We start from the raw sequence: 72,089 nt of genomic DNA, 5'->3' as shown, positions 1-72,089 counted from the left end.
TGATCAAGCTTACACAAAATGAACCATCACAGATAAGCAGTTTCCCCTTTATCCCTGTGTTCAAAAACATCAACTCACTACTTTATGCTGTTTATAACTGAGAATCAAATAATGTTGCAAATGGATAGGATCCACCAAGATTTTTATCACTACTTTTTTTAAGTCACTCTTTACTATAAAATTAACATACAGAGCTATTTATATTTAATGTACATAGTATTATGAGTTTTTAGATAAGTATAGATCCATGAAACCATCATCACAATATTCTGTAAACATATCTATCACTTCCAATAGTTTCCTTCCACCCTCATCATTTAGTATTATTATTATTAATTATCTGTTCTAGCATGGGCACTACAAAACATGAGAGTGGCAAGGGAGTGTACTGGGTGGCAGGCTTCCAGGACTGGAAGAATTTTGTTATCATGCCAAAGTAATGCTTGAGTCCTAATAAAATTCTCACCCTCAATGACACATGCACTAAGATACCTTTCCTTGTGTGCATCAAGAGTCTTCATGGTATAGCATTGACAATTGTGTATCTATACAAGTAGAAGCGATGTGCCTATCCATATGATTTCTATCATAATCTTATATGGACTCTAACCCCTTGGTTAGTAGTCAAGTAGAGCAACACTATAAAAAAATCCTTCAGGGACAAGGATGGATGTAACTACATTCTGTGTTTAACTTACTCATTTCTAAATACTTTTTGAAGGAGTAATTTCTGCAGGAATATGACATGAGTATGTGCAAAATCAATTTGAACACAACTCTGATCCATCTTTGAGCCTAGAGTGTAGTGTGAGAAACAGATCACAAATGAATATTAAATTCTTTCAGGCTATTAAAGTTGCTATGGGGGAACCAGCTCTGTGGTATAGCCAGTTAAGTCACCATCTGCAGTGCCAGCATCCCATATGGGCACTGGTTCAAGTCTCAGCATCCCACTTCCAGTCCAGCTCCCTGCTAACGTGCCAAAAAAGAAGGAGAGGATGGCCCAAGCGCTTGGGCCGCTGCACCTATGTGGGAGACTTGGAAGAAGCTCCTGGTCCCTGAATTCAGCCTGGCCCAGCCCCAGCCATTGCAACCATCTAGGGAGTGAACCAGCAGATGGAAGACCTCTCTCCCTCTCTCTGTGTCCCTTCTTCTCTCTCTGTAACTCTGCCTTTCAAAATAAATAAAATAGATCTTTTAAAAATTGCTACAAATGAAAGAAATAGTGGATTGATAGAATTTCTGAGAAGTTGACTTTAGATGAGATGATATTATGGTTTCTCTAAAGGAAAAATACTTAAATCCCTTATATATGAATGGTGAAGTCAGAAGGACAAGCAAGAAGAGATATAATCTCCCTCCAAATAGTAATGCAACACATCCTACAGTATAAAAAAGTATTACCTGTCATTGGAACTAGAAGATGGCCTGGTATATATGTGGTTAATGACCTTGTCAGTGGATAGATGTATTAGCTGCGGGAGCTAGTGAAGAAACCATTTGTTTGGAGGAGTTCGGGTGAATTTTAAAGATATTGGAAAGTTTCTAATTATCTTTAAGGATATAGTATATATAACGTAACTTACGTTAAACAGTAATACAGTATTGCCACAGCATGCACCATGGACTGACAGCAAGGTGGCAAGAAAAATTAGGATACTGTTGTACATGAGCACCTTAACCGACATCTAAACTGCAGCGTCAATCACCTATCCCAAGGGCACAGATTTAGAAGATTTCACTTGAACTTCCCCAATATATCTCCCACAGATCTACCAAGAAAACAGCATAGTAACTAGAGAAAAAACAAACTCTCTTGGCTGTAATTATACCTTCAGGAACCAGCATAGAGTCCATGGAGGAGACCCACTGGACACACTGTTTACAGATCTTAGCCATCAGTTGTCAGATCCTCACAATACCCAATCAAAAAGGGTGAGCATGATGCTGCTGCAGAAATACAGAGGGCAATTCGATTGGAATCTTCCTCAAGATTTACAAATATTCATTCCCCTTTTCCTAGTTTATAATTACAGAGGAAAATCGCAGCTGGTCCCTTTGAGCAGGGATACTGGAATTGTATCTAAGTACTTTGCTGCAGGATGCTTACTTTCATACCTGGCCTCTAAACATTTTTTAATATATTTGGAAGGCAGAGAAAAAGAAAGAAACTTTTAAAGAAGAGAGATCTCTCTCCAACTGGTTGGTTCACTCCTCCAAAAAGTGCAATAGCCAGGACTGGGCCAGGCTAAAACCAGAAGGCAGGAATCCAAATCCTCAAGCCAACACTGCTATCTTTGAGGGTGTGTGCCAGCAGGAAACTGGAATCATGAGTGGAGACAGGACCTGAACGCAGGCACACTGGAATGGAATGTGGGAATCCAGAGCAACGTCCCAGTTTCCATTCAATGTCAGGACCATGGTACCCCTTCCCCCTTTTTAAATGAGTTCTACATCCAAAGGCTAATTCATCTATCAAAACCAGGCTAAAAAAGCAGGACTTTTATTGGCAATTGACTTTATTTTTCTGATTCTCTATTCTTCATTTTTTAATGTTTTTGTTAATAATTTTGTTGATTTAATAGCCATGGTAACAGTCACCTGAGTTGCCCCTAAGCAAATCATGATCCATTAACTCAATCTATACTTCTGTTAGTCTTCCATCCCCTCTGGATACCACTTTGCTACTTATTTTTTTTTAATATTTATTTGACAGGTAGATTTATAGACAGTGAGACACTCCCCAAATGGCTGCCAAGGCCAGTGCTCTGCCAATCCGAAGCCAGGAGCTAGGTGTTTCTTCATGGTCTCCCATGTGGGTGCAGGGGCCCAAGCACTTGGGCCATCTTCCACTGCCTTCCCAGGCCACAGCAGAGAGCTGGACTGGAAGAGGAGCAACTGGGAATAGAAACCAGTGCCCATATGGGTTGGCGGCACCGCAGGTGGAGTATTAGCCAAGTGAGCCACGATGCCAGTCCCGCTACTTATTTTAATAATGGAATCTTCTTTACTGGCTAGAGAGTCTATCCTATGTTACCTCTTATTATCACTGAACTGAGATTTTCAGTGGAGTCTCTCACTATCTGTTTTGTCCAAGACAGAACAAATATTTAGTGATGCTGCTGTCACTTTTACTTTGGTAAATGACACATACTTCATGATTGCAGTAGAGTCTTTTTTTTTTGAAACAAAATGCAATTCTTGCTAATTAGTATCAAATTTTACCTCTAGAACATATGAACGCATGCATATACACTGCACACACATATACAATCATCACTTCATCCTTTCTTCCTGTCATGATGAAAACTTCTGTGTCATTATTTTAAGTCCAGTAGAAATTAACCACTATATATTTTTAAAACTTGTGTTCTTAAAAATCCATAAAATATAGAGACATGATAGCTGGAAATTAAGAGTTATATAGAAATTTAGTCAGATTGATAGATGCTTAGTGGATAGGTAGACAGATAGGCAGTTATGTAGGAAGGTAGATAGACAGATAGATAAGGACAGTTTGTTAATTCTAGCTATGATTCTAGAATTAATTTTAGATATTATGTGAAAAATGCAGAAGGAGTGGAGACATACTGAAAAGTCAAAAAACAACAAAAAGTTTTCAACAGAGAGGACAGATTTGATTATACTTTAGAATAAAGTAGGGTGGAGTAAGGGAATGTGGGCTATTATAAAAGAGAAGATAAGTGTGTGGCCGCTGCTCCCATATTCTTCATTGCTAAGTGAGGCATGGCTGACAAAGTGTTCAAAGCTTTGAAAGGGTTTCAGCCACATTTGGACTCCCTTACAGAACTCATAAAGCCAGAGGTGGGCTGGCTGCTGGTGTGTATAGGGTGGAGAGAACAGTACTGCTACATTTAACAAGGACTTAGTGATCATTAAAGGATAGGTGTGGACACAGTCTATCGGCAAAGCTAATTGCACACTTTGAGAACTTCAGGGGGATGGTTTTAGCTGCACTTATCCCCACTTCAAAGTTGCTGTCTGCTAAACGGACACAGTTTAAGCCATCACTTTCCATAGGGGCATGGGGACTGGCTCATGAAAATTGAGCAGACTAATCTAGGAAATAGCTGCAAATTAATAAATAAATTCTGATATTATGTAGATTGATATGCTTATTTCAAACTCTTGAGAAAATGCAAAAACTTAAGGGGGGTAATTTTAAAGAACTTTTTCAGCTGCTTGATTTAATGATCTATTTTTTGAGTTTAAAAGAAGAACTTCAGAGGCCCATTTTCCTTTCAAGAGAAGGATTAAATAATCTTAAAGTAGTTTGATGTGCAGTTTATGTTTGCATTTTTTATCTAATCAGCCGAACAAATATAATTAATTCAGACAGTTGTCTCTATGGTCTTGGAGCCTGGTAGGAACTGTACCATTACAAATGCAAATATGCTCCTAAAATAATGAGAATGTCATTATCACCTCTTATTCATTTACGTGGCCAGAGAGAAAACTGAAATAGCATTTATTATGTGAGTGAATCCTGTAAAGAGTGCAGAAACTACTTTGAGCAATATATAAGGCTAGCTATGACTTTCTTTAGTGTCACTGGGGCAGGAAGATAGAGGGCATACTACAATGAAATAGGCACTGGATTAGGCTTTTACTCTGGAATGGAGGTTTTATTGTGTTTCTGAGTCTGTACATATGTAAGACTTTAAAACATCCAAGGCTTCATTCTTCACCTGTTAAGTGGGCACTGATCCCTTCCGCCCTGCTTGCTACTAAGTATTGTTGTATGAAACACGTAAAGTAATATTCCTATGTAAAGTATGGTTGTAGTTGATTACATATCAGACTGTGCATATGGGTGTGCTTTGTGATTTCTCACCTTGATAATCCTTCAGTGATCACAAGCTAATACTGCTGTCACCACAAAGATTAGGGATTTCTTTTTTACAGTTCTTTTGTTATGTTTCTAAGCGACACCCAATTTCTCTTTTTAGGATTTCCCTTCAGGTGCTTTGTTAAAGCTCTTTCCCTCCATGTATTTGTATTTTGATTGCTCTAGGAAGCATTCCATTCACTTTCTGACATAACCAAACCTTCCTTGAAGCTGACATAATTTGCCTATGACTACATCTATGACATATCACCCTTCTTCTTCATCTGGGGTCAAAAGACAATCTATGCTGTTGTCACCATTTCCATGTGCTAGTCATGCCTCAAGCTGGAGTCAGCCTCACAACTTCACTGACATTTTACCATGACTGAATAGTCAGAGGCTATGTTTTGCCTCACGATGACTGATCTTTATGCAGCATTTAATACAGGTGACCAGAAAATTGCCTCTAGAAAATTACAGATGTAAACTCTTTGTGAGGATTACTGGCAATACACACTGCTTGTTTTAAATATACAACATATGATTTGGGATTCTAGATACAATTAAATATTTATAGTCATTGCTTTTTTTCTGTTATGTTTCAGAACATAAAATTACTAAGAAATGTTGTGGTTATATTTTCATTTTGTTTTGTTTTGTAATCATTTTTCAATTAGAATATAATTTAATGTTGAAAACTAGTCTGAATCATAAAATTGTTTTTAGTTTAAAATAAGATATTGAAGGCCAGTGCTGCGGCTCAATAGGCTAATCCTCCACCTAGTGGCACCGGCACACCGGGTTCTAGTCCCAGTCGGGGTGGTGGATTCTGTCCCGGTTGCCCCTCTTCCAGGCCAGCTCTCTGCTGTGGCCCAGGTGTGCAGTGGAGGATGGCCCAAGTGCTTGGGCCCTGCACCCACATGGGAGACCAGGAGAAGCACCTGGCTCCTGGCTTCGGATCAGGCCGCGGTGGCCATTGGAGGGTGAACCAACGGCAAAAAGGAAGACCTTTCTCTCTGTCTCTCTCTCTCACTGTCCACTCTGCCTGTCCAAAAAAAAAAAAAAAAAAAAAAAAAAGATATTGAGGGGGAATACCTAACTTACGACTGTAGAAACACCTATGATTCAAGTTGTAAGGGACACGGAAAATTACAGATATTGCCATGTAGGTCTTAATAAATTGCACCTTCTAAGGTGAGACAACTGCATGTTATTTCCCATTTTTATTGTGTAACTGAATTCTTTGATGAGTTACATAATTCTTTAAATTTTATTTTTGTTATCTATTAACTGCAAATAACCATTATTATTATCATCATGCATTAATATGAAAATTAAATGGGAGAATGCTTTTATAGTCTTGGGCCAGCATTTTGGTACAGCTGGTTAAGCCACTGCCTGCAATACCAGCACCTTATATGAGCACCAGTTGGAATCCAAGTTGCTCCACTTCCTGTCCAGCCCTCTGCTAATATGCCTTGGAAAGCAGCAGAAGATAACAGGTGGTTGGGCTCCTGCCACCCACCAGGGACACCCCAATGAAGCTCTTGGCTTGGTCTGGCCTAGCCTAGACTGAGACAGCCATTTGGGGGGCAACTAGTAGTTGAAAGATCTGTCTGTCTCTGCCTCTCTCTCTGTAACTCTGCCTTTCAAATAAAATAGATAAACCTTAAAAAAAAAAAAAAACAACTGATCAGAATGGTGCTACTCACTTAGGCAAGCAGTTTTAAATATTTCACTGGTTATTGCTTGAAGAAATATTTATTTGGTATCATATTCTTAATGGATAAAGTAAAATCTCAACATTTAATATTAATTCCTAATTTTATATTCTCATGATTAAGAATCAGGATAGATTCAATATTTCTTTGATGATTACTTTGCTGTATATAACACTGGAAAGTGTTATCTTTTAAAAGTCAAATAATTATGTTGTGGTATTGTTTACAGGTAACACTGTCCAAGATTGCTCTGGATGGCAGGATTAGCAAAGGATTAGTTGGGAGGAAACAAGCAAAGAGACTAATTGGAGGACTGTCTTAGAAGATTCTTAACAGAAAGAGTCCATGATAAAGTGATAACTATTGTTGGAGTCAGATTTTCAAAAATGAATGAAATAGGCCTGCAATAGCATGTTCACCTACTTAGAGCTTTGTCAGGGTGTTGGAACAAGATGAGGATTTCGGTTTTGGTGATTGGGTAAATGGTGATTCCAATAACAAAAGAAACAGGAGAGAGGGAACACATGTGGGGAAAAATGACAAGCACATGCTTAACAGTTAATTTTAAATTTCATCTAATTTACTGCATTTGTACATGAGGGAGTAATTATCTCAGCAGATCTAGAAGTGAGGGAAAGTTCTGAGTTAGAAAAATAGATTGAGAAATATTAGGACACATTGTTTTTAGTATCTGATATTCATAAATAAAACTGTGCTACAGAAATCATCATGTTATTATATGGCTAAATGTAACTGAGCTATTTGCAACACTAATAGTTTTTGAAAGACACTGAGCTCCTTCCAGCAAAGCCCTAAACAGTTGGCTTCTGAATCATAGTTTAAAACAAAAATACAGGACATTGTGGTATTTTTGAAATATTCATTAAAATGAAAGCCATTAAGAATTTGGTTTGTTCGCAGACAGATGTCAAATAGGAAGATTATGTGGGTGGGTGACAGAAATCATTACCACACATGCCACAAAAAGACTATTATGATGAAATTAACTGTTCCTCATAAGTATGGCCCCCTGTACTTAAAAAGGCTTGGTTAATGTGTACCTTTTCTTGTGTATATGAAATGATATATATTAGTTCAACTATGTCTGGAAATGTCTTTCTACCAACATTGTTTATATTTTACTGAGACATGTTATGCTCAAAGTCAGGAGACTGTAGGAGGAATTGAAAAAAAATAAGCTTCGGTGTACTAAATGTCAACTCTATGCCAGTGAGTCTTATATATATGAACTCATTATGAAGAAAATTATCATTATTTTGCAATTAGAACAATGATGCCTTACCCAAGGTCACACAGTGAGTATTAGGAGAGTGAGAATTGGAAATCAGGTCCAAGAACAAAACCCATGGCCTGCCAAATGCAGCCATAAACACCAGAGTCTTGATGAAATCTAATTAATAGAACACACTACTTATATGAACATTTGACCTATTTTATTGAAATTTTTAAAATTTACTGGGATATATGAAGAACTAATTAGTGCAAAGTGGAGGTGTTAAGAAAGTAAAGAAAGTAAGATTGATCCTATTATCATGTCAAGTGTGTTAAACCTGAAGAACTCTTCTAAGAGAATAATGCACAACCTCTACTTTGGTGTATGCCTGTGTTTGCTTGTGGGGAAGGGAACTTAAGGGCAGATCTGGAAGAGGTGGTGTATAAGTATGCTCATATTACACAAATTATTGTTTCTGGGACACCTATCCTGATGATTTTTTTTTTTCTACTAAGCTTCAGTGTTTGCATTTGTTTCATCTGATCAGTCAGGCAACATGAGCCTACTTGGATATTTTCCTCAAACCATGAACTACATGTTTTCTTTTTTAGTGCATCAATATTGACCTTGCTAGATGGTCAACAGATAAGGATTTTTGCTTCTATTCCTCATCACTCTAGATATTCTCCTAAAGCAAAAATTGTGTATAGGTCACCATGTTACACAACATTGAAGCAACAAAAGTTGAAGAAAGTAGATTACTATCAGTGTGCACATATGTATGTATAGTGGAAAGTACCTAGGTGATGGGGGGCAAGTTTTGTTCCAGTATGACTGAAAAAGAAAATGGCAGCTCCAGATATGACATCAGAGTTTGAGGTATTAATATCAGGGCAGTTTTGGAGCCCAACTGAGAAAGGGATTTGTCAGCTACAAGTGAAGGCAAGCATCGCATATTGCACATGCCAATGATCAGAACACAGAACATGAGTAGAAAATTAACTGAGAATACAACTGACAGTACAATTGACACATATAATGCCAGCGATTTTTCTGATTATAGGAATCCTTGTTGAGAAGGGAAAACAAATGTTCGCCCAGATAGACAGTAAGTCTGAGGAAATGAGGCAACTGGTAAAAGTAGAAAGATATATGAAGACCACACCAAATACAAAACATTACCAAAGATTATAAGGAATACAAAAGATTGATATAATCCAACATTAAAAGTCAATGAAAGCACATAAAAGACTTAAATATATGAAAAGGTATACCATGTTCATAGATGCTTTCACTTAATATGAAATTTTAAATCACTTGAAGACAACTTTAATTGCCATTCCAATAAAATCTATACCACAAGTGTTAAAAAATTTGGCTATATCAATTTAGATGAAAAATATATTCACAGATAAATAAAAAATGATTTTAAAGTATTTTGAAATTATTTAATAGATCATGCATTTTAAATCTAACACGCCACATTGATGTTCCTCTTTTTTCCATATTTTCATGCTTTGGGATGCTGAACTCTGTGGGCCATATCAACTAGTATCCTTGATTGTCTGGCTTCTTTGTCCATAGAAAGCATGAATAGGCATTCCCTCCCTATTATATCTCTACATAAGATCAAAATATCTATATTTACAGCTCTTAAAAACAAGTAGAATTATGGAGACCCTGATAGACGGCCCTATATTTTGTTATACCTGAAGTATAGTTCTCATCTTGTTATGCTTCTTTTGTCTTCTCTGCTACAGTGTTCTTAAGAATAGTTACCTTTTATTAATTAGTACCCAAGAACATATTTATGATATATTATCCCTGCAAGAACATAAACTATTGACCTAACTATAAAATTTAGTTTATATTCAGAATCAACAATTTCCATAAGAAGTTTTGCAGGTTTCAATTTAAATAAATTTTATTAGTTAAATATAAATTATGTAGCTGAGGGTGTAAGTTATTTTTTGTAAATAACGACACTATTATTTTCTTAGAAAATGACATAGGAGAACATTTAGATGACTTGGGTATTGTTATATTTCAAATATAACACCAAAAATATAATCCATGAAATCAATAACTAATAAGCTGTACTTCCTTAAAACTTAAACCTTTTATTCTATGAAAGACCGTATCAAGAGACTGAGAAGGGAAGTCAGAGTTTTGGAGAAGATATTCCCAAAAAACATGCCTAAAGAAAGATTATTGTTCAAAATTTATTTTTTAAAAAATAGTGAAACACACCAATAAGAAAACATAATTTAAAAAACCAATAGAAGAACTGAAGAAACATCTCAGCAAAATGATACAGAAAGGACACATCAGCATCTGATAAGATTTCTCATCTAATTTCATTAAGGAAATGCAAATAAGAATACAGCTACACACCTATTAGAAAGGCCAAACTCAAAATAACGATATCAAATGTTGGAAATGATGGGGAGTAAGAACTCTCATTCATTACAACTAGGAATGCAAAATGCAACCAAATATCTCTTAGTTTGAAAGATAGTTAGGTAGCTTCTTATAAGACAGACAAAACACATTCTTACTTTGCAATCCAGCACTCACACTTCTTGGTATTATCCAGTTGAGTTGGAAACATGTCCACATAAAAACCTGCACAGGGAAATTTATAGCAGCGTTATTCATAATTGCCAAGATTTGGAAGCAAGTAAGATATCTCCCAGTAACTGAATGAGTAAACTATGGTACATACAAGCAATGGAACATTATTTAATGTGTATTTGGGTTGGAACACTGCCTGCAATGCCAGTCCCAGTTGCTCCACTTCCAATCTAGTTCCCTGCTAATGTACCTGGGAAAGCAACAGAAGATGACCAAAGTACTTGGACCCTTGTACTCATGTGGGAGACCCAGATGAAGATCCTAGCTCCTCACATCTGCCTGGCCCAACCCTGGCCATCTAAGCCCTTTGGTGGGTGACTCAGTGGGTGGAAGATCTCCCTCTGAATTCTCCCTTTCTCTCTGTAAATTTGCCTTTCAAAAAATATATATATCTTTTAAAAATGATGATGTATGAAGCCATTAAATGATACACTAAATGCATACCATTAAATGAAAGAAGCCATATGATTCCCTTGGAAAAGGCAAAACTACAGAGAAAGTAAAAAAAAAAAAAAAGATCCATGGCAATCAGGAATTAGATGGGGCTGGGGCAGGGGAAGGAGAAATGTGGAATGCAAAGACTTTTTAGAGCAAAGAGACAAGTTTGAATGGTTATACAATGGTGAATGTGATGGTTAATCATATTCATATGGTAAATATTATTACATATTTTTCCAAACTATAGAATACACAACACCAAGAGTGAATCCTATTGTAAGTGATGCACTTTGGGTTATAATAATGTGCTAATGTAAGGTCAACAATTGCAACAAATATATCATGCTGGTTCAGAATATTAACAGTAGGGGAGGTTGTGTGGTTCTGGACAGAAGTATATAGGAGCCGGCACCGCGGCTCAATAGGCTAATCCTCCGCCTGCAGGGCCGGCACACTAGGTTCTAGTCCCAGTCGGGGCGCCGGATTCTGTCCCGGTTGCCCCTCTTCCAGGCCAGCTCTCTGCTATGGCCGGGAGTGCAGTGGAGGATGGCCCAAGTCCTTGGGCCCTGCACCCACATGGGAGACCAGGAGAAGCACCTGGCTCCTGGCTTCGGATCAGCGTGATACACCGGCCACAGCACACTGGCCTCGGGGGCCATTGGAGGGTGAACCAACAGCAAAGGAAGACCCTTCCTTCAGTCTCTCTCTCTCTCTCACTGTCCACTCTGCCTGTCAAAAAAAAAAAAAAAAGATAAAAAAAAGAAGTATATAGGGACCTTGTACTTTTTGCTCGATTTTACTATGAAACTAAAGCAGCTGTGAGAATGCAATCTACTGAATTATTAATATGAAAAATGGATGTTTTTTCATCCTCTTTTGTTCTTATTGTAACTGTTTTTTGATTAGATACAGATTTTATATATATATATATATCACTTATTCATATATGAATTCCAATGGGAATGGACTGATATTACTTATTAAATCATCTGGGAGGTGAATGGAAGCCCTAGGGACATAAGGCTGCAATAACCAAGTTTTCCAAAGTGACAGTTATATTGTTCTACATTATAGATGTCTAAGACACTAGGTGAAGTGATGGGGAAGACAAATCAAGAAAGAGGGAGAAAGAAGGAAGATAAATCTGCACAATAAAAGAAGAAGCTAGAGCCCGATTTTCAGAAGGAGACAAGTAATTTTTCAAATGGAAATATCTTACATAAATTTCTGAATTGTTTACCTGTATATCTGCAAACTTTGTAAAGAGTAGGTTAAGTTCAAAGGTCACACCATGTATATGAGCTGGATAGTGGGGGAATTACTAAACAACTGCTTCAGAGAAATTTGATAACTTTGTCACAAGCAATCGTGGGTAATGCACCGAAATCTCAACTTGAAGGAAGCCCAGTATTTCTGAGATTATGTAAAGGGAAGTCAAGCTTTCTTGTCCAGCAGGATATCCCCATTAATATTAGAGTTGCGTATTATAGTCATTGTTTGAGGTATACGAATCAGTGTGTTAATATTAAGATCTCTGGGAATATCCCAGGCCAAGGTCCAGCTTGACACCTTTTTGGGTATCTTAAACTATGTCCTCAATCAGGAACAGGTAACACCAGACACATGGGGAGAACTGGAAACATAACAAATCACTGAAAAATGATACACTCCAAACAGATCATGGAGACTGGAACCATAAATTGGATATTTTGAAGTGTTCATCTCAAAATTGTAAAGGCAGTATTTTAAATGCTCATCATACAATAATTCCAAGCCATTTGGATACTGGCAAAAAATGAAAGAAATATTAATTTGGAGATACTACATTGGAATACTGCTATATTAAAACAAATTTTTACAAAAAGAAAAACAAAACAGACATAACTAACAGAGCATTATATAAATGGTGGCTTACAAGCACTTGTTGGGAAGAGGGAGTTATTTATTCCATTTTGTCCCAAATGAGGCTTAGAAGGTGGAAACACTTTTTGTGGGTGTTTGTGCAAACATGTATGTGTGTGTGTATAAGCATGTGTTTGTGTACATCTGGGTGTAATTCCTCTTGAATCCAACTTATGCATTGTTAACATTGTGTAGTCTTAGTAATTTCTGCAGTTCCCTAATGCTGTATTTATATTGGCTGAAACAGTGCGTGAAATTTTGCAGTATAGTGCATGATCTATTTATTCAGTGTTTGTTGAAACTTGCTGTTTGCTCTATAGTACCCAGGGTTAGAAATTTATAGCCAGTCCAGGTCTCCCACGTGTGTGGCAAATCCCATATCCTTGAGCCATCACCGCTACCCATGGGTTGTGCATTAGCAAGATGCTGGAACTAGAAGTAGAGAGAGGTCTTCAACTCAGGCACTCAGATATGGGATACATACTCCCAAGCGGCATCTTAACTGCTATGCTATATACTCATCCCTTCCATTTTTCTTGAATTTTCCACATCTCTGCTTGATCCCTCACTATTCCACTAAGAATCTTTTCGTAACTTGTAATACTCAGTCTTATTTTCTAAATTGTCTTCAAATTCCTACTTTACTTGATATTCTTTCCTGCTGCTTTTTAAATCAATTGCAATTTTGAGAAAACTTTTATTTCTTCCTATCTCAAATTACTTTTAAATCTGGAATTGTTTTTTTCATCTCTTTGTAAGTGCACTGCCACTTTGCCTCTCTACATAATTCCAACATCTGTGTCATGAAAATATGAAGCATGTTAATCTTTCATATTCTACTACAACTGAAAACTGTGGTGGATCTTCTAATTTTGGCAAGCAGAGGACTTTCTGGGATATGTGTTTGAAAACTGATTTCAACCTGATGTAGCAATATTTATAACACTATATCTACATTCTTTAAAGGATATAAAATTCCAGAGACCAAAGTTTTAGCAAAAGAATCCTCTATTACCTATTGGACATCATAACTATTTTCTACTTACATATTTTCACATGGAGAAAATTCATTTATATATATTTATATAATTATACATTTCCAAGTGAAAGATCACAAACATCATTATTCTTCTTTTAATTCAATCAATTTTTGGCACTGAGTTACAATTTCCAGAATAAAAATAAATCTACCTAATTTATTTAAAGCAAAAATTTTACTCTATTTTCTTCCATCTTCTTCAACAACTCATTGATAAATTCAGTCTAACAGTCAGTTACAGATAAAACTGCATTCAAAATGGAGTTTCCCTAGTCCCACTACTATGTTGCTTTTATATAAATTTTATTGCATATATTCAAGGTATACAGCATGATATACACTTACATGAAAAGTGTATACACAGAACAGAATAACATATCCATCATCTCACAGAGTTACCTAGTTTCCCATTGTGGCAAAAGCAGTTATAATACCTATGTAACAAAAATCCTGATTACGATACACTATTAGTAAAATATAATCCCTATGTTGTATATTACATCTTTGGACATTTGCCATTTTGTATTTTTTGAACTACATCTCCCTGCTTCCTCCCGAACGTTTCCATTCTAAAGCCCATGGAATTTGGATGTATGGAAACTCAATCATGCTCTCAAGTTTGCACACTTTCATTGCTCTTAGCCATATTTATTATGGCCTCTCAATCTAAACAACATACAGAGTTCTAACAGACAGGCCTGGATAATCTCCTTTTACTTCTTAAATTTAAAAAAAAAATTTATTTATTTGAGACACACACAAAGAATTCCCATCTAATGGGTCGTCACTCCCCAAATGCCTACGATGGCTGAGACTGGGGCAGAGCTGAAAGCAGGAGGCAGGAGCTCAGTCACAGTCTCCCACCTGGGCGGCAGGGATCCACATACTTGAACATTACCTGCTGCCTCCCAGGGTACACATTGAAGAAAGAAGGAATCAGAAGCAGAGCTGGTAGTCAAACACAGGCATTTGAACACAAGTTTCAGGAATTCCAACCAGTATTTTAAATATTAGGCCAATTGTTCATCCCAGTCTTCTCTTCTCTAAACTTCACTTTCAAATTTCAGTATTGTGACTTTTCTGAGAAACCATTATAATTCCTTTTATTCTACCAAAGAGTCTCCCACAAAGTACTTCACTGTATCTTGACCTTTCTTTCTCTTCTCTTGAAGATACAATGGTTTAGTAAGTGGAAATTTAGCTATGTACATGTAAGAATCATTTTGTCAAGAACTGGTGATGTGGCATAGCAGGTAGAGCTACAAACTGCAGTGCCAGCATCCCAAATGGGCACCAGTTTGAGTCCTGACTGCTCAGTTTCTGATCCAGCTAAATGCTAATGCACCTGGAAAGCAGGGTTAGATGGTACAAGCCCCTGGACCCCTACACTTATGTGGGAGACCCCAAGGAAGCTCCTGGCTCCTGGCTTCAGAATGGCCTTGCTCCAGCCATTGTAGCATTTGGACAGTGAACTAGTGGATGGAAGATCTCTTTCTCTCTCTTTCTGCCTCTCCCTCTCTCTGTAGATCTGTCTTTCAGATAAATAAATAAATATTTTAAAAAATTATTTTGTCAAAACTCATAGGTAGGGGCCAGTGCTGTAGCACAGCAGTTTAGTCACTGCCTGTAGTACCAGCATCCCATATGGGTGCCAGTTTGAGACCCAGGTACTCCACTTCTAATCCAGCTCTCTGCTATGGCCTGGGAAAGCAGTAGAAGATGGCCCAAGTCTTTAGGACCTGCACCCACATGGGAGACCCAGAAGAAACTCCTGGCTCCTAGCTTCAGATCAGCCCAGCTCCAGTTGTTGTGGCCATTTGAGAAGTGAACCAGAGAATGGAAGACTTCTTGCTCTCTCTCCGTCTCTCTCTCTTGCACTCTCTCTCTCTCTCTGCCTCTGTAACGCCATCTCTCTCTCTCTCTTTTTTTTTTTAATATATAGGCAGAGTGGACAGTGAGAGAGAGAGAGAGAAAGAGAGAGAGAAAGGTCTTCCTTTTGCCATTGGTTCACCCTCCAATGGCCGCCGCAGCTGGCGTGCTGCGGCAGGTGCACTGCGCTGATCCGAAGGCAGGAGCCAGGAACCAGGTGCTTCTCCTGGTCTCCCATGTGGGTGCAGGGCCCAAGCACTTGGGCCATCCTCCACTGCACTCCTGGGCCACAGCAGAGAGCTGGCCTGGAAGAGGGGCAACCGGGACAGAATCCGGCGCCCCGACCGGGACTAGAACCCGGTGTGCCGGCGCCTCAAGGCAGAGGATTAGCCTAGTGAGCCGCAGCACCGGCCTATAACTCCATCTTTCAAGTAAACAGATAAATCTTAAAAAAAAAAAACAAACTCATAGATATAACAAAAAGGGCAACTCACTATACACCCACTAAATGGCTGAATTCCAGAACACTGAAGACACCAAATGCTGACCATGACCTGGAGCAATAGGAACTCTTGTTCATTATTGGCGGAAATAATAAATGGTATAAGCATTTTGAAACAAAGCATACTTTTGCCATAAAATCCAGCAATAAAACTCTGATATTTACCCAAAGGGGTAAAAAACTTATATTGACAAAAAACTTGTACAAAATGTTCCTCATAGATGAACAGAACAGAAAAAACTATTGTACATCCAGACAGTAGAATGTTATTCAATGCCAAAAAAGACCTGTTGGGCCATATAACAATATAGAGAAAAATTGCATGCATATTTACTAAGTAAAAAAAGCAAGAATTAAAAGGCTATATACCATATAATTCCAAATATAAGACTATAGGGACAGTAAAAAATCCAGTGTTTGCCAGGGGTTAAGGAATACAAAAGAATAGAGTACAGTAGACCTTCAGGAAATGAAACTATCGGGCATGATTAACTTAAGAGAGGACATACATCCTTGTACTTCTGTCTAAACCTACAGAATAAACAATCCCAACAGTGAATCCTAATGTAATCTGTGGTCTTTTGATGTCTATGATGTCTTAATTTAGGTCCATCAATTGTAATAAATGTGTACTCTGGTGGGGTACTTGATACTGGGAGAGACAGGAGAGGCTATGTATGCATTGGGTTGGAGATATATAGGAAGTCTCTGCACTTTCTACCTAATTTTACTGTGAACCAAAATCTGTTCTAAAAATAAGATCTATTTTAAGACAAATAAAAAAATAAGTTCCACTAAATAAGGAGTGGAACTAATAAATACACTATGGTTCTTAAGATAATCAGTTAATAAAAAACTTCATCAGTACAAGTTATCAAAACAGGCTAATGTATTATTTGTTTTCTAAATAAAATAATTATTTCATGTCATTTTTATTGTAATTCATGTTTGTTGTGCTAAATATTTAGACCAAAGTCAAAGATTATACAGGGAAAATTAACAATAATACTCAATATTAAATACAAGCACTGTTAATATTTTGATATTTTCTTTCTGAGTCTGTTTAAAATCACATTTTGTTATTATTTATTCATGCCCTTTAAAATCATATCATTGTTTTGTAGACTATTTTATTTCTTGTTTTTTCCTTAAAATTACAAGATAAATACAGGGCACACATAATTTATCCTTGATAGTAAGAGGAAGAAACAAAAGAATGTAGCAGGTTGTAACAGCTGCAAAAGTTTATACTGAGACTCCCCTTAAGTGAATCAAAATGTATGGTCAGGGGGAGGCAAGATGGTGGAATAGTGACAGAGAGGTCTGCTCTTTTATAAAAAGTGAAGAAGGTACACTCTCAGGGAAAAGTTACAGGGAAGACTACAGTGGGAGGTCCTGTGAAAGCAGTGGAAATGACCTGGACCTGAGTGGAAGATGCAGGTGTGCAGCAATGAGCACAGAGCATGGAGCAGGAAGCCCAAGAACAATAGAAAAATCAGCAGCCTGCTCCAGATAGCAAGGTGAGGTCAGACTGCACCAGCCTGCACCACTGTTGATATAGCCGGAGGGAAAGCCTAGTAGACTGAACCATGTTTGAGTCTGGCTGAGACCCCTCAAAGGAGCTGACCAACTGCTTACCCCGAGGGGATGGAGGAAAGTGCTGTATCTCTCTCTCCACTTCTTCCTCCTCCACAGCAGTGCCCTGCAGCGTGCCTTTTGGAAATTAATAGTAGCAGATGTTTCAGCTCTTTCGTGCACACACAGCAGCTAGAGGGGACTATTAGCAGGGGCAGCCACAGCAGTTCGAGACCACTAGTGGGGTCTGCCATCACCTAGTCATCAGGGCAACAACAGCTCCGCTGCACACATGTGGTATTGGGTGGGGAGGATAAGCCAGCCCCACAGAAAGGAAGTGCTGCCCATGGGGACTCTTGTACCTGCCAGCACAATTTCAAAAAGAGTAGGGCAGGTTTCGTGCATGCTTGTGATACATTCCCCACTGACTCTGAGTCTCGCTGGGGGAACTGAACTTGATCAGATGGGGCAAAACACACACAGGCACCGGCTCTGTGAACCCCGTAGTCTTTCTGTGGATAGGATAGGTTAGTAAAGCAGAGTGGACTCTCTTGCACCTCTATCCATGGGAGCTCTGGGTTCTGAGACTGTGAAAACACTGTGACTGTGTGAGAGGAGGCAGGGTGTAGCTGGGGTTCTGGGCAAGCTCTGGATGCAGAGCCACACTCTCATAACTCCTTGGTTGCCAGGGCAGCTCACTGCAACTGGAACCATGCTCACAGAGGACCATACAGATCATTCACAAGGATGAGTGTTGAACACACTGGGGACTAACACCTGGGCATTGCACAACTTGAAGAAGAGGAGGTGACAGAATGATAACTCCAAGAGATGTGACCAACTCACCCCTACTTATGTTAATAAGAGTAGAAATATCACCCCCCAACTTGGGAGCTGCCCTGGATACGCTATCCAACATGGAGCACTGACCAGAGCTCTCTGGACATACCCACTACACACCTCTCGGTATACACTGAAAGCAATAGACAAGCCACAGAAGAACAGCTCAAAGATAAAAGTCATCAGAGGGGGAAAAATGATAACCAACCCCACAAATGCCAAAAATAAAAGCAGAAATTAAAGAAACAAGAATAAGGAAGACACCATAACCCCCCCAAAGGAACACAGCAACATATCAATATTAGAATATGAAACTGAAGAGATTGATGAAATGCTGGAAATATTAATCAAAGGATTAGTCAAAAGCAATCAGAACCAAATCCATAAACTAAAGAAAACCATATATGACATAAATGAAAATTTTTCCAACGAAATTGGGATTTTGAAGAGAAATCAAAATGGAATATTAGAAATGAAGAACTCATTGGAGGAAACAAAAAATGTAGTGGAAATCCTTAACAGCATACTTGGCTAGGGAAAAGAAAGAATAGCTGAATTAGAAGATAAATCTTTGGGAATTCTACAGTCAAACAAAAAACCGAAAACAGAAAACTAAAAAAAAAAAAAAAAAGAGAAAAGAAAACAGTGTGGGAGATTTATGGGATACTATCAAATGACCCAACATATGGGTCTTGGGAGTTCTTGGAGGTGTGGAAAGAGAGAATGGACTAGAAGGCCTATTTAGTGAAATAAATACAGAAAACACCCTCAATTTGGAAAAGAAAGGGATGTCCAAGTACAAGAAGCACACAGAACTCCTAATATAAATGACCAGAAAAGATTTTCACCACAACACATTGTAATCAAATTTTCCACAGTAAAAAAAGAAAGAAAAAAAATGGGAAACCTAGAAGAAATAGATTCCCAGACACAAACAATCTACCAAAATTGAGTCATGAAGACTTAGAAAACCTAAACAGACCAATAGCCAAGATGAAAATTGAATCAGTAATAATGGCCCTTCCAACAAAGAAAAGTCCAAGACCAGATGGTTTCTCTGTTGAATTCTGCTAGACATTTAAAGAAGAACTAACTCCAATTCTTCTCAATCTATTCAAAACTATTGAAAGGTATGGAAACCTCCCAAATTTCCTTTATAAAGCCTGCATCACCTTAATTCCTAAGCCAGAAAAAGATGCAAGCGAGAAAAAGAACTATAGACAAATATCCCTGAAGAACATAGTCATAAAAATCCTCAAAATATTTGCCATTTGAATCAAATAACACATCAGAAAGATCTTTCACCTGGATCAAGTGAGATTTACCCCTGGTATGCAGGGATGGTTCAACAATAATAAATCAATAAATGTGATAGATCACATTAACAAACTGAAGAACAAAAACCATATGGTTATCAATAGATGCAGAGAAAGCATTTGATAAAATACAACATCCTTTCCTGATTAATATCTTCAGCAAACTGGGTATAGAAAGAACAGTCCTCAGCAAAATCAAAGCAATCTATGACAAACCCATGGCAAACGTCCTATTGAATGGAGAAAAGCTGGAAGCATTCCACCTAAGATCTGTAACCAAACAAGAATGTTCACTCAAATAATTGCTATTTAATATATTACTGGAAGTTTTATCCAGAGCCATCAGGCCAGAAAAAGAAATCAAAGGGATACAAATTGGAAAGAAGGAAGTCAAATTATCTCTATTTGCTGATGACATAATATTTTATATAGGGGATCCAAAAAACCCCACTGAGAGACTATTGGAACTCATTAAAGTTTGTTAAAGAGGCAGGATATAAAATCTACAAGGTAAAATCAAGAGCCTTTGTCTATAGAGACAAGGTTGTATAGAGATTGCTAAGAAAGAACTTTTAAAATCAGCCCCATTCACAATAGTTTCAACAATAATCAAATACCTTGTAATAAATTAAACCAAGTATTTCAAAGACCTCTATGATTAAAATTACAAAACACTAAAGAACAAAACAGAAGACATTAAAAAATGGAAAATATCTTCCATGCTTAAGGATTGGAAGATTCAACATCCTCAAAACACCCAAACTACCAAAAGAAATTTACATACTCAATGCCATCCCAATCAAAATACCAAAGACATTCCTTGTAGATCTAGAAAAATTGATGCTAGAATTCATAAGTAAACATAAGAGAATCCGAATAGCTAGAGCAATTTTTTAAAAAAAAGATTTATTTATTTATTTATTTGAAAGGTAGAGTTACAGAGAGGCAGAGGCAGAGGCAGAGGCACGGGGGGGGGGGGGGGTGAGGGGAATGTCTCCCGTCTGCTGTCACTCCCTAGATGGCTGCAATAGCTGGAGCTGGGCCAATCTGAAGCCAGGAGCCAAGAGCTTCTTCTGGGCCTCCCACATGGGTGCAGGGGCCCAAGGACTTCATCCATCTTTTACTAGTTTCTCAGAGAGGAAATTTACTAGTTTTCAAGAGAGGAAATTTAAATGGCCAACAGACACTTGAGAAAACACTCAGGATCACTAGACATTAGGAAAATGCAAATCAAAACTACAATGTGGTTTCACTTTATTCCAGTTAGTTGGCCCACATACAGAAATCAAAAAATGACAAATGCTGGGTAGGATGTGGGGAAAAAGGTACCCTGCTACCTTGTTGTTAGAAATATAAACTGGTGCAACCACTGTGGAAAACAGTATTTAGATACCTCAGATATCTGAATATAGAACTACCATATGATCCAGCCATCCCACTCCTGGGAATTTACCCAAACCAAAAGGAAATAGTATATGAAAGTGTTATCTGTACTCTCGTGTTCACTGCAGCACAATTCACAATAGCTAAACAAACTATGGATTCAACCCAGATGTCCATCAACTGATGACTAGAAAAAGAAATAATGGTATATATACACTATAAAGTACTACTCATCTTTAAAAAAAATGAATCTTTATCTTTTGCAACAAGATGGTCACAAACGGAAACCATTACACTTAATGAAATAAACCATTCCCAAAAAGACAGATATCATATGTTCTCTCTGATATGAGGTAACTAATATAGTACTTGAAACATAATGTATTGGGATAAAATACACATCTTGAGAAGCAATGATTGTTTATAGCCCTTGAATCTATTGTTAAGGAACAGGGTTTGGTTATGTTTAATTTTATTTTCTCTTTATACAATCTGTTGAATTCTTTTACTTCGGGCAAGATTAACTGTATATTCATTAAGTTTCCTAAAAAAAGATCATTGAAAAATTAAGAGTGGGAATCTGAGAGGGAGGGGAAGGAAGACTTGGAGAGTGGGTGGCAGGGAGGGTAGGGGGGAAGTGTCACTGTGTTCCTAAAATGGTATAAAGGAAATACATGAAACTTGTATAGCTTAAATAAAATGTTTAAAAAAGGTATGGTCAACATAATGTGCATTTTTCTTAATGGAACACAATTAAACTCCTACCACTGTCAATTCTCAAAGAATACTGAACTGATAGGTGACTGAATCTTTGAATACTTATGATACTTTATTTATTTTTTGCCTGAAATTTCTTAATATATTATCCATTTTTAAATTTCCATTCCCTAAAATAAAATCAAGAAGTGTAGCTACTACGTCAAAAGTATGGAATATTTAGTTCATTTTGGCAAATACACTACAAAGCATGTGGAGTTGCCCTTTTTATGTTTTGAAATATTTTAAATATTTAGAAAATTAAGTAACAGATATGTTCCAAGACACTTGATTGCTCCACAGTATTTCTGGTAGATAATTAGGCCTGTATTTTATCAATTGTTCTTTTTTTTATTTAAAAATGTGTTCTCATAAGAGCTCAAAGATATATGTGTTAATGGTCAGCCTGGATATAAAATATCCAATTACAGATATATATAAAATATGAACCATTTTTTGTCAAGGCAAATTAAATCTAATTCAGAAGTTTTTTAACAAGCTCCTGAAAAACCTTACACTATGCTAACTAATACGCTAATAGGTAATTAAGAATTCATGGCTATTTTGTTTCCTTATGCCTTCCTTAAGTTTTATCTTAATTTTAGAGAACTAAACCTCCAATGGAGAGTGCACTTTCCCTTTAAAAGAGGATTGAAGACCATATTAAAATGGGCATTGGCTCATTTTGTCTCCAAGTACTTGAAGCATAACATATTGCCCTATGAACCCAAAGCAGTTATAAAGATCATGAAATGCAGGTTACAATCCTTTACTCTGAATAGCTTAGAAACTTCATTTCCACTGCATCGATTGCTATTATATTATGAAATTCAGAATACATATGCATAAGGGTTCAAAATTTAAAGCTAATACACCAGCCTAACTGAGCTGACAACTTACTTTGTGGTGCTAGAAGGTTGGTTTAAACAATTTTTACGAGATAGTATTTATCCAATATTTATCACCACCTTTGGGGATTAAAATTACAAGTTAGGGGCTGGCTCCATGGCTCACTTGGTTAATCCTCTGCCTGCAGCGCCAGCATCCCATATGGGCACCGGGTGCTAGTCCCAGTTGCTCCTCTTCCAGTCCAGCTCTCTGCTGTGGCCCAGGAAGGCAGTGGAGGATGGCCCAAATGCTTGGGCACCTGCACCCGCATCAGAGACCAGGAGGAGGCCCCAGCTCCTGGCTTCGGATCGGCATAGTTCTGGACGTGGTGGCCATTTGGGGAGTGAACCAACGGAAAAGGAAGACCTTTCTCTCTGTCTCTCTCTCTCACTGTCTGTAATTCTACTTGTCAAATAAATAAATAAAATCTTTAAAAAAATAAAAAAATAAAATTACAAGTTATGTATGATTGAGGTATATCTTCCAATGGCAAAGGAAACAAGCATTAATTAAGATACACTGAATTATTTTCACCAAACTAGGAACATTCTTTTGATAGCTGATCAATGGTTTTAGGAATTGGAATCAACTTAAAAACAACATTTCAAAATGCAAAATCAGGGCCAGTGTTGTGCAGATTATTCAGTCACTACCTGTGGTATCCGTATCCCATATCTGAGTGCTGGTTTGCAAGCATCTTAGCTACTCTAAATCTAATCAGGCTTTCTACTAATTAACCTGGGAAGCAGCAGAAGACGGCCCAAAAAAATGGTTTCTTGCCACCCACATGGGAGACCATCATGGAATGCCGAGTTCCTGGGTTCTGTCTGGCTCAGACTCAGCTGTTGCTATCATTCAAGAAATGAACCAGTGAACGGAAGATATCTGGTGTGTGTGTGTGTGTGTGTGTGTGTGTCTATGTCTCTCTCTCTGTTAATCTTCCTTTCAAATACATAAGTAAATATTTTTTAAAAAACAAAAATTTACGTTCGCATTTATACTTTGCTTTTAACTGTCCTGTTGTTTATGTATTATGCAATGATGTGGTATAACTAAAGTAAGGTTTACAAAATGAGTACAGAGCATTGAATCTCTCTCTTTGTTGAAAAATTAAGTAATAAATGATAAAATCAAGAAATGCTCTGAAGATTTAGTAAAATGCTTGAGTTTTTTTTAGGAAATAAAAAGTTATAGCCATTACTTTATGCCTTTGTGTACTTCTTATTTCACTGTTCATTTTATTCTTCATAAGAACACAGAACTGGTAAATCTCCAATTACCATTAAGTTGCTGGAATTTCAAATTTGACAATATGAGGCAAAAAAGATTTAGCATAGGATAAACATGATATTATTTTTAAGGCACATTTTTACAGTGGGTATTATTAACTTTGGTACATGGTTTTCTATTTTTTTAATTTTTTAAATTTATTTGACAGGTAGAGTTATAGACAGTGAGAGAGACAGAGAGAAAGGTCTTCCTTCCATTGGTTCACTCCCCAAATAGCCGCTATGGATGGCGCTGCACCGATCCAAAGCCAGGAGCCAGGTGCTTCTTCCTGGTCTCCCATGTGGGTGCAGGGTCCCAAGCACTTGGGCCTTCCTCTGCTGCCCTCCTGGGCCACAGCAGAGAGCTGGACTGGAAGAGGAGCATCCGGGGACTAGAACCCAGCACCCATATGGGATGCTGTGCTGCAGGTGGAGGATTAACCAAGTGAGCCATAGCACCGGCCCTGGTACATGGTTTTCAAGATGCAAATAAGGTGCCACTTAAAAAGATGGAGACCTAGGCTCCACATAGTGAGATCATGCAGTTCCTTTATCTCTGGCTTTGATTTGTTTGAAATCATGACCTCCATTTCAATCCATGTTGTTGCAAATGCAAAAAATTGTCCACTTTTAAGACAGTGTAGTGCTTATCACTTTTTTTTTATTTATTAGTGGTTGGGCACTTAGGTTGCTTCTATTTCTAGCAATTGTGAATAATCATGTAATAGGCATAGGAGTATAGATGTCTCTTTGACAGAGTGATTTCATTTCCTTTTTTTTTTTTTTTTTTGACAGGCAGAGTTAGACAGTGAGAGAAAGGTCTTCCTTCTGTTGGTTCACCCCCAAATGGACGCTATACCCAGCATGCTGCGCAGATCCAAAGCCAGAATCCAGGTGCGTCCTCCTGGTCTCCCATGCGGGTGCAGGGCCCGAGCACCTGGGCCACTCTCCACTGCCTTCCCAGGCCACAGCAGAGAGCTGAAATGGAAGAGGAGCAACTGGGACAGAATCAGGTGCCCCAACTGGGACTAGAACCCGGGGTGCCGACGCTGCAGGCGGAGGATTAGCCTAGTGAGCCACGGCGCCAGCCTTCATTTCCTTAGAATATATGCCCCATAGTGAAATTCCTGGTTTGTATAGTAGTTCTATTTTTATGTATTTGAGGAGAGTCCATTCTGTTTTCTACGATGGTTGTGCTGACTTATATTTCCAACAACAGTGTGCCCTTTATCCAAATCCTCTCCAATACATGTTATATTTTGTCTTTTTGAAAATTTCTAAATTAACTGGAGTAAAATGATATCTCACTGTGGTTTTGACTTGCAACTCTGATAATTAGCTATGTTAAGCATTTTTTCATGTACCTGTTGGCCCATTTTTATGTCGTCCTTTGAGAAAAGTTTGCATACTTCTCTGTCAAATTAAAATAAAATTTATAAGAAAAAATTTTGAAAGTTTTCACCATAAAATATCATGTACTCGAGAAGATAGATATATGCACCCTGATTAGACATCACATGAGGTATACATGTATGGAAACATAACTGGTACCTCATAAATATGTTCAATTTGCATGTTTCTGTTAAAAATTAAATTAAAAATTATAATACAGCCTTTGGGTATTGCACACTAGAAAAACATAGAGACTTTGGAATTCAGATATTTGGAAGTAGTACTGATTTATGAAAAGTGAGTACAGTGAAAATCCTGGCTGTTTCTAAAACTTGTTTATAAAGAAATAAGAAAATCATGGGGAGCTGGCACTATGACGCAATGGGTTAAGCCTCTGTCTGTGGTGCAGGCATCCCATGTGGGCATGGGTTCTTATCCCGCTCATTCCATTTCCTATCCAGCTCCCTGCTAATGTGCCTGGGAAAACAGTGGAACATGGTCCAAGTCCTTGGGCCCTTGCACCCATGTTGTAGACCTGGAAAAAGCTTTGGCTCCTGGCTTCAGCCTGGTTCAGCCCTGGGTGTTGTAGTCATTTGGAAAGTGAACTAATGATGGAAGATCTCTCTCTCTGTCTGTCTTTCCTTCTATCTCTCTCTCTGATTCTGTCTTTCAAATGATTATATCTAATTAAAAAAGGAAAAATCATGGACTAATAGACAAAAAAGGAATCAGATGAACTGCCTGAGCTCTCGGTCAGCCTCCTGAGGCACCTGATCAGGGTAGATCTGGGCTGCGAGTCCCTACCTGGAAAAGATGATGGCAGGAGCTTAGTTATGAATATTTTCATAAACTGTTTTTCTATGCATGATGATATAAAACATGCAAACAATAACTTTAACCTTTAGACCTAGGATATTTCAGGAATAAAGAAACATAATATAAACATCCACATAAAAGGTATGTGGGGAGGGGGCAGTTTGTGGCACAGTGGGTGAAGCCACTGCCAACAATGCTAGCATTGCATTATGGGCAACATGTCCCAGCTGCTCCACTTCCAATTCAGCTCCCTGTTAATTCACCTGGGAAAGCAGCAGAAGATGGCCCAAGGGCTTGGGGCCCTGCCTCCTATGTGGAGATCCTCCAGATTTCTGGCTTCAGCCTGGCCCAGCCCTGGCCCTTGTGGCCATCTGGGGAGTGAACCATTGGATAGAAGATCCCTCTCTTTCACTGTAACTCTGCCTTTCAAATAAATAAATAAATCTTAAAAATAAAAAAAAAAGACATGGAGAAGGGTGATCAGGATCGAGAATGGGTTGTCATAGCAGAAAAAAAGGATTTGGAGAAATCAAGGTGATTTTGTCCTCTTCTGCCTTTGTCTTTAGCTTCTCTCTTATAACCCATCCCCAGGAAAACGTTGACCTATGACTTAGAAAAAGTAAATGATCTATGGGAAAACAATTACATTTCCTTTTTTAAAAAGATTTATTTTATTTATGTGACAGAGTCATATAGAGAGACAGGAAAAGATGGAGAGAGATCTTCCATCATTTGGTTCACTTCCCAAATGCTGCAATGGCCATGGCAGGCCAAGCCAAAGCCAAGAGTCAAGAGCTTTATCTGGGTCTCCTACTGGGTACAGAGGCCCAAGTACTTGGCCTTTCCTCCACTGCTTTCCAGGTTATTAGCAGGGAGTGGATTGGAAGTGGAATAGTCGGAACTTGAACTGGCACCCATATGAGATTCTGGCATTGCAGGCAGCATCCTAACCCACTATGCCACAACACTGGCTCCAACAGTTACATTCTAAAGACTGTACGGCATAACATATCTACTAAGTCTGTTGTCCCTGGAAAAAGATTTAAGAAAGGAAGGGAAAAAAAGTCATAAGATGCCGTGCTGAAACTAAGAGTATAATGTCGCTCCCCCATTCGCGGAGGAACGACACCTGATCCTGCGCTGTTCTTTTGTCTGCTCGGCCCTTCCCGGGTTTGCTGCTGGTCCTTCCCAGGTTGGCTGCTGACCCCTCCACCTCCGTGGAGGGGCGGCACCCCCCGCCGCTTTCCCCGTTTCCGCGGGGGAGTGGCACACCGCCGGCCGGCTCTCTCGGGGGCTGCTCAGATGTTCCTCAGGTGTTCCTTCAGATGTTCCTGGTGCATGTTGTTTCTCTCCTCCTTTATAGTCCTCTTCTACCAATCCATGCTCTGCTACCCACAAGCCAAGCACGCTGCTCTCCTCCAATCAGGAGCAGGATCAGCTCCTGCAGCTTATCAGTCAAACTGATGAGGCAGCTGCGTAGTAGTTTACTCCTCCCCAGCGCCATATTGTGGGAGAGCAGATGCATAGAATTAGTCTTAATTCCAGTAACTTAGTCTAGTCTCAGTTGCTCCCCACAGTATAATGTAACATCTTGGGGAAGACAGAAACACTGAACCAACGGACATCTAGAAAAATATATATATTACATCCATTCTGGAAAGTAGCCTGTAGGTGAATTTGTGTATTCACATTGGTGGAAAGCAGCAGACCTCATTTTGCTAGGGGGAGGATGAACTCAAACTATATTTTTCTTTTCCCTCAAAATTAATTCTGTCTAGAATAGTGACTCTCAAATTTTTGCATGCAGGGTCCTTTGCCAAGAGTTTCTAATTCAGTTGCTCTGGGAGGGTTGGGGAACTTGATATTCTGTGTTTCTAACAAGCTTTCCAGTGATGCTAATGCTGCTTTTCCAAGCATCACTCTTTGAGAACTGCTAGGGTAAGGACAGAACTGATTCTTTGAGAGGGTACCAGGTCATGGCCCTCTGTGGCCTAGGACCGTCCTAATTTGCAACTTTCATTTTTCTAAAAGAAAACATGTGAGTGACTGAAATCTCTTTACCGCATGTTATCCTAAAGGAAGTGTTTTGTTTGTTTCCTCTGCTCTTTTCTGTTTTCCAAGTTGAAGGTAAGGTTCTTCATGCTTATTGTTTTCCAACTCCATTAATAAATGTCTAATCTACATTCATCACTCTAGATGCTCAGGACAACTCTATAAAGAGTCAGAATTTTGTTTTCATTCTCATTTTTCTCATGTGGACCTACTGTTACGTATCTCAGAATAAGGGATAGGTGCAGGTCTATATGGGTCAATAACCCATGCATGCTTCTGACCTTCTCCTATGCAGACAATATGTGTGTGTATGTGGAGGGGGGGAGCATAACTCCACACAGTAATGGCTTAGAAACCTCTGCTGCTCTGATCAAACAAACACATAATGTATTTGTATTCATTCACCAAACATGTATTTAGACATTGAACAGAGCACTAGGCTGGCACAGTGCATTGTTTTAATTGCATAGCAAGTGCATGCTGCATTTCTGAGTGGCATTAACCTAGAGTGGAAGACAGAGGGTGGGCTAATGCAGGGAATAATAGAGAGACTGAATCAGTTATGGGGTGGAATTCTGAAATATTTTAGAGAAGAAGTAATGACTAAATAGGTCCTGAGGGATAAATAAGAATTGAGAAGGGAGGATGGAGTGGGTGGGTGAGGCCGTTACACACTAGGTAGAGAAAACTGTTGACATTAAGACAGGAAGATGTGTAGAGCATAGCACATTTGTAGAAATCAAGTAATTGCGCAGACTACTTAAATTACCTTTTAAAATTTTAACTGACACAGATGTACTCTAAGATTCTAGAATTTCTGAGGAGGAGAAAAATGCTTTATGAATGCAATAATCACCTGGATGTAAGGAGCAGCAAGACTGGAGAGGGCTGAAAAAGCCTCAAGAAGCTGCTCTGGATCTGGTGACAGCCGGTTCTGAATATGTAAGAGGCCTGACATTTTTCCTCTTTGTACTGGGTTGGCAATTTAAAACTGTACTGTTGGAGGAAGGATCGTCTCAAAGGAGGGGCAAGGGGCTGTTCCATGAGTCAACATGAAATGTGTCTTAATTTCGAGAAACCACATGGAAAGTTATTGAAAAGGTGAGCATTATATTTTAAAATAATTACCCCAAAGTGCTCAATTACATGTTTCTTAGTAAAAACATCTGTTAGTAGGAAAATAAAGATCAAGTTCTCAGTCTCTCTAATGTAGCCTTAAGTGATGAAAAAACAGATTAAGACATTTTATGAAATACATCTTGCATTTTTAGTGACATTTTCCTGCACAGGATTAATGGAACGTGCTTAAAACAAACAAAAAATGAGCTTTTCAGATTCTATCATTTTTATACCATTTTCAAGATTGTATAGGAGTTTGGAAGAAGGAACGTTGGAGTCAGAGGGGCAAGATGCCCAGATGAGTTAATCAATATCCTCATATCTGTTTTTCAATTATAAAACAAGAATAATAACAGTACCTCCCTCAGATGTGTTTGAGAGGATTAGATGAATTAGTTATAAATCATGCAACTGTGAACAGAAACTACCTACCTAAAAGTTCCCTATACATTAGTGGCTTAACAAAGCTCATTTTCTTCCTTCTATTTCTTATTGATCTGATTTCAAGGTAAGTGAAACATAACTCACACCATAAATGTAAATTACTCAGCCATGCCCACTAGGCACTCAATATATAGTTGATGACTTATAAAATCAATCATCATGTTATTTTTATTCACTTTTGTTGGAGGGAATTAAAATTTTGGAAAAGTCTCTCTGCCTAATTGGCCTCTGGAAAGTTCTGAATAAATCGTGAGAAAGTGCTCATGTTTTGATTATATGCATATGCGAACAGGAAAGGATCTAAGATGAAATTGAGTCCCAGTTGCAGCAAGTCTCATGAGTCCATTTAGAATTAGGCAGTAGAAGAGAGGAATTCATTGTTGACATCTAAAATGCAGAAAACAGAGGTAGGAAGGCTGTGGAAGATGTCAGAGCCCTGGCCGCTTTGAAACCCAACACAATCTCAAATGACTTGACTCAGGCATTAGCCTATAGCTAGACGTTTTTTATATTTTATTTTTGAGTGGACAACAAATATATTTTCATGGTTCAAAACTCACGAAGCAGAAAAGATTTTGTAGAAGAAGGTTTGCCTCCCATCTTTGTACTTTAGATAGCCTGTTTCCTACCTGCAGGCAATGAAGATTATTGATTTCTTGAGTATCTTTCAGAGAAAACTAAACACTCACAACCTAACATACTTTTCCTTCTTTCTTATACAATTGGTAGTATATTATGCATACTCTTCTACAACTTGCAGTCTGCACTGAAAAATAAAATTTTATCATCAATTTATATTGATCTAAAAATAGCTTTCATATTTATAACTGAGGCAGGATGCACAACTGGAATCCGTGACCCAAAGCTCATTTCCCATTTTGCGACTCAGTCCTGCTGCGTAACTGGAACCCTCACTGGGTTTCCCTTCACAATTCTGCTGGATATACATGTATTCATTGCGTTGTTTATTTGTTGGTTTGATTTACGCTAGGCAGAATTAATAGCAAAAGAAGTAGAAGGCATCTGAGGAGAATCCGTTTGGATGAAAAATATGCTCCTACACCTTTCATGGGCGTTCAACTTATTTGAGGGGAAAAAAAAAAGTTCTGATATAATGTTCTGAACTATTTGCAGAAGGACTTTTGTGATTACAGTTTTCTGTTCCCATTAAGCCACCAGAGAACAGGAAAACATTCTTTCCCAGAGAAAAGACACTGCCCGATGCTGACTGCTTCTACCATTCACAGGGTCATGGAGAAGCCAGGCCCTGCTGGCTTGCATTCTCAGGATGGAGGAAGTCCCAGGTGGAATCATCATCATGCATTGTGGTCATGGGGAGTTTGATTTCTGCAGCTGTCATTATAAGCAAATACTGGAAGTAGAGCTTCAGAAATTTTACTAAATGTTTAAAAAAAATCTTCTCTAGCAGGCAGTTAGTGTGGTTGTTAAGATGCCTGTTTCCATAGTAGAGCACCCACATTGGGTGCCCACTTCTAACTCCTGTCTCTGGTTTCCTTCTAAGGCAGATTCCAGGAGGCAGTGTTGACCATTCAAGGAATTAATTGGGTTCCTGTTACCTACACAAGAGATCTAGATTGTATTCCTGCTGCCTGGCTTTAGCCCCAGCCCAGAGGCCTTTGAGGGCCTATGGGGAGTGAACCAGCAGTTCAAAGTTCCCTCTCTCTGTCTCTGTCTCTCTGCCTGTTTCTCTGTCTCTCAAGTGAATAAATGAATAAAAGAACTGTTATCCTAAATGTGATATTTAATACAGATTCAAATATATTCAGGGATATAGGAGGAAAATAAAGCTAGATGGGTGCTAACGTTTGGGAAATTGACTCTGATATGTAATCTATCTAACATTCATCAGATATTTACTGTTCACCAGATCCTGCGATAAATTCTGAGGACACAAAACCAAATAAAATGTGTTACTGAATAAACAGAGAAGGAGGTGACAGATGATTAGCTTAGGAATGCATCAAGTTGTAAGAAATAAACTTTACTAGAAGTCAGCCCAAGAAAATTTCACAAAGCTGCTTATCATGAATCTGGCTCTTGATGTAGGTATGGAAGCACCCAGAGAGTCAACTTAAGAACAGAGTAAAAAAAAAATCACTGCCAATTAAACTATAACCAGTTGAATTCAGCAGTCCATGGAGGCACACGGGATTAGCATTTAATTCATTGTAAATAATAAAGGAGAATCAGGAAGGGACCCATACAGGAGGTTAGCTATTACTTCAATAAAAGTAGGTGTTTAAGCACAAAGTAATGTAGTTTTTTCTAAAACAAGAATGTAAAAGACAAGGGTAGGGCCAATATCTGATTTATTTTCAATTATATCCTCACCAAGTTGTATAATGTGTGATCCATAGAAGATGTCAAGATAGATGCATAAATATATGGAAAGAGGGATGCATCCATATACTAATAATGTGGATACCAGGAATCCAATTAATTGTTTAAGCCATCATATATATATATGTGTTTGTGTGTGTGTATATATATTATTTTATATATTTTATAGTATATAATGTATTAAACATTTGTTTTCATGTATATAAGGAAGAGTAAATGCACTTAAGTAAGAAAACTCCAGGTAGGTGTTGTAGCCCCGCAGGTTAAACTTCTGCTTGGGATGCCTGGATCTCACATTAGTGTGCCTAGTTTCAGGTCCTGCATACACATCTCATCCAGCTTTCTGCTAATGCATAACCTGGGAGACAGTGGATGATGGTCCAAGAACTTGAGGTCCTGCCATCCATGTGAGGGATCACGATGAAGTTCCTGGTTCCTGGCTTTGACGTGGCCCAGCCTCAGCCCTCAGCTATTGCAGGTATCTGAGGAGTCTACCAGCAGAATCAACATCTCTCTCTCTCTCTCTCTCTCTCTCTCTCTCTCTCTCTCCCTCCCTTTCAAATAAATAGATAAATAAATAAAACTTTTTAAAAAGGAAATAAAACATTATAAGCAAAAAATAAATATGTTGTCAGAACCTAGTTAAAATAATGGGAAAGGACTGAGAGAGAAAGGAGTAAGATATGTGGAGTTCCCTTTAGTTCGTGGGACATAAATAGGATCTGCTGTAACAGTTGTCATATTATTCGGTATTTGTTGTATGCCACTTGAATATAATCCCTTGAAAACCGTAGCCTTTTCTATATCATGTATGAATGCATCCTTATTGCTTAGATGCACGGCAGGCACATTGTTCTCGATGAACAACAAGTGTGTGCTGTAGAGCAGATTCAAAGAATAAGGAGACAAACAAAGGATGCTTCTTAGTTTTTGTCCTCAATGAGCTTTTGATCTAGTGGATGCACTTGGATGACATGCTCTACTTCACCTTTGCAATATATATCACTTTTAGAGCAATAAAAGTCATGACAATTATGTAAAAAAAGATTCCATCCAGATGTCAGCACGTAACCAGTCATAGTTTCCAACTTGTCAATTTCAGAAACATCTCCTATCAAATACAGTAAGAAAAAATGTGATAGATAAAATAAGTAAAGAACACTGGGGGAAATGTTGCTCTTTTCAGAAAATGTCAATGATCACAGACTCATAAGAAATTACTTGGAAAGGTGCTATAGCTCAAATGTTTGTCTTCCCCACAATCCATATGTTGAACTCCTAATTCCCAAGGTGGTATTATTAGGAGGTGAACTTTTGGGAAGGTGATTATGTGTCAAGGACCGAGCCCTGGTGAACAGAATTAGTGACCTTGTAATAGGTACAAGGGAGCTCATTAACTCCTGCTACTATGCAAGGACATGGCCAGAAGCTGCCACATATAAACTAGGAAGTGGTCCCTCACCCTCCATCAAAGCTGCAAGTGTCCTCCATGCTCCAGACCTGTACAGAAATGAATGTCTGTTGTTTATGTTACATTTGTGATATTTCATTATAGCAGCCCAAATGGACTGAGACAGAAGGTCTTTTTTTTTTCTTAACAAATTAAAATCTGAGTAAACCACACATTGCTTACAGAGAATTTCAAAGTAAAGCATAGGCCTGGCAAGCACATTTTTCCCACTGCTCCAAGTGCTATCAGAGTTCACTCTTCCCCACGGCTGGTATGCAAGTTTCAGCTCATTGCTTGCCATTATAAATAATTCATTAGAGACTATATGTAATTCACAGCCTTCCCTGAAGATTGGAAGTCACAGGTCTGCCCATGCATCATGGTTGCAGCTACTTGTGTGTGCTGAGTTTAGGTGCCAAGGATATGGTTTGGCAAATTATTAGAAGCATATTAATTAGCTGTTTTTCATTAGGCAGTCCTGCAGAACGTCAAGTGGTGGAAGATCTGATTTATTGCATATCTTATAAAACAAAACCAAACAAAATTTGGTACAAGTTCATAATCTGTGTTGCACTAATTAATTCTAGTGTTCACTAATGAGCTCTAAATAAATTAATGTATGCAGTAAGCATAACCAATATTGGATCATTAAATGATATTTATATGTTTAAAATTTTGTCTTATCTGTAGAAGTTAGAGGTGAAACAAACATTAGCTGACACTTTAAGCAGTCTGATCTTTTTTCTTAAAGATTTATTTATTTTATTTGAAAGGCAGGTTTATATATACATATTTATATATATATAACAAGTATATATATATATATATATATACACACACACACACACATATATATATATAAAGAGAGAGAGAGAGAGAGGGAGATAGAGAAAGAGAGATCTTCCATCCTCTGGTTCATTCCCCAAATGGCCACAATGGCTGGAATTGAACCTTTTGGAAGCCAGGAGCCGGGAGGTTTATCCAGGTCTCCTCCATGGGTGCAGGGGCCTAAGCACTTGGACTATTCTCAGCTGTTTTCCCAGGTGCTTTAGCAGGGAGCTACATTAGAAGTAGAGCAGCTGGGACTCGATCCATTTCCCATATGGGATGCTGATGCTGCAGGCTGCAGCTTTACCAGCTATGCCACAGAACCGCCCCCATCTTTTAAGAATGATATAACTGGGGGCTGGCGCCGTGGCTCACTTAGTTAACCCTCTGCCTGCAGCACCGGCTTCCTTTATGGGCACCGGTCCTAGTTCCAGTTGTTTCCTCTTCCAGTGCAGCTCTCTGTTGTGGCCCAGGAAGGCAGGGGAGGATGGCCCAAGTGCTTGGGCCCCTGCAGGCACCCACATGGGAGACCAGGAGGAGGTACCTGGTTCCTGGCTTCAGATTGGAGCAGCTCCAGCCATGGCGGCCATCTGGGGAGTGGGCAGTTCTGTGCTCTCTGACCTACTTCATGCCTCCTGGACATCTCTTATTCCTGCAGTGTAGGAAGTCACAGGCACTCCCTTGGCACTCATAGATGTACAAACAAACCAAAAGCACAGGGTAGTTGAAGTATCATGTGAAAGCTCTACAAATGAGACTTAGGAGCACCCACCTCCCATCTGCCAAGAAAAGGATGCCTTGGAAATGAATTTCACATACTTTTCAGAAAGTTTATTGGGTTGTCTTTCTCCTCTCCCAGCTACCTTTTACTCCTGACCTGTGTGTGGCATTTTCTAGCAAAGTCTTCTCTGTTGCCAGGGAAGCCAGATTAAGTATAAGGAATTACTGACCTAAGCATGAGTTGAAATCATTTTCCCTAGTGGAAATTCCAATCCATAACATTATAGATTTCTTTGTAATGGATATTTTCTCTTACCATCAGAGCAGCATAGCTCTTTTGTGAAACTAGAAAAGAAAGGCACATCTAAGTTATAGAAAGTCACCTCTTCAACTTTCCTGCAGGAATAACTAGTAAGTTATTCACTCTCCTATAAGCTCATGGATGGATAAAAAAGAATGAGAGGAGAAAAGAAGGTAACCTTTTAAAGATATCAAATATGTTTTATCCAGTACAAATATTGCTCCTTTCATTAAGTATTCACAACTGCATTTCAAGGAAGGCACAAGGTCTATATGTGACAAGGGAGGAAACTTCACAGAACACAACTGAGAAAAGTCAGAATAGGATGATGAAGATGGATTAATGGCTCTAAAGGCTAATAGGTATGATTTTTCCATAATCACCAGATTTAGAAACAAGATGCATGTCTTCATATATTTCTTATCTTTGAGTTTGTTAATAAGAATGCATGTATGCAAGTATGCATGCCCATTTGTGTGTGTGTGTGTGTGTGTGTATGGAGGGAGAGAGAGAGAGAAGTGGGAGGGATGGAGAGGGGTAAGAAGGAAAGAAAAGGTAGGAGTTTTAATGTTCATAGAAAATTGCAGTTTTAAAATATATTTGGAAGGAAACTAAAAATGATTCTCTCTTTTGGAGAAAACTTCATATAGGGTTCTGGCTTCATTCTATTTGCTTTGCTATTTCAGCTGCAATATTTTAAAGTGGTAATAGCAAGCTTAAATTTATGGACTTTGAGTATTTGTTTTACTGAGTAATGCTGCTGAAATGCCAATAAGTTCAGAGGGGCCATTCATTTAGAACACCTTCCTACTGTTTAAACATAAAAGCTGACTAATGACTGATTCTGAAAGGATCCATCTATAAAGGCATAAACATCAATAAAATTCACGTGACTCAGATAAGTGCACGTCTTAGGGTGGTGTAAGAATTTGGTTTTTGCTCTGGGCCCACTATATTGGCCAAGGTCACAGTGTACTTAAATGCCACGTTTGTGTAACTCTAAAAAGTGTCATGATTGTCACCAATGTCTTGTAAAGGTCAAATAGCTTGAATCATATTAACAGCTAGCTTTGGACGGGATCATATGATTGCACCTTATAAAACATTACTTCAGTGTGTATGATCAAATAGAAATTTCGTAACACTTTCATATACAATATCTCAATTCAAAATCTCAAGAATCCTCTAGTGTGAGTCCCTTTAATCCAGTGGTTCTCTATTGGGGGAATTTTATTACCCATGCAGGAGACATTTGACAATGCCTGGAGAGAGTGTTGGATGTCACAGTTTCTTACAGTGAGCAGGCCAGCTATCAACATCCATTTTAAAGAATTATCCAATACTAAATTTCAAAATGCCAAAGTTCAGAAACTTTGCTTTAATCCTTCTTTAAAGATGGCTAATTCAGGTGCCAGAGAACCTGAATTAATTGCCAGCTGGCCATTTGTCCTCTTTCTCAATTTTAATAAAGAAGTTAAATATTTCCTCCTACTTATATGTAGTTCTACAGTAATTATGACCTCATTTTATACTGGTGTTTGACTGTTTGGTTCTGGAATAAAATTTCATATTAAAGGAAAATTTCTCTTAATTTGATTTTCAAAGGCAAGGAAGATAACATCCAGGAGCTATGGGAGCTCTGTGGGGGTAATTCTGTGGCATGATCTCAGCATCACTGACATTTTGCTCATGGAACATTTCCTAGTTTGAGGCACAGGGGTTGCCAGATGAGAATGAAGGCATTTGCAATTGAATTACAAAATTAAAAACTAAGTTAGACAGAAAAAGGGAGAAAGAATAAGGAGGTTTGTCCAGGGAGGTAGGAGTGATAATTCATAAGGGCAGTCATGTGGATGAAGAAAGAATAGCCAGGAGCAATTCTTTGATTCAAGTTCAAGTGCCCTGTGGGTTTTAAGTGATGCCTGCAGGTGCTGTTTTGGGTGTGCTAAGAGCAGTTTCAGTGATTCTAAACTCAGGTGAGCTTCAGACTCACAATGGAAGCTGGTTTTAAAAGCAGCAAACTGTTTCAACACCAGAAATTCAAATTTATTAGCAATGCATTGGAGCCTGACCAGGTGCACTTCAGCATGCTCTTCTTGATTCTCATTCCGAGGGTCAGCGAAAGTCAAATGCTGGAGGCTTTCAAACTTGAAATGCAGAGAGGGTAATCGGTGATCTTCTTCACTTTTCTGGTAATTTCTGTCCCACTGTTTTGCATATTGGTAGTTTACTGTTGGGTTTTCTCATCTTAATGATCTGAAATCCCTACAAAAGACACTTCAGTACATAAAATAATCATTTCATAATTTTTTTCTTATCTAGAGATGATATACATTTAAGTCCTTTTTCTGTCAGGAGACGTACACTTAAAGATACTTGAAGCCAATCTACAGGGCCAGCATATGGCACAGCGGGTAAAGACGTTGCCTGCACTGCTGGCATCCCAGTTCAAGTCCTGGCTGCTCCACTTCTGATGCAGTTCTCTGCTATGGCCTGGGAAAGCAGTAGAAGATGACCCAAGCCCTTGGGTCACTGTATCTGCATGGGAGACCCGGAGGAGGCGCCTGGCTCCTGACTTTAGATTGGTGCCGTGCGGGCCTTCGTGGCAATCTGGGGAGTGAACCAGTGGATGGATGACCTCTCTCCATCTCTCTGCTTCTGCCTCTTTGTAACTCTTGTCGCTCCCCCTCTTTGTGGAGGAACGACACAGGACCCTGCGCTGTTCTTTTGTCTGCTCGGCCCTTCCCGGGTTTGCTGCTGGTTCTTCCCCGGGTTGGCTACCGTCCCTTCCACCTCCGTGGAAGGGCGGTTCCCCCTGCCACTTTCCCCACTTCCGCGGGGGAGCGGCACACTGCCGGCCGGCTCTCTCAGGGGCTGCTCAGGTGTTCCTTCAGATAGATGTTCCCCTTAGATGTTCCTGGTGCATATTGTCTCTCTCCTCCTTTATAGTCCTCTTCCACCAATCCCAACTCTGCTACCCACACGCCGAGTACGCTGCTCTCCTCCAATCAGGAGCAGGTCCTGCTGCTTATTGGTTGAACTGGAGGCAGCTGTGTAGAAGCTGTTTCCTCCTCTCCCAGCGCCATATTGTGGGAGAGCAGATGCATAAAATAAGTCTTAATTCCAGTAACAGTCTAGTCCGAGTTTCTCCCCACAACTCTGCCTTTCATATACATAAATAAAACATTTTAAAAAATATTTTCTTAGTTAAAGTTGTGAGTTTAGGGATTTCTTGGTCCAACTCTTTTATCTCCTCCAACAACTCTGAGTGCTTGGATATAGACTATGAGTTAATGATGGGAACTAAAGATGACTTATGGGATCATGGCAAGCTGTCTAGTCCTTTCCATGCAGGCACTCAGTGGTGCATACATAATCTAGTTTGGTTATCAGGTGTTTGAATACCACCAAGTGATCACAACTCCTGCCAGGCCTCTGGTCTTATGCTTGCTGTTGCTTGTTTGTGCATCCTTGCAGCTGGTATAATGCTTTGGTAGAGCTGCAGATCTATGTTCAATTCTACCTGGTTCAGGCACCATCCTAAGCACTTTGCTCTCTCTTGCCCCCCCATTTCATCACCCACTACATCTTAAACAGTCTTCTTTCTGAAGGAAAATTCATTCACCTTTATTCCTTTACTACAGGTCCCTGTTGTTCACCTGTATCATGATAGTAGAATTCTAATGCTTCTGAATCTACAGAATCTACACATCCAAATGCAAAACCTGGTCAACCAACACTTATAGACTAAAATTCTGAATTTGGAGCATGTTGATGTGACTGACAAGTCTTTCATCTCCTTGGATTCTCCTGCATGCTACTTTGTATTTTAAAGCCCCAAGGTGCCAGGAATTCACAGCACCTTATAAACACAATTCTACCCAGCTGCATGCATCACTTCATGCTCTTCCCTCTCCCTGGAATGCCTTGCCTAACTATTTATCTTGATAAACGAAGCATACACTTTAATACTCTGTCTATAACTCACTTTTGGTGTTGGTGCTGTGATGCAGTAGGTTAATCCACCACTTGCAAAACCAGCATCCAATATGAGCACTAGTTGGAGACCAGGCTGCACAACCTCTGATCCAGATTGCTACCAATTCAATTGGGAAAGCTGAGGAAGATGGCTCAACTGCTATGTCCTCTGGCACTGATTTAGGAGACCGAATGGAGTTCCTGGCTCCTGGCTTTGCCATGGCGCAGCCCTGGACTTTGCGGACATTTGGTGAGTGAAGTAAGAGATGGAAGATCTCTTTATCTCACTCTCTGTTTCTCTTTTTCTCCCTCCTTCTGTGTGTGTGTATGTTTGTGTGTGTGTTTCTCCAACTATCACCCTTTCAAATAAAACAATAAAACTTTAGAATACTATTGAATCTATAGCCTACTATAGAATCTATAGAATACCATACAGCAGTAAAAAAAAATGAAATTCGCTCATTTGCAACAAAATAGAGGAATCTGGAAAACATCATGCTGAGTGAATTAAGCCAGTCCCAAAGGGACAAATATCATATGTTCTCCCTGATCGGTGACAACTAATCGAGCACCAAAAAGAAAACCTGTTGAAGTGAAATGGACACTATGAGAAACAGTGACTGGATCAGCCCTTGTCCTGACTGTTGATGAACAACTTAATACTTTATCCCTTTTAGTATTATTTTTTCTTCTACTTAATACTATTGGTCGAACTTTTAATTAACACAAAATTATTCTTAGGCATTTAAAATTAACTGAAAAGTGATCCATGTTAAATATAAGAGTGCAAATAAGAGAGGGAGGAGATGTACAGTTTGGCACATGCTCAATCTGACTTGCCCCAAATGGTAGAGTTAGAAACGTGCCAGGGAATTCCAGTTCAATCCCATCAAGGTGGCATGTACCAATGCCATTTCACTAGTCAAAGTGATCAGTTTCAGTTCATAATTGAACATAATGATAGGACTAAGAGTCAAAGGGATCACATAACCAAGACTAGTGTCTGCTAATACTAACTGATAGATTTAAAAAGGAGAGAACGTTCCAACATGGGAAACAGGATACACAGCAGACAGACTCATAGAATGGCAGATGTCCTAAACAACACTCTGGCCTCAAAATCAGCCCTTAAGGCACTCGGATCTGGCTAAAAAGCCCATGAGAGTATTTCAGGCATGGATAGCCAAGACACGCTGGCATTAAAAAAAAAAAAATGATGATCTAAATGAAAGATCTCTGTGAGTGCGATCCCAGCGGAAAGAACAAGCCATCAAAGAAGGCAGTACCTTTCTCTGAAGGGAGGAGAGAACTTCCACTTTGACTATAACCTTGTCTAAATAAGATCAGAGTTGGCAAACTCAAAAGGCTTCCATAGCCTTGGCAACTCATGACAAGAGCCTCGGGTGGTTACTGACGTCATAAACAAGAGTGTCAATTGTTAAATCAACAACAGGAGTCACTGTGCACTTACTCCCCATTTAGGATCTCTGTCCTTAATGTGTTGTACAATGTGAATTAATGCTATAACTAGTACCCAAACAGTACTTTACACTTTGTGTTTCTGTGGGGGGGTGCAAACTGTTGAAATCTTTATTTAGCATATACTAAATTGATCTTCTGTATATAATGATAATTGAAAATGAATCTTGATGTGACTGGAATGGGAGAGGGAGCAGGAGATGGGATGGTTGCAGTTGGGAGGGAGCTTATGGGGGGAAAAAGCCACTGTAACCCAAAAGCTGTACTTTGGAAATTTATATTTATTAAATAAAAGTTAAAAAACACAAGGGGGGAGAAAATAAGGGACTCTTTGCTACTCCCTTCTCTAAAGTCCTCTAGATAATTTGATTACTTTCATCACAACACTTACCATATTAAATAGTAAATTTAGGTCTTTTAAAACAAATTGTTAATTAAACAAGTGAAAAGACAACATAATATTCATTGTTCTTTTAATTTCAATCTCAAACACAATTTATGGAAAACATAGTAGCTGTTCAAAACATATTTGCTAATGTATTAAACACTCTGATGTATTGAGTTAGAAATTCCTGAGCATGTTCTGATTCTCTAATTTGTAGCTAGTTTGAGTTTTTGTGTTCTGACAAAGCTAACATGATGCTAATTTGCCTCAACCTCTTTAGTGTGGCAGAAAATGAACAAGCACAACTTTATGCTATCTTTGTTTCTGTTCTATGTGCACAGGATTGCTACCCTCCATTAGTCCCCCAAAGTACAAAATTTTGCCAGTTATACGAATACATTTCATTTTTAAGAATACAATGCATTTTTAAGAATTTGAAAAATTTATTTTTTTTTAAACTTTTATTTAATGAATATAATTTTCCAAAGTACGACTTATGGATTACAATGGCTTCCCCCCCATACCGTCCCTCCCACCCACAACCCTCCCCTTTCCCACTCCCTCTCCCCTTCCATTCACATCAAGATTCATTTTCGACTATCTTATTATACAGAAGATCAGCTTAGTATACATTAAGTATGGATTTCAACAGTTTGCTCCCACACAGAAACATAAAGTGAAAAATAATAGATGATTTTTTAAATGATGATGAAATCAGAGCAGACCTATTGTCATGTTTAATCCCAGTGAGAGTCAAGTTGGGAATTGATAATTTCTTTTTTTTTTTTTACAGAGGATCAGTTTAGTATGCATTAAGTAAGGATTTCAACAGTTTGCACCCCCATAGAAACACAAAGTGAAATATATTGTTTGAGTACTCGTTATAGCATTAAATCTCAATGTACAGCACATTAAGGATAGAGATCCTACATGAGGAGTAAGTGCACAGTGACTCCTGTTGTTGACTTTACCAATTGACACTCCTGTCTATGGCATCAGTAATCTCCCTATGCTCCAGTCATGAGTTTCCAAGGCTATGGAAGCCCTCTGAGTTCTCCGACTCTTATCTTGTTTAGACAAGGTCATAGTCAAAGTGGAGGTTCTCTCCTCCCTTCAGAGAAAGGTACCTCCTTCTTTGATGACCTGTTCTTTCCACTGGGATCTCACTCGCAGAGATCTTTTGCCAGAGTGTCTTGGCTTTCCATGCCTGAAATACTCTCATGAGCTTTTCAGCCAGCTCCGAATGCCTTTAGGGCTGATTCTGAGGCCAGAGTGCTATTTAGGACATCTGCCATTCTATGAGTCTGCTGAGTATCTCACTTCCCATGTTGGATCACTCTCCCCTTTATTTATTCCATCAGTTAGCGTTAGCAGGTACTAGACTTGTCTATGTGCTCCCTTTGACTCCCAGTCCCTCCACCATGACCAACTGTGAACTGAAACTGATCACCTGGAACAGTGAGATGGCATTGGTACATGCCACCTCGATGGGATTGAATTGGAATCCCCTGGTATGCTTCCAACTCCAACACTTGGGGCAAGTCAGCCTGAGCATATCCCAAATTATACATCTCTTCCCTCTCTTATTCCCACTCTTATGTTTAACAGGGATCACATTTCAGTTAATTTTCAACACTTAAGAATAACTGTGCATCAATTACAGATCTAAACCAGTCATATTAAGTAGAACAGATAAAAAAACTACTAAGAGGGATAATGTATTAAGTTGTTCATTAACAGTCAGGGCTATGCTGATCAAGCCACCGTTTCCCATACTAAGAGAGAACAACTGCCAGCCCAGAATATTATATCCTGCAAAGCTATCATTTGTGAATGAAGGTGAAATAAAGACTTTTCATTGCAAACAGAAATTGAAAGAATTTTTTGCCACTCGTCCAGCCCTGCAAAAGATGCTTAAAGATGTGTTACACACAGAAACACAGAAACACGGTCATCAATATGAAAGAAGGTAAAGGAAGGAAACCAAGGAAGGAAAGCTCACAGCAAAAGATCACAGGGAATTCAAAGCATATATTAGAACTTATCTTTGGCAAATGGCAGGGCAAAGTTACCACTTATCATTAGTCACATTGAACGTGAATGGCCTGAACTGTCCAGTTAAAAGACACAGATTGGCTGATTGGGTTAAGGAACAAAACCCATCTATTTGCTGCTTACAAGAAACACATCTTTCCAACAAAGATACATACAGACTGAAAGTGAAAGGCTGGAAAAAGATATACCATGCCAACAGAAATGAAAAAAGAGCGGGCGTAGCGATCTTAATATCGGACAACATAAACTTTACCACAAAAACTGTTAAGAGAGACAAAGAGGGACACTATATCATGATTAAGGGATCAATTCAACAGGAAGATATAACAATTATCAATGTATATGCACCTAACTACAGGGCACCAGTTTATCTAAAAGATTTATTAACGGACTTAAAGGGAGACTTAGACCCCAATACAGTAGTACTGGGGGACTTCAATACTCCACTCTCAGAAATAGACAGATCATCCGGTCAGAAGAACAACAAGGATACAGTAGATTTAAATGACACTATAGCCCAAATGGATCTCACCGATGTATACAGAACTTTCAATCCTACAGCTAAAGATTTTACATTCTTCTCAGCAGTACATGGAAGCTTCTCTAGGATTGATCACATACTAGGCCATAAAGCAAGCCTCAGCAAATTCAAAAGAATTAGAATCATACCATGCAGCTTCTCAGACCATAAAGGAATGAAGTTGGAAATTAGCAACTCAGGAATCCCTAGAGCATACGCAAACACATGGAGATTGAACAACATGCTCCTGAATGAACAATGGGTCATAGAAGAAATCAAAAGAGAAATCAAAAACTTTCTGGAAGTAAATGAGGATAACAGCACAACATACCAAAACTTATGGGACACAGCAAAAGCAGTGTTAAGAGGAAAGTTTATATCAATAGGTGCCTACATCAAGAAATTGGAAAGACACCAAATAGATGAGCTTTCAATTCACCTCAAGGATCTAGAAAACCTACAGCAAACCAGACCTAAATCTAGTAGGAGAAGAGAAATAATTAAAATCAGAGAAGAAATCAACAGGATTGAATCAAGAAAAACATTACAAAAAATCAGCCAAACGAAGAGCTGGTTTTTTGAAAAAATAAACAAAATTGACACCCCATTGGCCCAACTAACTAAAAAAAGAAGAGAAAAGACCCAAATCAATAAAATCAGAGATGAAAAAGGAAATGTAACAACAGACACCACAGAAATAAAAAGAATCATCAGAAATTACTACAAGGACTTGTATGCCAGCAAACAGGGAAACCTATCAGAAATGGATAGATTCCTGGACACATGCAACCTGCCTAAATTGAACCAGGAAGACATCGAAAACCTAAACAGACCCATAACTGAGACAGAAATTGAAACAGTAATAAAGGCCCTCCCAACAAAGAAAAGCCCAGGACCAGATGGATTCACTGCTGAATTCTACCAGACGTTTAAAGAAGAACTAACTCCAATTCTTCTCAAACTATTCAGAACAATCGAAGAAGAGGGAGTCCTCCCAAATTCTTTCTATGAAGCCAGCATCACCTTAATTCCTAAGCCAGAGAAAGATGCAGCACTGAAAGAGAATTACAGACCAATATCCCTGATGAACATAGATGCAAAAATCCTCAATAAAATTCTCGCCAATAGAATGCAACAACACATCAGAAAGATCATCCACCCAGACCAAGTGGGATTTATCCCTGGTATGCAGGGATGGTTTAATGTGCGCAAGACAATCAATGTGATACACCACATTAACAGACTGCAGAAGAAAAACCATATGATTATCTCAATAGATGCCGAGAAAGCATTTGATAAAATACAACACCCGTTCATGATGAAAACTCTAAGCAAATTGGGTCTAGAAGGAACATTCCTCAATACAATCAAAGCAATCTATGAAAAACCCACAGCCAACATCCTATTGAATGGGGAAAAGTTGGAAGCATTTCCACTGAGATCTGGTACCAGACAGGGATGCCCACTCTCACCACTGCTATTCAATATAGTTCTGGAGGTTCTAGCCAGAGCTATTAGGCAAGAAAAAGAAATTAAAGGGATACAAATTGGGAAGGAAGAACTCAAACTATCCCTCTTTGCAGATGACATGATTCTTTATTTAGGGGACCCAAAGAACTCTACTAAGAGACTATTGGAACTCATAGAAGAGTTTGGCAAAGTAGCAGGGTATAAAATCAATGCACAAAAATCAACAGCCTTTGTATACACAGACAATGCCATGGCTGAGGAAGAACTTCTAAGATCAATCCCATTCACAATAGCTACAAAAACAATCAAATACCTTGGAATAAACTTAACCAAAGACGTTAAAGATCTCTACGATGAAAATTACAAAACCTTAAAGAAAGAAATAGAAGAGGATACCAAGAAATGGAAAAATCTTCCATGCTCATGGATTGGAAGAATCAATATCATCAAAATGTCCATTCTCCCAAAAGCAATTTACAGATTCAATGCAATACCAATCAAGATACCGAAGACCTTCTTCTCAGATCTGGAAAAAATGGTGCTGAAATTTATATGGAGGCACAAGAGACCTCGAATAGCTAAAGCAATCTTGTACAACAAAAACAAAGCCGGAGGCATCACAATACCAGATTTCAGGACATACTACAGGGCAGTTGTAATTAAAACAGCATGGTACTGGTACAGAAACAGATGGATAGACCAATGGAACAGAATAGAAACACCAGAAATCAACCCAAACATCTACAGCCAACTTATATTTGATCAAGGATCTAAAACTAATTCCTGGAGCAAGGAGAGTCTATTCAATAAATGGTGCTGGGAAAATTGGATTTCCACGTGCAGAAGCATGAAGCAAGACCCCTACCTTACACCTTACACAAAAATCCACTCAACATGCATTAAAGACCTAAATCTACGACCTGACACCATCAAGTTACTAGAGAACATTGGAGAAACCCTTCAAGATATTGGCACAGGCAAAGAATTTCTGGGAAAGACCCGGGAGGCACAGGCAGTCAAAGCCAAAATCAACTATTGGGATTGCATCAAATTGAGAAGTTTCTGTACTGCAAAAGAAACAGTCAGGAGAGTGAAAAGACAACCGACAGAATGGGAAAAAATATTTGCAAACTATGCAACAGACAAAGGGTTAATAACCAGAATCTACAAAGAGATCAAGAAACTCCACAAAAACAAAACCAACAACCCACTTAAGAGATGGGCCAAAGACCTCAATAGACATTTTTCAAAAGAGGAAATCCAAATGGCCAACAGGCACATGAAAAAATGTTCAAGGTCACTAGCAATCAGGGAAATGCAAATCAAAACCACAATGAGGTTTCACCTCACCCCGGTTAGAATGGCTCACATGCAGAAATCTACCAACAACAGATGCTGGCGAGGATGTGGGGAAAAAGGGACACTAACCCACTGTTGGTGGGAATGCAAACTGGTCAAGCCACTATGGAAGTCAGTCTGGAGATTCCTCAGAAACCTGAAGATAACCCTACCGTTCGACCCAGCCATCCCACTCCTTGGAATTTACCCAAAGGAATTTAAATTGGCAAATAAAAAAGAGGTCTGCACCCTAATGTTTATTGCAGCTCAATTCACAATAGCTAAGACCTGGAACCAACCTAAATGCCCATCTACGATAGACTGGATAAAGAAATTATGGGATATGTACTCTTTAGAATACTATACCGCAGTAAGAAACAACGAAATCCAGTCATTTGCAACAAAATGGAGGAATCTGGAACACATCATGCTGAGTGAAATAAGCCAGTCCCAAAGGGACAAATACCATATGTTCTCCCTGATCGGTGATGACTGACTGAACACCAAGAGGGAAACCTGTTGGAGTGAGGTGAAAAATTTATTTAATTTGTATTTGAAAAACAGAAAGAGATATGCAGACAGTGGGACAGAAAGAGGAAGATCTTCCATCTGCTGGTTTATTATCCAAAAGTCCACAACAGCCAGGGCTGGTCCAGACACCAAGATCAAACTTAATTTGGATCTGCCACATTGGTGGCAGGGACACGAGCACTTGAGCCATCATGTGCTGCTTCCTAAGGAATGCATCAGCTGAAAGCTGGATCAAAAGCAGAGATGATATTCAAACCAGCTTAAATATGGGACAGGGTGTCCAAGTAGCATCTTAACTGCTGCTCCAAATGCCCACCCCAATGAATGCTTTTTTAAATTTGCTAACATATTCCAGTTTGTTTCCCTGTTCCTATGTCTTCTCTGAAGTTCATCATTACCAATGTCCTAGTCTACCTCTTCGGTATCTGAGTGTCAATATTGCTCTTTTCTGTACAATAATTTCTCTTCCAAAGATCCAAAAATGATTAAAAACATTTAAATTGCTGGAAGATCCACCTTTATACTTCACTCCCATATAAATGGTAATTTATTTATTTTTTAAAAACACATTGATTTATTTATTTTGAAAGTTAGAGTCACAGAGAGGGAGAGAGAGGGAGAGGCAGAGAGAGAGGGAGAAAGAGAGGTGTCTTCCATCCATTGGTTCACTCCCCAAATGGCCACAATGATTAGGGCTGGGGCAGGCCAAAGCAAGGAGCCAGGAGCCTCACCAGAGCTTCCCATGTGGGTACAGGGACCTAAGTACCTGGGCCATTCTCTGCTGCTTTCTCAGGCCTTTAGCAAGGAGCTGGACTGGAAGTGGAGTAGCTGGGACTTGAACCAGCACCTATATGGATGCTGGCACTGTGGGCAGTGGCTTTACTTGCTATGTCACAGTGCCAGCCCCACAAATGGTAACTTCTGGATTTTGACTTTGGTTATAATGACCCTGATGGTCTGAGTCTCAAAAAGATCTCTCCTTATTCTAGAGCCTCTTGTAAAGATTAACTACACATTAAACTCAAAAGTAGAAAGAATGATTAGACAAACCATGGATTTGACCTATTAGACATGATCTATTTGGGAAAATGCTGAAATATTCATATATCACACAAAGTGAAAATCCATTCCTAAAACCTTAACAAATGTCCTTTCTTTGACATATTTGCTTAAGACACTTGAGCAGTCTTGTGAAAACTATTCTCAATGTTTCTTAAAGCATCATTGCTGAGGAATCAGAAGCTGATTTAACCCTGTTCACACCTTTTTCTTTACTGTGCCAATTGCTATTCCCCAGCCCTGGGTTTCTACCAAGTCTGTCTTTGTTCCATCATTTTGGCACCTTTCAACCCATCTGTCATGTGCATCAATTCTGAGTTGTCTAAGTTTGCTATTTTATTCAGTGGCTTAAAATCATATTTTTTTTATTAATGTAACTGCCAAAGTAAAAAATTAACTTTGTGTCATGGCTCTGGTTAGGTAAAACCAACTTAGTAATAAGCAATCGATGTGAAAATGTATTCACCATAAATTATTGATTAAATTTCAAAATTCAACGAAAATAAAACCAAAGAAAGTAAAGTTGATTCAACTTGCTGACAAATAATAGCACTGACAAAATAAAATGAAGTGACACAGGCTATAATGTTTATTTTAAAATAAGAGATTAAGGAACACTTCCAAGGTGGTGGGGTATGGAGGGAACTTGACTGATCTTCCCTTGTCTTGACTGTTGAGGAACAGTTTTTTTGTTTTGTTTTTTCATTTTTTTTTCTTCATACTGTTTGTTGAACTCTTAACATAGAGCTAATCATGTGTATAAAGTCAATTGAGGATAGGTCTCAGTACAAAAAATAAGAGTGAGAATAAGAGTGAGAAGAAGCATTAAAAAGGAGAGAATGTTCCAACATGGGATGCCATCCACACGAAAGACTCATAGAATGACAATCCCTTTAAGTAACACTCTGACCTCAGAATTAGCCCTTAAGGCTTCCTGGTCTGGCTGAAAAGCCCATGAGAACATTTCAGACATGGAATGCCTAGACAATATGACAAAAAAAGGTCCGACATGAAGGATCTCTGTGAGACAGACCCCAGAGGAAAGAAGTGGCCATCAAAGAAGTATGTACTTTTCTCTAAAGGAAGGAGAGAATTTCTACACGCTTAGAGCCTTGTCTGAATACTGACAGAGTTTGTGGATTCAGAAGGCTTCCATACCCTAGGCATCTCATGTCAAGAGCCTTGGGTGCTCACTGATGTCACACATAAGAGTGTTAATTGTTAAATTAACAATAGGACTTGGGGCCAGGGCTGTGGTGCAGTGGATTAAAGCCTTGGCCTGAAGAGCCGTATTCCATATGGGCACCAGATCTAGTTTCAGCTACTCCTCTTCTGATCCAGCTATCTGCTATGGCCTGGAAAGGAGTGGAAGATGGTCCAAGTTTTTGGGTCCCTGCACCAATGTGGGAGATCCAAAAGAAGCTCCTGGCTCCTGGCTTTGGATTGGTGCAGCTCTGGCTCTTGTGGCTATCTGGGGAGTGAACTAATGAATGGAAGACCTCTCTCTCTGTCTCTAACTCTTTCTGTAACTCTGTCTTTCAAATAAATAAAAGTAAATCTTAAAAAAAAAAAACAAAAACAGGACTCACTGTGCATTAATTCCCCAGGCAGGACCTCTGTCTTCAATGAGTTTTATTATGAGTTAAGTATAAAACTAGTTCGCAAACAGTTTTTTGCGTGTGTGCAAACTGTTGAAATCTTTACTTAGAGTTGGTGTTTTGTGTAAAAATTAAATTAAAATGAACCCTAATAGAGAATGGGACTGGGGAGGGGAGAGGGAGAAGGATGAGGTGTGGGAGTAGGGTGGGAGTGCAGGTATGGTGGGAAGAATAACTATATTCCTAAAGTTGTACTTATGAAATTTGTATTCCTTAAAAAAATAAATAAAATCAGTTCCTCAGCCAAAAAAATAAGGAATTGATTGGAAGCTAACATTTTGAAAATCTAACAAAATAAAGAAGAAAAACTGGATAAGGGCACATGATTTTAGGAATTTTTTCTTAACTGTCAACTGAAAAGTAATATGGCGCTGGCCAAGTGTCAAAATCAATTAAGTCTCGATTTATTAAAATATAATATTGTGTACTGAGGTTTATCAGTGCTCCAGAACATTTTATTTTTACTATAATCTTCTGGACTTTGTTTCTATTTTATACTGTACTTGGAATGTGTACTTTGTTTCATCCTCATTTGCCATTTCAAAATATCGTTCTGTTGAAGATTTAGCAAAATGGGGCTGACATTCTTGTGTAGTGGGTTAAGTTGTCTCCTGCAGCCCTGGCATCCAATATACCTGCTGGTTACTCCAGTTTCCACCCAGCTCTTTATTACTGGCCTGGGAAAGCAGTAAATGGTAGGGTCCCTGCACTTTTTATGGGAAACCAGTAAATGGATGGGACAGGCCCTAGCTCCTGGCTTTGAATTAGCCCAACCCTGGCTGTTGTGGCCATTTGGGCAGTGAACCAACAGATGGATGGAAGTTTAGCCTATGTCAACACATGCTATATCTTTTATTCCTCTGGATACACTGATATAAAATTCACAAGCCTTCTCATAATGTTCTTCTAAGAGAGAAGTAGTCACTTAACATAATGGTCAAATGGTTTATGCATCATTGTTTTGGTTTTCCATATTTCCTTGATTAACTTCAGACTCTCTATCCTGGAGTTTTTAAAAAATTTATTGACAGAGGTAAAGGGATGAAGAGGAAGAGTGGCAGGGAGAGTGAGGAAGGATGAAGGGGGAGAGAGAAAGAGAGACAGAGAGAGAGACAGAGAGAGAGAGAGAGAAAGAACCTTGCATCCACTGGTTCTCTCTGCAAATGGATGGGACAGGGCCAGGTGGAAGTCAGGAACTCCATCCAGGTCTTTCATGTGAGTGGCAGGGGCCCAAGTACTTGGGCAATCTTCCACTGCATTCCCAGGAGCATTAGCAGGGAGCTGGATCAGAAGTGGGGCAGTGGGGGTTTGAACCAGCAATCATGAGATTCTGGCATTAAAAGCAGAAGTTTAATCTGCTGTGCCACAATGCTATTCTACCCTTTCTTGGACTCTTCTTTTAGTTAAACTTAAGAACAAATATTATAATGTTCAATAAAGTGTGAAATTTATGCTCATGACAAATAAAAATCATGTGAAAAGTCTAGGCTGAAAGTTTTAAAGATTCATGCATGTGGTTGACCTTACTCTTCCAAAATTGACAAAAAGTTGTCTACAGTCCCACATGTCTTTGCAGAACCTTGTTACTTCCCCATCAAGATCTGGGGTCTGTATCCCCTCCCTTTGAGTCAGGTTGGATCTTTGTGATTTCCTTGGTTAATGGAATATACAGGATGTGATACTGTGGCAAGTTCAAGGATACATTGGAAGAGATTAAGCACTTCTCTCTGTCTTTCTACTTGGACATAGGATTCTGGAGCTCTAACATCCAAATAAGAAGTCCAGAGACCCTAGAGCTGCCATGCTGCCAAGGTCGTATGAAGTGGCCTCATAGAGATACAGAGAGATGCTTGCAAAGCCGCTGGTTCTTCTAGGTCTTAACCACGAGACTATTTCAGTCTACATTCCAGACACATGAGATAAGAAGCTTTTGAAAGGACACCCAACCCTCATAACATTATCAGCATAACTCACACAAGACTCTTGGTCAGGAATTTTCTACAAAGTCGCTTTTAAAACTTGACTCACAGAAGTAGTAAGAGATAATAAATGATCACTGTTTTTAGTCACTAAGCTTTAAGATTATTTTTATGCAGAACCGATGATTTGAACACTAGATGACAGCATTTAAAAATTTTTTATTTTTTTTTTGGATTTCCTAATATGTGGCATTACATCTCTCATGAACAAAATAAGCTGATGAAAATAATAATAAATATTTTTGTTGATAGCCTCAAATTAGTGCAAACGGTTGTTCTATCCTTCTGTCTTCTAGATATTTTCACTTTCCGCCAAAAGAGTTGTCCACTGTAGTCATAATAAATTTGATCACAGAATTGTGTTTTGTCAAATACAGCAATAAAACAAAGATAAGTCTAATCCTATTTAGTTGTTCAATTTACAAATCATAAAAATTGAATCCCTAAATAAGTGGCTAATATTTTATGTTTAACCTTAGAAAGTTGTTGCTACTGTTTCCACATTTAAAAACATTTGTAGGCATTCATCTTCTTATAAAAAATCATATAAAATCCTAAGGTCAAATAAGCTAAAGTAAAATATCAGCTATTCTGTGATCATTACAGTAAGAATTCTAAAATGCTTTGAAAAGGAAACCCACAATATTTTCTTGTGCCTGTCACCATCTGACATCCTATATGTTTAAGCCTAGTCATCCTAGACCCTCTGGCCCCAGATGAGCTGACACAAAGCAGCACTTCCAGTCAAATTTAGGATTTAAAACAAATAACATTTATTATATTAGTCTATTAAGTTTGGGGTGGTGTGTTATGCTTTTAAAAATCTGATTTATACCAATAGGAAGTTTTTAAATTATTTTTTTATTTTGTGAAACATGAAAATTCAGGCTTCTTGTTCATATTTCCAACTCTTCTGTACTCAAGTATTGTGTTGCCAATGAAAGTCTATTTCCTTTGCAATGTTCGTTCCTGGAAATCACTTTCATGCTGTAATTACAGGCATGATGGCAGTGCTTGATTCTCAAGTGAGCCAAGCCGCTGAACCTAAATTCACTTGACCAGCTGGGTCAGGGAAAATAAATGGCTTTCTTTGACCAGACTTGGCTAGGCTCCCTTAATAGTATCATTTTATATCCCTGGTTCAAGGACACAATTTTGCTGGGCAGGGGCACATTACTGATAAACATGCCACAAAGAAATAGTTGGCTTGAACAGCAGATGCAATTTTTTTTCCACGCAAGAGAGTCCAAAAAGTTTTCTCCCTCTAGGTTGGCCTGAAGGTCAAATCTCATTAAAGGTTAAAAAAATGGTTTGGCTAAGTTTGACTGCAAAGGAAACTGCTTAAATTCTACTTTTTAGAGCAGCATATCAGTAGCTGGATACTTTATTCATAGTCACTATGATTGCATGTTGTAGCTGGGAGAGAAATTGCTTTTCTCCCATTCTTAAACTGTATGAAGCAAGCTAGCTTTATGTCTTTTTCTGACTGGTATAGTAGGGAAAACATCTCATTTTTTATGTATTTTCAGCTTCAATCAATTGGTCTACAGGATAATGTCAAAAATTCTGGAAACTTCCAAGTTTTCAGGTGTCACATTTTATCAAATACTCCATAATATATAATTTACAAGCACTGCCTTCACAATAACTATTACGTAGCTCACAGGCATGACACAGTTAACATCACATTTTGGGCTGAATAATATGACAACTTTTCATTTAAAAATAATAAAGGGCTCACAAGGTGTATTTTCCCATACATGTTTTATTTTGTACCACTTCCATACTTCCAGTTTGTATTATTCTCTCTCTGACATTTTGCATGTCATATGGTGAGCTTCCTCAGGGAAAATAAATCAGATTTCTGCCTGGAGTGCAAACTGACTAATAATAATCATCACCATAAAGGAGTCTGTTGTGTTTGGGACCAAAAGTGCTATCTGGTTGTTATGGCAACCGGGATTTGAAAAGGAATGACTGGTGGTCAGGGGCAGGCACCAGCATCCCAAACCAATTCTTCACCCAAGCTTTTCCCATTAGAATAATTTCCAGACATTCCTAAAATGGACACTGAGTGATGGACTGTCAACTTGTATGAACTAATCTTACTCAGTAAAGGAACCATATTTTTGTGATGTAATACGATGTTTTTCCATAGTGAAGGTTATGTTGGATAAAGGGAGAGAGATTAAGTGCACAGTCCTGGTTAAAGTCACAGATCAGCAGTGCTAATTGATATTGCAAAGGGTATGGGTGTATCTGGTGGGACTCATATTTCTCTTTAAAAGTGCTCCCATGTCACTCATCTTTCAAGTGGTAATTATGACTCTCAAATGGACAACTATGTGTTATAAATAGTCATGTCAACCTTTAATGGTATGACATTATTTCAATTATATTCATAAAGATTTTTCAACCATTGATTTGCATATCAGACTCTCTTCTACACCAAGAAGACTACAAACTCAGGATCTTGTTCTAATTCACCTTTCTATAAGATTCCGGAGCATTTTGGAACTTGATCATTTTCTTTTTCTTTCTTTTTTTTAAGGCATTGAGGGGGACACATTTTTCCCCCAAAGAAACATTTTATTTAATGATCATAAATTTCATAAGTACAACTTTAAGAATACACTGATTCTTCCCAGCATACCCACCCTCCCACCTCCATTCCCAACCCTCATCCCTCTCCCATCCCAGTCCCATTCTCCATTAAGATTCATTTTCAATTAACTTTATACACAGAAGACCAACTTTACACTAAGTAAACATTTCCACAATTTACAAACACAAAAAAAGTTTGAGAAAAAGTTTTACAGTTAATTCTCATAATACAAATTATTGGGGATAGAGGTCCCACGTGAGAAGTAAGTGCACAGTGATTCCTGTTGTTACATCAGTGAGCACCCAAGGCTCTTGACATGAGATGCATAGGCTATGGAAGCCTTTTGAATGCACAAACTCCATCAATATTTAGACAAGACCTAACCAAAGTGGAAATTCTCTCCTTCATTTAGAGAAAAGTGCATCCTTCTTTCTGCTGGGGTCTTTCTCACAGAGATCCTTCATGTAGAACATTTTTTTTTTTTTTTTTTTGCCACATGGTCTTGGCTTTCCATGCCTGAAATGTTTCCAAGGGCTTTTCAGCCAGACCAGGAAGCCTTAAGGGCTGATTCTGAGGAGACAGTGTTACTTAAAGGGATTGTCATTCTACAAGTCTGCTGTGTGGATGGCTTCCCACGTTGGAACATTCTCTCCTTTTTAATTCTATCTATTATTACTACCAGACACTTGATCTAACACTTAATTCTAGCTATATGTTAACTTTAACACTTAATATGATCACTTTAATACTTAAGACAGCATTTTTACCATCCAACTTAATAGGATTTGGGGTTCCATGCAAGTTTTTAAACTGGACCCAGGGTCCGGTGCTGTGGTGCAGTAGGTTAATCTTCTGTCTGCAGTGCCAGCATCCCATAGGGGCACCAGTTCTAGTCCTGGCTGCTCCTCTCCCAATCCAGCTCTCTGCTATGGCCTGAAAAAGCCCTAAAAGATAGCCAAATGCTTGGGCCCCTTTGGACTGGCACAGCTCTGGCTGTTGTGGTCATTTGGGGAATGAACCAGTGGATGAAAGACCTTTCTCTCTGTCTCACCCTCTCACTGTCTATAACTCTACCTCACAAATAAATAAATAAAATTAAAAAAATAAACTGTACCCGTAGATGTAAGTCCTTACAAAAGCATGCACAACTATATAGCTTTACAGTTACAAACTTCCTCCTGTTCTCTTATACTATCATTTTTTTTTTTACTGAATCTATTTTCAACTGAATTCATACACATATGATTAACTCTATGTTAAGTAAATAGTTCAACAAGTAGTATAAAGCAGAGAAAAAGAAACTTACTTGACAGTCAAGACAAGGGCAGTTCAAGTCATTGCTTCTCAAATTTCATTTCTACAGTTTTCCTGTTAGGTGCTCTATTTGTTCTCACAGATCAGGGAGAACATATGGAATTTGTCCCTTTGGGACTGGCTTATTTAACCAAGTATGATGTTTTCCAGATTCATCCATTTTGTTGCAAATGACCAGATTTGTGTGTGTGTGTGTGTTTTAACCACTGTGTAGTATTCCATAGAGTACGTATCAGATAATTTATCCCGTCTTCAGCTGATAGGCAATTAGGTTGATTCCATATCTTAGATACTATGAATTGAGCTGCAACAAACATGGGGGTGCAGATAACTTTTATTTACTGTTTTTAGTTCCCCTGGGTAAATTCCCAGGAGTGGGATGCCTGGGTTGTTTGATAGGACTATATTCTGATTTCTGAGGTATCTCAAAACTGTATTCCATAGTGGCTTTGCCAGTTGACATTCCCACTAACAGTGAATTGGGGAACCTATTTCCCCACATCCTTGCCAGTATTTTTTGGTTGTTGATTAATGTATGAAAGCCATTCTAACTGGGGTGAGGTGAAACCTCATTGTGTTTTTGACTTACATTTCCCTGACAGCTAGTGATCCTGAACATTTTTTCATGTGTCTGTTGGCCATTTGGACTTCGTCTTTTGAAAAATGTCTGTTTAAGTCCTTGGCCCATCTCTTCAGTGGGATTTTTTTGTTGCTATTGAGTTTCTTGATCTCTTTTTATATTTAGTTTATTACTCACTTATCAGTTGCATAGTTTGCAAATAATTTCTCCCATTCTGTCAGTTGCCTCTCAATTTCCTAAGTGTTTCTTTTGCATGCATAAGCTGCTCAATTTGATGTGATCCCATTTTTGAATTTTGGCTTTGTTTTCCTGTGCCTCTGGGGTATTTTCCAAGAACGCTTTGCCTGTGCCAAAGTCTTGCAGGGCTTCTCCAGTGTTCTCTAATAACGTGATGGTGTTTGGTTATAGATTTAGATCTTTAATTCATTTTGAGTGGATATTTGTTTAAGGTGTAAAGTGTAAGGTTGGGTCCTGCTTCATACTTCTACATGTGGAAATCTAGTTTTCCCAGCACCATTTTTTGAAGAGACTGTCCTTGCTACAGAAATTGGTTTAGCACCTTGTTCAAATATAGTTTGGTTATTTGGTCTGGATATATGATCTTTGTGATGTGTTGTTGGATTTGATTGGCTAGAATTTTATTGAGGATTTTTGCAACTGGGTTCATCAGGAAATTAATCTTTTGTTCTCTTTCTTGTTGTATCTTTTCCAGGTTTAGGAATTATGGTGATACTGGCTTCATAGAAAAAATTGGTGTATATTCCCTCCCTTTCAATTGCTTTGAATAATTTGAGAATTGCAGTTAGTTCTTCTTTAAATGTCTGGTAGAATTCAGCAGGGAAGCAAGTTGGTCTTCAGCTTTTCTTGGTTAGGAGGTTGTTTATTACTGATTCAATTTCTGTCTTTGTAATGGGTCTGTTCAGACTTTTTATGCATTCATTGCTCAATTTAGGTAGGCTGTATGTGTCCAGGAATTGCTCCATTTCTCCTAGTTTTCCCAGTTTGCTGGCATACAGATCTTTGTAGTAACTTCTGATAATGCATTTTATTTCTGTTGTGTCTGTTGTTACCTTCCCTTTTTTATCTATAATTTTATTTTTGGGTCTTCTCTCTCTTTTGCTCGTTAGTTGGGCCAATGATGCATCATTTTTATTCCCTTTTTCAATAAAGAGCTCTTCATTTAGTTGATCCTTTGTATTTTTTTTTTTGTTTAAATTTTGTTGATTGATTCCTTCTCAAATTTTAAGTATTTCTTTTCTCCTACTAGTTTTGGGTCTGGTTTGCTGTTGTTTCTCTAGATCCTTAAATGTAATGATAGCTCATTTATTTGGTACCTTTCCAATTTCATGATTTAGGCATCAATTGCTATAAGCTCTCCTCTTAATACTGCTTTTGCTGTATCCCATAAGTTTTGATATGTTGTACTGTCATTTTCATTTGTTTCCAGAAATTTTTTGATTTCTCTTTCGATTTCTTCTATGACCCACAATTCATTCAGGATCATTGTTTTCAATCTTCATGTATTTACATATATTCTGTCTTTTGAACTCTCCATTGCTGAAAGTGGGATTTTGAAGTCTCAGCCACACCCTGAGTCCTCCCATGAAACTTCTGTGTTTTCACAGTCCTGGCACACAGGCCTCCCACAATCACAAGCACCCAGCATTATCTGCACCCCCCACCAAGACTCAGGCATCTCCACTTGGCTGGTTTCTGGGCATAGACAGGAGCTGGCACAGCTGTTACATATGTCTAAAATGCCACCTGCTTTCTATCAGCTTGCTACAGGACACAACTGAAGGGTGATCAGGAGAGAGAAAATGTGCCCCCCCCTTGTTTTTCCTCCTCTAGTTTGGCAGGTACACTATCCCCCATGAGGCTCCAAGCCAGATTCCCTCTAGGCTCTTCCTGCAGCCCTTTCACCAGTGGCTTGGGCTGCTGCATTCTGTTCTCACCTCACCCTCCAATGCTGATGTGGAGGCTCTCAACTGTTGGGGTCTGAGTTGTGTGTGTCCTCGTATTCCACATAGGTCCACTGTGTCCCTCTAATTTGTATAGAGTTTCCTCTGCTGTTTCCTTCCTAACTCTTCTCTGAGACTGCACTCTTTCCATTTTTTAAAAAAAAAATCTTCTCCTTGACTAGAGCAGCAAGCTCCCTCTCTACTCCACCATCTCCCTCACAATTTCTGTTGAAACTACTTTTCATTTTATTTGAAATGCAGAAACACACAAAGAGACAAAGAGATCAATGGAAAGAGATCTTCCATTCACTACTTCACGCCCCAAGTGGCAACAACAGCCAGGGCTGGACCAGGATGAATCTAAGAACACAGAAATCAATCTAGTTCTCTCAATTGGGTAGCAGAGACTCAAGTACTTGAACCATCATCTGCTGCCTCCAAGGGTGTACGTAAGCAGGAAGCTGGATCAGAAATGGAGTAGCTGAGATACAAACCACACACTCTGATGTGGGTATAGGTGTTCTAAATGGCAACTTAACTGTTGCATCAAGTGCCCACCCATTTTTTTATTTAATGAATTGATTTATGTACACATCTCCTGTTATAATACTATTAAAATACTCTTCATTTTTAAAGCACAGATGTTCTGAGTATTTTATATACTTTCTAGAGAGTATAGTATCATGTAGAAGGTATATCATGAGAAACACATGAAATTTTGTGATTGGGAGGTGTATTCGAAGCAAAAGCTGCACATATACAAATGTAACCTTTGTTAAGTTAATTAACTTTCTCTGAATCTCATTGCTAATATTGAAAATTGGAATTGGAAACTCTTTCTTGGTGTCATCTGAAATTGCATGAAATACTGTAGATAGTATACAATGTTTCTTTAATTCCCTGAGGATATATCATTAACTTTTATTTTGATTTAATTTTAATATAGATTTTATTCAAAATTGTAAAGCTCAGATCATTTATCCATATGTCCATGATTCTCCAATACCATGTGTTGATATTAACTGATGACCACTACGGATTTGTTAAATGATTGACTCCCATCAATTACTTCCAAAAGACAGACTTTAAACACAGCATGAGATCTATTGAAAATATACATTACTTTTTTCTATTATATTAAAAAGAATGACTTGGTGTCAATTCTAGGATTAGGTTTAATACATGAAAATATTTCAAAAGTTCATTTTAAAAGAAAATATGCAAACCATTCCATTTAGAGAAGTTAGATGAGTGGCAAATTTGTGTGACTCTTAGGTACAGAGTGAATTATAAAGTCATGTAAAGAAACTTGAGACAAGGTTAAATGATTCTATGTAGAAATGTACCCCATCAGTCACTGGTAAATTGGTAGAATATTTCTACATCTTTTTCCTCCTACTCTATCATTTAAGCCTAATATATTTATTTTCCTTCTCAAAGTCCTTCACTGACTTCCTATAATTTCTAAGATTAACAACAAAATCTAAGACTTAAGCCACTCACCTTTGCCATAACATCTTTTACCCTTTATTTGAATTCATTATTATATTTTTGCCTTCAAACTTTCATCTCTCTCCCTTGGACATAATTTCTCTATCTGGCCTTGAGAAAAAAAATCATTTTATACGCAGTTCAGTTGTTCACCTCTTTAGGGATTTCAGCTTAATTACCCTTACCCTCCCACCTATATGGATAATCCATGTTTCCTTCCTGTCAGATGCGCTTGTGCAGAATTCTGGTGCCTAATCATAAAAAAGATGTTTTAATTATTTGGTATGTCTATATCATTTATAAGCTTCTTCAGGGCAGAAACATCACCTAGTTCACAGAACACTTTGTAGTACGTGGGAAATACTTAATAAATTAAAATCAATTTATATTTAAATATTTTTGTCAAAATGAAAATTTAGATTATAAAAATTTAGAAAGCATATAATAAAGTGATCCTAGATGAAATATGTTATCACACAATGATCTCACCTATCAAATATTGCCTTCAGTCATCATGCTCCATTTTGGGAAATAATGCATGCATACAATTTTGTTCTATGGTTTTTTCATCTAACATTATAACATAAACATTTCTCATATTTTGTATATTTTTCACAATTTGTTTTCAACATTTCATATCCTATGTGATAAAACTGCTTTAATTTAGTTTTAGTTTTCTCATTTTTGGAAAGCATATTCAATGGATACCTCTCCAAACAAACTTATTTTCCTCTTTGGATGACTTCCTTAGGATAAGCTCCAAGAAGTAACTCTACCAGCCTAATGGATCGGCACATTTTCGTGTGTTTTCAACAGACATTGCCAATTTTTTTTTTTCAAAACTGATGAAACAGATTTACATAGATACCAATAACAAACATGGACTTCTTTCTTCCCACTCACGCTCACATTGGCTGCCATAACTACTGTTTTTTCTAATATAATAGCTGAAACAGTCTTGTTTCAATTTGCTTAGTACAAATATATTCCATTTACTTCAAATTCATAAGTATGCATGGAGCATCTATTATGTGAAAGGCATTGGGCTATCACTGAGCAGTCAAAATCAAGTGAGACAATAATCCTGATCTCTGGGAGCTCTTCTTCCAGTGATCAATTAGAGCTTCACACAAAACTCTAATCCAATACAGAAAAGCCCTATGGGAAGCAGATAGTGCTAGGACAGTACTGAGAAAAATTCCACAAAGCCATGCCTGGAGCCATTAGAAAAGTTTGTGATTGGCAGGCGCCGTGGCTCACTAGGCTAATCCTCTGCCTTGCGGCACCGGCACACAGGGTTCTAGTCCCGGTCGGGGCACCAGATTCTGTCCCGGTTGCCCCTCTTCCAGGCCAGCTCTCTGCTGTGGCCAGGGAGTGCAGTGGAGGATGGCCCAAGTACTTGGGCCCTACACCTGCATGGGAGACCAGGATAAGTACCTGGCTCCTGCCATCAGATCAGCATAGCTCGCCGGCCATGGCGGCCATTGGAGGGTGAACCAACAGCAAAGGAAGACATTTCTCTCTGTCTCTCTCTCTCACTGTCCACTCTGCCTGTCAAAAAATAAAATAAAATAAAAAGTTTGTAATTTATACATAGATGGTCTGCGCATGTGTTGCCCGCTCATTGCTCTCCAACCCCCACTCAAGCATCTCAATGTGATTGTCCTGTCCCACAACCCTCTGTTTCACGTGCCCGCAACAGAAGCCCTCTCGTATCTCAGGCAAAGGAGATGAACGATCTTACCCAGTGTATATTTTGGCTGTGCTGCCTAGTTTTATAAATAATTTCCTGAAATAGTAGATGTGATAAATCCTATTATTATTATTTAACATTTATTAGCCATTGATTGTCCATCTCATCATATGCAGTCCAATCATCCACTATATTGTACACACGTGGACATCTTACATATCATTTGTTTTAAGACATTAGTTGTTATTCTGAACAATTTAATCACTACTGTCCAGATTGTTGAAGTGACTAGATCACGATAGGGCAAAATCAGAAATCCCAAACTCAACTGCTCCAAATGTGAATGAATTCCAGCACATGGTGGTTCCAGACCTGATGCTGCCCTCCTGATTTTTTTTTTTAAATCTATGTCTGATTCCCTTTTAGAATTATCCAATACATTTTAGCAAACCCAAGTTGTTTCAGAATGCGTGGAGCCCAACTACACCACAGGGAAGCATTAATCACCAGGATCCTTATGTTTAGCTGTGTTTTCTCTACCAATTTAAATACTTAGTAACAAAACCCTAGCAATCCAGGCACTTCAGTAAAGAATCATTCTTCCTAATCCAGGTTGCAGAGGACAAGGAATCAGCATGTTCTAACAGGCCCTGCAGAAATATACCTTTTGTAGTGTAGCCCCCATGCTGTCTTCTTTGGCTCAGACAAGCTCTAATAATACCTTCCCATTTCTTGACATTTGCCAAGGGGCCACTTCACACCGTTCTTCAGACAAGACAACCGCCAGTGCCTTCAAGACACAACTGCATCCCACCCTGTTGGAAAACATATTGCTGACTTCCCATACCTGCACTGGCTTGCAGGAGGGGGAATTATCCCCTCACAGCTGCATCTTGAAATTAAAGTCCGTTTCATTTACTTGACCCTGGAGCCTTGTCCAAACAAGCTCACTTGAGCTTTACCCAGATGGTGGCCATTTACTTCTGCCTCATTCATTACTATTCCCTTAAATCATGGCTCTGAGCCAGCTGGCACACTGACATAGCTTTTTAATGGGAAGATTGCACATCTTCATCCCTAATTTGGTAAATACAAAAAGTGGCCATAAAAACAGCAAAAAATGACCATGTTGTCTTATTTTCCCTAGTATGAGCCTACATCATCCATCTTTGAAGCTTATTTAATTAATCAAAGGTGTTGATTGTGTTAATATGAGGAAAATGGCATTTATGTACAATAACAGTAATGACTTGCAGGTTTTGTCACTGTTTTAGTTGGCTGTTGAAATCATAGTCCTGAATAGCAAAACATCCCATGTGCAGTGGTTCATAAAAGCCTGCATTTGTATTACTCTCATGTATCTGTAGATCGATGATGGTTTGGCTTCTCTAAGATGGACTCTGAGCAGCAGTATCATTCAGACTGCAGGTTGGGTTTGGGTCACCTCCGCGTTTATTCGTTCTCATGCAAGGTTAAAGGGGCACTGGTTGCTCAGTATAATCTTTTCCTATGACAGATCTCTGGCATAGCCAATTCCAGGTCACATTGTGTAAGCACAGTTAAGTCTTAAACGTGATCATATGCACTGATCAAAGATAATCATTTGCCAAAGTTTAAAATTAATGGGCCAGTGTGAACACCTTGATTTTGAATGCTTAAAAATTACCAAGGATTGTTAAGAGTTTTTGTTTTCTTCTTTTAAATGTTGCTAATCTTTACCTGAGAAATCCATTTCTTTCGCCCAAGAGTTGCTCCCTCCATCTCTTAGAGTTAATTTTTTCTCCTGAAATCAACAACAAAAAAACCCTACTAATTCTGATAATAATAAACCCTCAAAGTTGTGGGAAGACTCACAGACTAGCACTCAAATGGAATATACTGTGCATCACCAGATCAGATATTATGTGCTGTTAGGTACCAACAGCGAATTCCCCTACTGTAACTTAGTATAATCACATATGCAAACACTAGAGTTATTTAAGATATGTTAGCTTGGTGTGTGACTGACTGCCAATCATGTGTAATGTCTTAAGAGAGGTGATCACCATCTGATTTACCTCCAGAGTTTTGTCACTGTTTGACAATGGCATATCTGTATGAGGAAAACATGAAGATTATTTATCTTGTTTTACAAATGAGAATTAGGAATCCCAGGAAATGTACTTGACTTTCATGAGGTCACAAGGGTACTTGTTACTGAGACTCTATTTGCCTTCCCTCCAAGAATTCCAACTTACTGAGTTGCCACAGGAAGAAAAGCAGTAACAGTGTTTTTGACATGACTATTTGAGCAAGCGATACAGTGGCCCCTTCTATCCACAGTTTTAGTTTCTATAGTTTTAGTTATCCTTAGTCAACCATGGTTGGAAAATATTAAATGGAATATTCCAGAAATAAACAATTCATAATTTTTAAGTTACTTGAAAGTCTGCCCAGTGTAATGAAATCTCACACTGCCCCCATTTTGCCTGCAGGGAACATGAACCATCCTTTGTCCAGTGTGTACATTCACCCATGCTGCATGCTACCACCTGGTAATCACCTATACATTTTTATTTATTCATTTTCATTTTGGTCTGAAGGCAGAGATAGACAGAAAGACAAAGAGACAGATCATCCATCAGTTAGATTACTCTCTCAATGCCCACGACAGCTGGGCCAGACCAGGGTAAAGCCAGGAGACTGGTGCTCAATCCTGGGCTCCCACGTAACAGGCAGGGACCCAAGGATTTGAGCCATTACCTGTTGCTTCCCAGGGTATGCATTAGCAGGAAGTTAGACCAAAAGCAGAGAAACCAGGGCTCTATTTCTCTAATATGGGGAGATGGGATGTGGACATCCCAAGTGGCATCTCAACTGCTGTGCCAAACAACTGCTCCACATAGTAGAAATCTTGGTTATCTTAGTAGTTATCTTGGCTAAAAATATGCTTAGTAACCATTATTTTACTTAATTTTATCCCCAAAGGGCAAGAGCAGTGATGCAAAGGAGGCACCAGGAGAAAAAATATGGGGAACAAATTAATTAACTCTAGTACTGTGTGACAATGCTTCCTATATAGGGTTCAGTACCAGCCACCCTACATAAGGTTCAGTACCAGGCTCAAGCATCCACTGAAAGGCTTGGAAAATATGCTCCTCTGATAAAGGTAGACTGCTATACTTCAATCCTGTATCCTTGTTTTGAGTATTAATATTCTTTCCAGCCTTTCATCTTATATCCATGCTATTATTTCCCAACCTGAATATTCTCATTTTGAAAAGGTGAGTACTTTTTTCAAACAGGATGTACCAATTTGTGGCAAAGTGCTCTCTCATTTGTACATTTAGAAAATGCTAGATAAATCCATAATCAGTAAATAAATAGATAAAGCTTACAAAAATGATATTTTAAAGCATTAAAACAGCGGAATCTGGGATTACATAAATAAAATTGCTTCAATGAGTCTGAAGGTTAAGAGTTACTGATTTCCTAACTCTGAGGGTGTGTAACAACTCCCTGCTTCTTCTCATGTCCAGCAAACTAGGGGGAAACAACTCAGAAATTTTTTCAGCTGTTTGGAAGAAGTGAATTACGCATCAGAGACTGAAGGACTTCAAGTACAATGCAGTGCCTGAGATCGGGGATAGTGCAGGAAGCCTGGAGCATGATCTGAAATAATCTAAACAACAACATGAAATCCTGAGCAGTCTTCCCAAACTAGGAGGAACTAAACACCCGAACTGGGATACAACCTACCTCCCAAGCACACTGTCTCTACTTCTGGAAATTTGCCAGCTGTCAAAGCTCTTAGGAACATAAGGCTAAGAACTGTGCGAGGAATTCCCAAGGGTCAGAATTTGATGTCTCACCATGTTTGAAAAATGAGAACACAGACATGATAGATAATAACTAGTTTGGAAACCCAGAGTGAATACAACAAAGGTAGACCAATTCTACTGAAACTGGAAATCACCACAGAGCTAGTCCAAATCCCTGGTTGGATTGAATCAATTAGTTGTTCATGACATGTGCCTCAAAGAGAAAAGAGAAACTCTCTGGGAGACAATAATGCCAAAGAGTGGACTTAATTATAAATTGGATATGGAAGAACACAAGTAGTGATTGAGAAGACAGAACAGCAGATTAGTCACAAATTAGAACACTACGAGAATGCCAAGACACACCTTTCCAAAGATATTTATAATACCTCTCTGGACCCATATCAACAATACGAAAACAACTACAAATCAATAATTTTAAAAAAATCTACGAGTCAAGTTACTTGTAACCCGAAGAAAAATTTAAATAGTAGAATATTGAAATAATAAATATATAAAGATGCTAAATATGATGAGTTACCATAGAAATACTGATAAAAAAAAACTATAATACGACAACACTACACTTAACAGGATCATACTCACTCACTCACTGTAATGACAAAAGATAGAAGAATGTCAACCAGGATGCAGAACAAACAGAAACCTTGCTAATGTTGCTGAATTTAACTTGGTGCAATCACTTTAGAGAGCTACAACAAAGTGTGTATTAGAGTTGGACACTTCCATGAATCAGAAATGTTTCTCCTACACATCCTTATCAGTACGTATGCTCTATGAATGACATGCAGTATTCACAATATTTCATACCCAAACACAATTAACTGGTTTATTCATAAATGACCTGCTATCACATTTTGCAGAGCATTAATCATCTCTATGTAAAACAATATACAGAATCTCACAATATTGCATGAAAGAAGCCACACACAAGAATGCATAATGCATACATCAACTACAAGCACAAGAAAAGCTGATTTGTGCTTTAGATTTCAGGTTATAATTTCCGTATTGCAGATAGTGGCCAAAAAGGGGCATAAGGAGACTTCTTATGTGTTGCTAATATTTGTCCTTTGATCAACGGTGTATGATATAATGTGTGTTCAATGTGCAAGTCCATTGAACTCCACACTCTTATATATAAACTATATTACCTGAAAACAGTACTTCAACTAAAATTATGAAAATTAGCTGGAGGGAGTGGGCCTTTTAGCCTTGTGCCCCACAACAGAATGCCTAGATTCGAATTTCGGCTCTAGCCCATACCAGACACTGAATTTGCCAGTGCTTCAGTCAGGTACTTTTCAGTGTCCAGAAATCTGAGAAAATAAATTTCTATACTTTATAATTGCCCAGGCTTAGGTATTTTGTTACAGCATCATGAATGAGCTAAGATATACACATTTATCTATATGTGTATGCATACATGTATTAGATACAATTTATAATAGAAAGCATGGGCAGGAATTCAAACTAGTGGTTCAGGGGCCAGTTAAGTTGTTCATGTTCTGTAATTGAGGGACCAAGTACCAATACCATCTCTGCTTCCAAGTCCAGCACTCTGGTGATGCAAACTCCAGGAGGCAGCAGGTGACAACTCAAATATTTGGATCGCTATCATTTCTGTGGTATGGCTGGATTGAATTCCTGGCTCATGGGTTTTTGTTGGGCCCAGACCCAGCCATTGCAGTCATTTGAGTGGTGAAACAATTGCCGGGAAATTTCTGCTTCTCTCTCTCTGCCCCCTCTCTCTTTCTGCCTGTCAAATAAATAAATAAATAAATACTATTTAATATAATATAATAATACAATGAAAGTATTATAACAATATCTATATCTACATGTTACATAAATTTACAAATCATTATTTGCAGATTCATAATTTTATGCCTTTTTTTTAATGTTTAAGATGTTTGTTACCCTGAATCTCCCAGATTCCTAACATCTACAGGGAACCACTATAATCCTATATTTTTAAAATCTTATTTTCTTTTTCTATATGTAACTAAATGAATTTAAAGAGCATCTATGATTGGGGGCCGGCGCTGTGGTGCAGTAGGCTAATCATCTGCCTGTGGTACCGACATCCCATATGGGCACCGGTTCTAGTCCTGGCTGCTCCTCTTCCAATCCAGCTCTCTCTATGGCCTGGGAAAGCAGTAGAAGATGGCCCAAGTCCTTGGGCCCCTGCACCCACATGGGAGACTCAGAGGAAGCTCCTGGCACCTGGCTTCCGATCGGCATAGCTCCAGCCGTTTGGCACCTGACTTCCAATCGGCATAGCTCTGGCCGTTTTGGCCATTTGGGGAGTGAACCAGCGGACGGAAGACCTTTCTCTCTGTCTCTCTCTCACACTGTCTGTAACTCTAACTCTCAAATAAATAAATAAAATCTTAAAAAAAAAGAGTGTCTTTGATTGGTCCTGATTTCTGCACCTAATAATTTGCTATTAACTTTTAAAACTCATAAATATGCTTTAGCAGGCATCATTTTAAATAGTGAAATAAAATTGTATAACATGCAAAATATACCTAAATGAAATGCTGCAATGAACAACATTATGCATTTATCTTTATCCTCATTTAAAATTACTTCCTGAAGATAAATTAACTCATGGTAAATAATTTACTGAATTCAAATTTTGAGCATCTTGATATTTACTTTCAAAGATGAAAACCATTAGAGAACAAGTTGCCTGTAACAGCAAACCCTCTCCAGCCTTGTGTAGTACATAAATTTTTTTTCACAATTTCATAGAAAATAGAATTTAACTGTTCATTTTCCATTGTTTTGAATTACTTCTTCAACTTTTTGGTCTTATTTTAAGGATTACTTCTTTCAGTGAATTTTTTCAGGTCCTCCTGTCCTGTGTCAGGCAATTAATTTGTATGCTCCTATCACCTCCATATACTTTCTCAATCATTGCAGAATCTTTTTACACCATAATTTAATGTGTACTTTATTTTATTGTACAATGTGTAGTCATTTTATCCAAGTGAGAGTCATGAAAAGCTGACATAGAACAATATAAAAATGTCAACAGAGATAAAATGAAGTAAGCAATTTCAAATTACATAAATTAAGTCATTTTATTTAGACTTTGTTCATAATTTATTAAGAATCCAAAGCTACTATTACAAGCCAACCAAATGATAGTAAACTGTGTATGCTGTTGCCACAAGGTGGCCCTGATTCAGGTGATAATTCCATACATTTCAGTGCTTTTTCAGTATTGTTTGAAACTTTGCTCATTACATATGTACAAACTTTTTGTAGTGATTTTAATGCCTCTTTTCTATAAATTTTCACTAATTGGAGGAGCCATTGCAAGTGGTAAAAAATGTGTTTAAATACCAAAAAATGATGTATTGTACTACACTATTAATTGAGTAGAGGCATTCTGGAAATTATTAACATAATGCAAAAAATAAAATGGATACAAATTTAGAAACAATCTAAAGCTATTACAAAATTACCTCTCAAATCAAGCAGATTTTAATTATATTTATGTCTTCATGAATGTATTCCTCATATAAATTTCTATAATTACCTTTATTTATGTATTCATATTTTACTATAGGTTTTCTTGTTGGTGACAACAACTACCCGTGTTTATGCCTTTATTAGACTCAAGGTACTTATGATCGTATACACTACATAAGCACTCCTCAGTATCTGGATAAAGTTGAACTTCTTTTTCTAATCGTGCTTCAGTCATCCTTAAACCACATTTATATGTTCTCTATCTTATCAAGAAAGACTCCCATTTATTAGGAATTTAGGGATTTTGCTTGTTTTACTTTCATATACATTTCAAATTTTAACTGAATTTCTTTTCAATTTGTTACAACTACAGGGCACTTTTAAAAAGAATGTGAAAGTAGAATTAATGATACATCTATCGTGTGCAAAAACTTCCAAAATCCATTCATACTTTCTTCAAAATCCACATTTTCCATGAATCAATGAAAATCATTTCTATCTATTTTCACAGATGTTGCTTGAGGAAAGATTCTCTTGTCTTTGCGTTTGGAAGTTCTTTTATACACAGTTAGCAAAGACCTTGCAATCTTCAGCATCAGCTCTGCCAGTCTATGGCTCTATAGCCCTCCATGACATCCAACCTTAGGAAGAAAAACGCATACAGGTCCTAGTTATTTGGCGAAATAGAAAAAAATAGAACATTTGAGTGTTTTCTATGTTCAGTAATTTAAACACAATAACTAATAACACTGTTGCTACAGACCTTCATATTATAACTTACTTTACCAGTGTAAGAACTGAGGACCAGAAAGTTTACTTTCCAAGGTCTAACAGTTAATAAATAACACAGCAAGCATTCTGATTCACATCTCTGAATTCCAAATAAGCCACAGTGTTATTGAAACAAATTTTCCTTGAAGAAAGCATTGCACATATTTAAAGATTCAAAACAAAAACTAAACCAGCTGCTATTGTTCCTACTGAGTAGTTTCAGAATTTTTTGGATAAAATTGTTCATAGAAAATTCTTTCTCAGGCCGGCGCCGCGGCTCACTAGGCTAATCCTCCGCCTAGCGGCGCCGGCACACCGGGTTCTAGTCCTGGTTGGGGCGCCGGATTCTGTCCCGGTTGCCCCTCTTCCAGGCCAGCTCTCTGCTGTGGCCAGGGAGTGCAGTGGAGGATGGCCCAGGTGCTTGGGCCCTGCACCCCATGGGAGACCAGGAAAAGCACCTGGCTCCTGGCTCCTGCCATCGGATCAGTGCGGTGCGCCAGCCGCAGCGCGCCGGCTGCGGCGGCCATTGGAGGGTGAACCAACGGCAAAGGAAGACCTTTCTCTCTGTCTCTCTCTCTCACTGTCCACTCTGCCTGTCCAAAAAAAAAAATAAAAATAAAAATAAATAAATAAAAAAAAGAAAATTCTTTCTCTATATTCCAATCTTTAATGAAAGCCCTGTATTGCACTCTCAAAGAACCCTTACTCAATCTTTTAGATCTTTCTAATCAATCAATAAATCTTATTTTCCCCAAAGGTAGATGTATTTATTTATTTGAAGGGCAGAGCAACAGAGAGCAAGAGACAGGAAAAGAGAACGTCTGTTTTTTTACTCCCTAAGTGTTCTCAACAGCCAAGTCTAAGCCAGGCCAAAACCAAGACCCAGGAACTCCAACCTGGCCTCCCATTTGGGTGGCAGAGGTCCAAGTACGTGGGCCATTTTCTGCTGCCTTCTCAGGCTCATGAGCAGAAAACTGGATGGATATGGAGCAGTCAGCACGCAAATCATTGCTCATGTATGGGATATCGGTGTCACAAGCAGTGGCTAAACCTGCTTTTCCACAAAACAAGACCCAATAAATTAACCTTTAAATGTGTTTACATATGGAAAAGTTTGGTGAGGTTTGGATAGAGAAATTCCTGAGAGGAATGAGTCAACTTATAGAGATCATCATATATATAATTTTAAACAAATATATTTATAACAAATATATTATTGTGAAAAATGTTTAGAGACTTTCATATATATTGTAACTGGGATTTTTGTAGGTTTTTTTTTAATTTTAGCTTTCTATTATAAGTGGAAAATGAAATAAGCCTTGCTTTGGTTAATAAATAAGCCATTCTGCTTATCATTTTCTAACCACAGCTTAACTGTAAACAATGGAATGTATTACATGATGATTTCATCAAACTGCATGTCAAAGGCTGTAATTGTTACAATAATTTAGATGGTAAGTATATGTTGCTTTGCAACTGTGGATAACAATTCATACCAACATCTGGAACCTTAGATTCATTTACATTTACATATAACTTGTATTCTGATGGAAAATTTAGGAGGTATGGGCAATCCCTGCTCCCCACTTATAGAAGATTAGTGGGAGAAAAGAAGTGAAAAGAAAAAAAATTTGCTGAGTATCTTTTTTTCCCCAGATAATATATGAGGGTATTTCAAACAATTAGTAGGAAAAGGAGAAATTTATTTTGATGCAAATACTTTTTGAGATCCAGGCATAGTTTTTTTTTCCTATGAATTTTATGAATACCCCTCGTACTTATGCTTTCTTTATTATTTTACTCTTTCATGAATATTAAGAGGCAAGAATTCATATTGTAGGGCTGTTAACTGTGGCGTAGAAGATTAAACCTCCTCCTGCTGTGCTGGTATCCCCTGGGGGCACGCTTGGAGTCCCAGCTGCAACACCTCCCATCCAACTCCCTACTAATGTGTCTGAAAAGCAGCAGAAGATGGCCCAGGTACTTGGGCCACTGTACTCACGTATGAGACCTGGAGGAAGCTCTTGGCTCTTGGCTCTTGGCTTTGGACTGGCCCAGCTCTGGCTGTTGTGGCCATTTGAGAAGTAAACCAGTGGAGGGAAGATGGATCTCTTCCTCTCTCTCTCTCCCCTTAGCTGTGTTTCTGACTTTCAAATGAATAAATAAATCTTTAAAAAATCTTATTGTCCAAATTCAAGAATGGATAAATTTGTATGCAAAC

Source organism: Oryctolagus cuniculus, chromosome 18, assembly GCF_964237555.1.
Source record: "Oryctolagus cuniculus chromosome 18, mOryCun1.1, whole genome shotgun sequence".
NCBI lineage: Eukaryota > Metazoa > Chordata > Mammalia > Lagomorpha > Leporidae > Oryctolagus > Oryctolagus cuniculus.
The sequence above is the reverse complement of the archived record's forward strand: the minus strand, read 5'-3'. Positions refer to the sequence as shown.